Below are 72,089 nucleotides of genomic sequence, written 5' to 3'. Positions count from 1 at the left end.
CTCCATGTGGTTGTCGTAGTCTCAATCTTGCACTTTGTGATATGGCAAATTGTTGTCCCAAAGCTATGTCTTTTTTTGGAGTGATTCAAAGGATATATTCATTGTTTTCATCATCTACAAAGCGATGGCAAGTTTTCAAAGATTATGTGGATGGCCTTACAGTTAAGCCATTATCACAGACACATTGGGAGAGTCATGTTGAAAGTGTTAAACCAATAAGATTTCAAGCTCGTAAAATAAGAGATGTTTTAATTCACTTGGCAGAAGTTAGTGAAGATCCGAAGACAAAGAGTGAAGCCGAGTCGTTAGCAATATTTGAAATGGAGAACTTTGAATTCTTGCTTGGCATGGTTATTTGGTACAAGTTATTATTTTCTATCAATACTTTTAGCAAAATTCTTCAAACTGAAGACATGCATATTGATTTTGCCATCACAGAATTAAAGAAACTTATTTCTTTTCTTGAGAATTTTAGAGAAATTGGGTTTGATGAGGCCATGATTGACACTAAGAAGATTGCGAATGAAATGAAGATTGAAGCTGTATTTCATGAAAAGCGAGTCATTCGGAGAAAGAGACAATTTGATGAAAGTGCTAGTGAAGATGTGACATAATCAGCTGAAGATTCATTCCGAGTTAATTACTTCACCTATATAGTTTATCAAACTCTTTCTTCACTTAGAACTCGTTTTGAACAGTTTCAAAAATATGAAGAACTTTTTGGGTTCTTATTCGATGTAGAGAAGTTGAAGTGTTCAGATAATGATAGCTTGAAGAAGTATTGTGCCAATCTTGAAACTTCTTTGACACATGGCGGGATTTCTGACATTAATGGGGAAGAACTATATTTAGAATTGAAACATCTAAAAGACACTTTACCGGATGAGGCAAAAAGGGCAATTGAAGTGTTGAATTATTTAAAAGAGATGGAGAGTTGTTACCCAAATGCCTGAATTATATATAGAATTTTGTTGACTATACCGGTCACAGTTGCTTCTGCAGAAAAAAGTTTCTCAAAGTTGAAATTGATCAAATCTTATCTTCGGTCAACCATGTCACAAGAAAGATTGAATGGTTTATCTATGCTTTCTATTGAAAAAAAAATGGGAGATAAAGTTGATTATGACAACATTATTTGTACTTTCGCAGCTAAAAATGCGAGAAGAGCAAGGTTTCAGTGATGCTTTGTAAATTTAAAGGCGTGATGGCCTAGCCTCCCACTGGGTTTCAGCCATCAAAAAAAAAAAGTTTATGTTTAACTAGTTTTGTAATTCAGAATTTTATGTAAGGAATAAATATTCATATACTTTATATTGTTATTAATTTCATATTTACTTTTATTCAAAATACATGATTTTATACTGTTATTTGGCGCAAAAAAAAATATATATATACACATATATATAGGAGGCCACATTTTAATTATTTGCCTCAGACCGTTAGAATCTCAGGACCGGCCCTGTTCCTCATATTTGCTAAGTTTTTGCAACGAATTTTGGGTTTGTCACAATGAAATTCCTCGCTTTTGCTATTTTCTCTTGTAGTGGACGGAGTTGTTCATTAGCCAATCAACTAGCTGCCGTCATCATAACTTGTGTTGCATGCATTTCCATCTCTTCATCTTCTTCATTGTCTTCTTCAGCCTCTTCCTCTTCTGCGCGTAATCTTTCCTACCACTTATCGAACCAATTAGAACTCATTGCATAAGTGTTTAAAAAAAAAAAGTATGAAGTTGATGAAGGTCAGTAGAGAAAAGTAGATGATTTTGTGAGTTATGCTAGTTCAAGCACTCAGTTTATAAATATAATTTTTGCTGAAGATAACGAGTGCTACGTAGACATCATATCCACTCCAAAATTTGATAATCCAATGAAGACAAAACACGTGTCATTCAAGAATCTTATCCAAAAATTTGATAAGAATCAATCAAGCCAAAAACAGCTTTATATCCATTTCGAAATTTCACAACCAAATCAGGACAAAAAATGTGGCCTCGAAATCATATCCGAAAGTTTGATAAGATGCGATCAGGCCAAAAATTGTTTTATATCCATTTCGGAATTTCACAAACGAATCACGACGAAACACGTGGTCTCGAAGTCATATCCGAGAATTTTAAAATATTTCATCAAGATAACCTATGCCACAAATATAAAATCGTATAAGAAATCTACAACATTGCTTGTGAATCAACACGAGAAATTTGAAAAGTACAGCCGGAAAAATATTTTTTATCATAAAAATGATTTCAATTACTATAAGTAAGAATCTCATAAAAAAAATAAGAACATATATATATATATATATATATATATATATATATAACATATTCAAATTTTTAAAATATATTTTAGGGCTATAATTTAGCATTGACGGGTTGGAGACGGTTGATGTCACATCGATAAATAGTAAAAAAAATCAGGGTTATTTTTAGCCTTGTGGGTTGGAGATGGCCGAATATGATGTGTATCGTGACTTAACTTAATATTCAACTGCTACTGATACTATTTTTTGATGTTCTATTAGCGCATCTCCCACTGTAGGCCAAAAGTCAAACCAATATAGCATACCAAAAACTATATATTCTCTCCAAGATACCCATTTGGCCTATCAACAAAAAACAATGCTGTCACCGTAGGCCAAATTCTATAAGTCAAAAATGAAACATCACCATCTCCAACTGCTATAATTTGTTGTTTTATTTTATGTTGTTGACTTGTTCATGTTTGATCGCTATTCCAAGCCAAAAAGGTAGGCCTCATCAACGGGCCGGGCCGGGCCTTACTCCATTTTTAAATAGTAGCGGGCCGGGCTTTATTGTAAATTGAAGGATCCAAGCCCATCCATTTAATGCGGGCCTCGCGGGCTTTTTCTGGCCGAGCTGGGCTAAGCCTTGCTGGCTTTTTTGGGGCGGGCCTTGCGGGCTTTATTTACAAAAAAATCTTTAAAGATAATATTTTTTATAAACTTATATTTATATATCATACACTCCAAAGAGCAACCTCTATCAACTTAAATAAAATGGAGAAACTGACCGTTGGATGAGATTATTATAATAAAGGGGAAATTACTTGTCCCCCCTTTAACTTTTGGTGCGTCGACAGTTCAGTCCCTGTTATTCCAATTTTAACAGATAACTCCCCAAACATTCAAATTTCACACAATTTGATCCAAAATTACCATTTTACCCCTCACTTCCTTTTTTCACACACACACATATATACATATATCTACATATACATACATACATACATACATACATACATACATACATACACACACACACACACACACACACACACACACACATATACATTATATATATACAACACATATGTATAAAATTATACATATATTTATATATCTACATATACATATACATATACATACATATATATATATATATAGATACACACACACACATTAGATATATAAAAGTTGTGAATTTTTTTTATAATATGAAACATAAACATAGTATATAGACTTATCAAATACATAAACACATTAGATATATATATATATATATATATATATATATATATATATGTATATATATATATATATATATGTATGTATATCTATATGTATATATATATGTATATATATATATATATGTATATATATATATATATATATATATATATGTGTGTGTGTGTGTGTGTGTATGTATATACCTGCATATGTATATGTACACACACACATATATACATATAAATATATATAAAAAGAGAGAGAGAAGAATAAAAATATACACACACATATACATACATATATACATACATACATACATACATATATACTCACACACACACACACACATACATATATATATAAAGAGAGAGAGAAGAATAAAAAATATATATACATACACACACACACATATATATACATATGTATAAAAGAGAGAGAGAGAAGAATTAAAAAAAAACAAAAAAAAATAAGTGAGGGGTAAAATGGTAATTTTGGATCAAATTGTGTGAAATTTGAATGTTTGGGGAGTTATCTGTTAAAATTGGAATAACAGGGACTGAACTGTCGACGCACCAAAAGTTAAAGGGGGGACCAGTAATTTTCCCTATAATAAATTATGAAGGTGGTAAAAAATTTAGCCAATTTCACCATATTTTCGAATCCAATCGAATTAGTCAACCGTCGTCACTTATATGTTTTCTTGGTTGACCGATGGCATGACGACAGCGAAACGTGCCTATTTTTTCACATCACGTCTGTAAATATTCCATCCATGGATGTGCGTAGACATAAGATAAAAATTTCAATTTTAATTACAAAGAAGTTTGCCTATATCAATTTGCCTCCAAAAGTTGTATGACTTGTATATTGCATTTAAATTGTTGAGGTTCATTCTAAAGCAACCATGTAGTGGAAAATGAATTTAGAGAAATCAACCGCTCGATTGAGAGATTGTAATGTTTTATGGTGATTGTAAAAAATTCAGCTAATTTGATTCTCGTTTTGAATTCGATCAACTAGGTCAAATTTAATTACTCTTATAAACCTATATTTATATATCATACACTCCAAAGAGCAACCTCTATAAATTCAAATAAAATGAAAAAACCGACCGGTGGATGTGATTATTACAATAAATTATGAGTGTGGTAAAAAATTTAGCCAATTTCACCATATTTTCGAATCCGATCGAATTGGTCAACCGTTGTCACTTGTATGTCTTCTTGGTTGACCGATGACATAACGACCGCGAAACGTGCTTATTTTTTCACATCACGTATGTAAATATTCAGTCAATGGATGTGTGTGGACATAACATAAAATTTTCAATTTTAATTACAAATACGTTGGCATATACCAATTTGCCTCCTAAAGTTGTATGACTTATACATTGCATTTAAATTGTTGAGGTCAATTCTAAAGCAACCATGAAGTGGAAGATGAATTTGGAGAAACCAACCGCTTGATGGAGATATTGTAATGTTTTATGGTGGTTGTAAAAAATCCAGCCAATTTAGTTCTCGTTTCGAATCCGATCAACTAGGTCAAACTTAGTTACTCTTATAAACCTATATTTATATATCATACACTCCAAAGACCAACCTCTATAAATTCAAATAAAATGAAAAAACCGACCGTTGGATGTGATTATTACAATAAATTACGAGTGTGGTAAAAAAATTAGCCAATTTCACCACATTTACGAATCCGATCGAATTGGTCAACCGTTGTCACTTGTTTTTTAGAATATATATGCACATATTCTATATAGAAGTATGAGAACTTCCACACACACACACACACACACACATATATATATATATACTACCCTTCTTCATACATGCTCTGCATGTGTAATAGTTTTTTCTTTTTAAAAAAATAAAAATAAATGAAATAAAACAGTTATTGCAGAGAGAAAAGTGGGGGTTGTGGGTTAATTTATTTTTAATTTTATTAACAAAATCTATTTTATAATTGTCATATTTACCCTTGTAATTTAATTTATTCTCAAAGTTTTTTAATATTTCAGGGTTAAATCTGTCAAAATTTTGAGTTTTGGCTAACAAAGCCTATTCTCTTAATAATAGTATATATATATATATATATACAGGCCCGCTCACCTGCGGGACTACTTTTCAGGGACAAAAAGGGACAGGTGGTCTATGGCCATTAGATTTAAATGAACCAGATCCGAGGGGTGAAAGAAACTGTACAAACCTTCATGGACTCCACCCAATCCGTTACCCATCGTCATTCGCTGCTCTCTCTCTCTCTCCCCCTCTCTCCTCTCTCTCTCTCTATTCTATCTGGCTCATTCGATCACTGGGGTTGGTCTCGTTTGAGACTCATGAATAATTAAACATATCAACCTTATAATTTTGTCACTTTAGATCCAATGGCTCTCAATCATTTACATAATAAAAAAAAATCAAATACCTGAATTAAACCCATGATCATCATTTCAACCCAGTTCTCTATTTCTTAGTCTCTTGCTCCATTGAAAACCCATTCAGCAAAGTTATGATTAAATTTCAATATCATTTAAAGAATCAAACTAGAGAATTGAGAAACTTGGATGTTTACTGTTCAAACCACAATTAAAACAACAAAGCAATAATCTTGGATATTGGTAAATTAGAAAAGAATGAATCTTGGATTTTGGTTCATTCCAGAATACAAAAAATAATAGAAATCAATCTTGAATTTGTAATAGTTCGCACCCTTGATTCAAACCCAAATTCCAATGAATTTTACTATTAATAAATGTTTAATTATTCATGAGTCTCAAACGAGACCAACCCCAGTGATCGAATGAGCCAGATAGAATAGAGAGAGAGAGAGAGGAGAGAGGGGGAGAGAGAGAGAGAGAGCAGCGAACGACGATGGGTAACGGATTGGGTGGAGTCCATGAAGGTTTGTACAGTTTCTTTCACCGCTCGGATCTGGTTCATTTAAATCTAATGGCCATAGACCATCTGTCCATTTTTGTCCCTGAAAAGTAATCCCGCAGGTGAGCGGGCCTGTATATATATATACGTGTATGTAAATGTGTATGTTTATATATATGTGTGTGTGTCAACCGTTGTCACTTGTTTTTTAGAATATATATGCACATATTTTGTATAGAATTATGAGAACTTCCACACACACACACACACACACACACACACATATATATATATTTATAAACACACACACACACACACACACATATATATATATAATAGTTTACAGGCTTTATGGGTCGGGCCTAGCGGGCTTTTGGCGGGCCGGGCCGGCTTTTTTGCGGGTTTTTTGACGGGCCGGGCCGGGCTTTTGGCCCTCCGGGCCAGCGGGCCTCCATCGGCCCACTTGATCCGCGAGATTTTTGATGAGGCCTACAAAAAGGTTGCTATATGTTGCAATTTCATTTTTTCATTTTATTTTATATTTTGATCAGGTATAGATGACTTCCAACTCAAAGCTTCGACATAGAGAAAAATATATATTAAATGAATTTGCATATGAAATTCTTATTCATATTCTGCAACATGTGTTGTGAGGATCAGCATTTTGTCAAAAAGATAGAGGACCATATCAACCTCTATTCCTAACCTAGACTTCGACAGCGAAATTTGGAATGATAAGCTTGGTTTCAAGAGATTTGTCAATCGTGTACTTTCTTTGCGTAACTTATTTGATATTAACAAGTTCCGTCTTCGTTGTTATGTTGAGAATTTCCCCAACATTGATAGATGGATTGACACTGCGTTTAGGGGTAATGTTGAAATTGATCTTTCTATCATATCAAAGAGAGACCATATTTTTGAGCTTCCAAGCATATTTTTCACAAGCGATACACTGGAGGCTTTGACTATAAGATCAAATTTTATTATCAAACCTCTAGATAGTCGTTTGCCAAGCCTCAAATTTCTCTATGTCCACATTTTTCATCCGGACAAGATCTCGATGGTGAATCTTTTATTGGATTTCCCTGCACTCGAAGAATTGGTTATAAATGGAACCACAAGAATGAGGAATGGTGATTGTTGATGAATATTTAACAATAAGATTGTGCACTGTACCTGAAGCTGAAAATGACAGTGAAAGTGAGGATGAAGGCGGTGAGGATGAAAAAATAGATTTAAAAAAATGATTTCTATATATATTATATCATCACCTCAAAGCTGGAAACCCTAAATCTTAGTGTGGATGTTATGTCATGTTTTAAACTCAAATTTGAACACTATGTAGTCAAAGCCAATATCTATCTCTATGATCATACTGCAAGTGAGCACCCTAATTTTGCTAACCGTGCATCAAGTCTTCTCAAATCAGTTTCTGATGTGAAGTATATGTCTCTTTCACCCCATTATTGGGAAGTTAGTATTACTTAATCCTTAACTTGTTAGTTCTTTTAATTATTCTTTGTTTGTCATATCTATAATTTTTAATAGTGTGAATGTTGAATTTCAGCATTAGTTTCTGTTTGATCATTGCATGTAGGCTTCTTGTCTGCGTTCTTTTAATAAATTGAAAGAATTGAAGCTGGTTTCTCAAGGTTGTCACCGATTGGAATCACTATTACTAAATATTCTCGAGAAGTCAACGAAGAGGTGTAACTAATATGATGTTGTAAGTATATTGGACTATCCCTATTCGACACATGACTTTCCCAAAGCCAAAAGGAAATCAGAAATTACAAAGCACTAGGAGAGTATCTCTCCTACTTGTTCGTGGCTTAAAGGAAATTAAAGAAGTCTGCAAGATCGGATCTTCAAGAGGAAATCAAGGAGGATCACTCTCACTGATCTTGAGTATAAGTGGTATTCATTTCATATCATGCTAGATGATTTAAATTGATATGCATGTCGATTAAATTGATTTGGTATACATTTGCATTAAAGATTTTTGACATGCGTGGTAGATAAATAGGAAGTATTGATTTCAGTTTTTACATCTTTCCATATTTATCTTATTTGTTAATTAAGAAAAGATTTGATTGAGGTGGAGTTTTTCTCCCTTATAAAAGGTTTCGAAACTGAAGTTAGATGTAGAGTTTTTATGCATAAAATTGTTCCTACATGAACAATTCGTTTTTCAAATCAGTTTCTGAAAAAAAAAAAAAAAAAAAAAGAGAGAAAGAAAAACTCTCTCTACTTGTTTCATGTATTCTATTGCATAATCTCTCACATTCATTCTCAAGATCAGTGATTCATTTGAGAGCAAGGAAGGTTGAAGATAGATTGTCTAGAATGTTGTATTAGGAGTTAGAACAGTTGTAAAACAAGTTAGCATTTGTTGCTAAATGAAAGTGTTTGTTATGAACAACACTACTTGTATTCTGTAAACTCTGGTGTTTCATATTGGATTGTTCCTTCGTGTTGGCTACGTTAAAAGTCACGCAGTGAAGTTTCCTCAGTGGAGAGGTTTACACTGCGTCAGGAAATTTCCGTATTGTGAATTGTATTTTCCTTGGATAAATTCGTTGAAGTAAAACACTTTCATCAATACTTGTTCCATCTAGTATTTTCATTTGGCATCAGAGCGGGTTCTAGACCTTTCTAGTGATCCCAGGAAAGATGAAACATTCACGTGATAGGGCTGCTGGTGGATCTATAAATAGTCCTCCATGGTTCGAAGGTGGATGTGAAAAATATACTCAGTGGAAAATATACATGAAATCATATCTCTATGCTCAAGATGAACATGTGTGGAATATTGTAGAAAATGGCTGGACTAAACCTATGGTAAAAGCAAAAGGAGAAAGCTCTTCCACTGCCACTCCCAAACCAAGGAAGGACTGGACTGAGGAAGAAGTTCGTAATCTGCAAGGAGATTTCAAGGCTAAGAACAACATTTTCATAGCCCTATCTGAACGGGAAAAACTGAGGATCAGACACTGTGATATTGCTAAGCAGGCATGGGATCTTCTACAGACTACATATGAAGGAAATAAAAAGGTACGTGCCCAGAAATTACAAGCACTGATCTTTGAGTTCGAAACTATGACTATGGGAGATGATGAAACTATTGATGATTTCCATGGTAGAATTCTTAAAATTTTCGGTCAGTGTCGTAGTCTGGGAGCACCTTTTGATGAAGATAAGATTGTCAAAAAGATTCTCAGGGCCTTGCCAGAAAAATTCCATTCAAAAGTCACTAGTATAGAAGACTCATTTGATATTGATGAGTACCCACTTGATGAGCTCATTGGCAATCTCAAAACTTATGAGATGAGGTTAAAACCTGAGAAGAAGAATAAGGGTGTTGACACGACCCGCCCCAGATTTCACCCTGAAATCCGAAGTGGCCCTGCGGGGCCCACTTTAGAAGAGATTCTACCAAAAATTTGGCGAAACTTCCCCTAAAAGTAGGCTACCCAAAACATGTAGGAAAACATTTACACTTCTAAATCATCCATCCTTAATCTTCTGGAGCCATCTGCTCCCCAAATCACAACTCCAATTTCACAAATATCAGTCTCAACCCAAAAACAATATTAATCCCATAGGTTATCAGAGCAATACTAATCCACTAGGTAACAAAGAAAACAGAAATAGAATGAGTACGCAGAAGCAATACTGTTGGCTATGCCTCGACTCCATGTACGCCCGACCTCAACTAATTTCGCCTGCAAACTGGGCATTTGAAACCGAAGGGCCCAGGGGAAAAGTATTGAAAAACACGTTAGCGTGAGTGGACAAAAATAAACAAATTTTAACAAAAGGAAATTTAATACTTTCCCCATTTATTTCTCTAAAAACTCCTGATGCATGCAATGTTTAAGGACAACAAAACAAGAGAAGTTCTGTACAAGAAAAACCGACTAGCCCCGCTAGTCACAACTAAAAGAAAAGATTGAAACTCCGGTACTCAAGAAAAATAGGACCAGCCCCGCTGGTTAAACGGAAATCGAACTAGCCCCGCTAGTCAAAAATAGTAAAGTGAGTAGGGGAAGACGATAGCCATACGAGTGAGCCTCCCAGGCTCGGGTGATAGCCTCCCAGGCTAAAGTACTCCCATTACTCCCGTAATATACCCTTACGCCACTAAGTGTAGCGATAGGATACTGGGCATCAGAATTACTGTCACAGAGACAGTAACCAGCGCCACAAAGGCGGAGGGCTTCGGTGATCCCATCACCTCGCCACAAAGGCGGAAGATCAAAGCTAGCAATGATAATAGTCACCCCAAGTATGGCAAATGAAAATCCGAAAACCACATAAATCCATAAATACATAAGGCTTCCCCAACTCTCGCAAATGAATTTCCAACGACGTGTCCCACACGCCAAGAGTATCTCAAATCAATAGCAAAAATGCGAGAAATAATAATAAATCATAATCTCCATAATTCGAAACAAAACCAATTCCAAAATCATCATCAAGGCATTCCCAATGCCAAAATCCGAAAGTCGATAAATAAATAAGAAAGATCAATAAATCAACGGCGTGTCCCACACGCCAAAAATAAACTCATATTCAAAAAATAAATAAGATAAAATAAGAATAATCCAATGACGTGACCCCGCACGCCATAAAATCTTCAAATAATAAATTATCCAAAACCATTTCCGAAAATAATTATATGCACGAGAAAGTAATACGATAAATAAATTATCATCTCGGAAACAAATAAATAAATGCATGCATCATTCTTTGAAAATAAAAGTCCACTCACAGTACTATTGGGCGACCACGCAAACGAGTTCCTTCATTTAACCGTAGCTCGCGGCATTGCCCTGTACACAATTATATTTCCGTAAACGACAATCCGATAAAATAATTACGAACCTAAACGAAATAGCCGGAATCGCCGGAAATCGACGAAACCTCCGTTTGGCTACAGTGAACTTCACGGCTAAATTCCGAGCTCCTCCGGTCGAGCCACCGCAAAACACCACCCCAGGCGTGACAAGGGAGAGAAGGCGAGCCTGCCGGTGTCCGGGTTCAGTCGTGGGTCGGCCGGAAATGGAAGAATTCGAAGGAGGACGTAATCGGACCGAAGAGGAAGGAGTCGGGGGAGAGGAGAGAGAAAAGCCGGGTAAGTTTTCCAAAAATGGAAACTTACCACAGTAACTTGGCTATTTATAGAAACTTACCATATGAACAGTAACTTTAGTATTTCGCTTATAACTTTCACATACAAACTCCGATTTTTACGTACCACATATGCACGCGCTCGGTTTAACGTCCTCTACAACTTTCATGAAGAACATTTTCTCAAATTTTGATCCGAACAAAAAGTCAACTTTTAGGGCCACTAAAGTTACCGAAAAAGAGTAAAAGTAAATCAAATTGTCGTTTACTGTCCAAATGACTAGTAAACCGGTGAATTAAGATACGGGATGTTACAGGTGTAGCCTTCAAGGCAGTAAAAGGAGTTGAAGAGGAAGAAGAAACACTAGATTTTGCTCTACTGACAAAGGAATTCAAAAGATTTCTCAAAAGCAAGAACTCCTCTAGAAATCCCAATGCTTCTAGGAAAAACACCTATGGCGGAAGCAGTAGCAGCAGTGACTACAATGGCAAGAGTGGAAAAGGAATCTTCAAGGGAACTCACTCTGGAAAACCTAAATGCTATGAGTGTGGTGGCTATGGCCATATCTCTACTGACTGTGGAAATAGGAAGCATGGAAACAACAAATCTCTTCTTTCAACTTGGAGTGATGATGAGTCTCAAGAAGTGGAAAATTTGGCTCTTATATCGTCACTTCTACCTGATTCTGACAGTGACGAAGCATTTTCTGATGATGAAACAAATATCCGCTGCAAACAACTCTACAAAGCTTCAAAGGCCACATTACTAAGAAACTTAAGCTTGGAAAAGGAAGTTGAATTTCTAAGAACAGAAAAAGAAAAAGTGGAGCACATGTTGGAGACTTCACAATCCACATGGGAACAGGAAAGAAGCAACTTTGTAACTGAGATGGCTATCTCGTCAAGTGATCAGGGCTCATCAAGTTGGAAGGCTGAATATCTCAACAAAATCAAAATGCTGGAACTGGACGTGAGGGGACAACAAGTTTTAAATCTAGAGTTATTGGCTAAAAATGAGTCCCTACAAGATGAGCTAAAATCGACTCAAGATAAATTCACCAGATTTGAGGTCAGCTCTAGCACTATGACCAAATTACTTGGGGCAGGAAGAGCACCACATGACACCTTTGGGCTAGGATACACAGGAGAGAATTTCAAAAGTACAAAGTTTGTAAGAGCATCTGGATCACCTGTCAAAAAGGAGGATGTCACATATGATGATCAAGTCTCAATACTGAGAAGCATGAAGCAAGGTCAGCCAGCACACACTCCTCAGGTAAAAGTTGACCAAGAATCTTCCACTGGTCAAAACAGGTATCCTAACTCTAGAACTTTTATTCCAACTTGTCATCACTGTGGTAAGATAGGCCATATCAGACCTAGGTGTAAAGAGAGATTGTTAATTTCTCAAGTTTCTCAAGAAAAATGTATTGTTGAATCTTTACAATGTGAACTTAGAGAACAGAAGGAACTCCTTAATGAACTAACTGATATGTTCTCTCAGAAAGACTTTCAAACCAGAAGAGGAAAGCCTATCTGGACCAAGAAAATTACAAGTAAGTGTCTTCTAGCCCTTACTAAAGAAACTGATGATCCATCTTCTTTGGCAAGTGCTAGTTCAGATCAGCAAACTACTCATATAGAAGCCACTTGCCTGGTAGCTTTAACCGCCTTGGCTGACAAGCAACGAGATTTCTGGTATGTAGACAGTGGTTGTTCCAGACACATGACTGGAGACAAAGCTTGGTTTACCTCATTTGAGGATGAAAGCACGACCGGTTCAGTCACCTTTGGAGATGGACGAAAAGCAAGTATCCTAGCTCGGGGCACAGTAAACACTCCAGGTATACCAAATCTTAAAAATGTGCTGTATGTTGAAGGCTTAACTGCAAATCTAATCAGTGTCAGCCATTTGGCTGATGACTATGAAGATGTTTGGTTCAACAAACACAGGTGTTTGGTGATGAATCAGAAAGGAGAAAGTATCATGGGAGGTAAGAGATCTTTTGATAACTGCTACCATATTCAAGCTAATGAAAATTTCAACCTGCAGTCCTGTTTATCTGTAAGATCCACAGAGGAAACATTTGAGCTTTGGCACAGAAGAATGGGACACGTGAACTATCAAGATTTGCTGAAGCTATCCTCCAAGCAATATGTTAGGGGTCTACCTAATCTAAATGGTAAAACAGACAAGATTTGTGGTGATTGTAAAATTGGAAAGCAAACCAAGGCACCTCACAAGGTGGTAAACTCAGCAACGACCACAAAGGTACTGGAACTATTACATTTGGATCTGATGGGACCTGCTCAATCTGAGAGCATTGGAGGTAAGAGCTATATACTAGTTGTTGTGGATGATTTCTCACGATATACTTGGGTAAATTTCTTAAAAGACAAGGCTGAAACATTTGAATCATTTATGAATCTGAGTCAAAAATTGATAATTGAAAAGAAATCATTTGATACTAGCATAGTCAGGGTAAGATCAGATAATGGCACAGAATTTAAAAACACTTCCTTTGCTAACTATTTTTGTGAGCTTGGTGTGTCTCATGAGTTCTCAGCTCCAATTACACCACAGCAAAACGGCATTGTGGAAAGGAAAAACAGGGTTCTGCTGGACATGGCTCATGTTATGCTACATGCAGCAGGATTAAGTACAAATTTTTGGGCTGAAGCTATAAGTACTGCATGCTATACAATTAATCGAGTGTTCTTGAGAGTAGGTACTGATCAGACAGCATATGAGATATGGAAAGGAAAGAAGCCAAATGTAGGACATTTTCATGTTTTCGGAAGTCCCTGCTACATTCTACGAGACAGAGAGCATCTCGGGAAGTTTGATGCTAGAAGTGATGATGGTGTATTTCTGGGGTATTCCTTGAATAGTAGGGCCTACAGAGTCTATAACAAACGAACTCGTGTTGTTATGGAGTTTATTAATGTCTCTATTAATGATGAATGTATGAAACAGGAAGAAGCGTGTGTAGATACATCATCCTCTTCAATCACAACAACAACAAGCAAGGATATTCAAGCTGAGGAAGAGGATACAATTGATGGCATCTTTGAACCTGCCCCCACCTTGAGAAGAGGCTACAAGCAGGTACAAAAAGATCACTCTAGTCAGGACATCATTGGTAATATATCAGATGGACTGATAACAAGAAGGCAAGCTGCAGCTCAGGTAAGTCAGGACGAGGTAAGTAAAGGAAATGCTCTATTATGCTTTATTAATGAAAATCTGATAAGTATGAATGTGATATCCCATTTCGGTTTCGTGTCCTTAATTGAACCAAAAAATGTTAAGGAAGCCTTGTTAGATGATCACTGGATTAGTGCTATGCAGGAAGAGCTTAATCAATTTACTAGGAATGATGTGTGGTACTTGGTACCTCGACCTAGTAACTGCAACATTATAGGAACCAAATGGATCTTCCGAAACAAAAGTGATGAAAAAGGAAATGTGATTAGAAATAAAGCTAGGTTAGTGGCTCAAGGATACTCACAAGTCGAGGGACTTGATTTTGATGAAACTTTTGCTCCTGTTGCACGATTAGAGTTTGTGAGATTACTTTTGTCTGTGTCATGTCATCTCATATTCAAACTATATCAAATGGATGTCAAAACTGCATTTCTCAATGGCGTGTTACACGAGGAAGTTTATGTGGAACAACCTCAAGGTTTTCAAGATCCACATCACTTGGACCATGTGTACAGACTGAAGAAGGCTTTGTATGGACTGAAACAGGCTCCTCGTGCTTGGTATGAAAGGCTTTCAAATTATCTTGTGAAAAAGGGGTATTCCAGGGGTTCCATTGATAAGACCTTATTTGTGAAACATGAAAACAATGATGTTATTATTGCTCAAGTGTATGTTGATGACATTGTTTTTGGTTCCACATCTAGGAATCTTGTCAGAGAATTTCAATTAATCATGGAAAGTGAATTTGAAATGAGTATGTGTGGTAAGCTAACATTTTTCCTTGGATTACAAGTCAAACAGCTTAACACAGGTTTGTTTATTTCTCAAACCAAATATGCGGAAAACCTGGTCAAGAAGTTTGGTCTTCAATCCAAGAAAATAGTCAACAATCCCATGAGCACCACCACAAAGTTGAGTGAAGATAAGGAAGGCAAATCAGTTGATTCCTCTATCTATAGAAGCATGATTGGTAGTTTGTTATACCTCACTGCCAGTCGTTCTGATATCTCCTACAGTGTGGGAGTGTGTGCTCAATTTCAAGCTCAACCCAAAGAGTCTCACTTAGAAGCTGTAAAAAGGATCATCCGATATGTTGCTGGTACAATTCATTGTGGTCTTTTCTATACCTTTGACACTAATGTAGAGATTGCAAGATATTCTGATGCTGATTGGGGAGGAAATCTGAAGGACAGAAAAAGCACATCTGAGGGATGCTTTTTCATTGGCAACAATCTGGTTGCATGGCATAGCAAGAAACAAAACTGTATCTCTCTATCTACTACCGAAGCTGAGTATGTTGCAGCTGGGAGTTGCTGCACGCAAATGCTTTGGATGAAGCAAATGCTTCATGACTATGGCATCTATCAAGGTAAGTTGTCCATCTTCTGTGATAACACAAGTGCTATCAACATCACAAAAAATCTTGTACAACACTCTAGAACAAAGCACATTGATCTTAGATATCACTTTATTCGAAAATTGGTTGAACAGAATATACTTGAACTAAGTTTTGTGCCCACAGATAGTCAACTTGCTGACTTGTTCACTAAACCACTTGACACTTCTAGGTTTGAGATGTTGAGAAATGCTCTAGGGATATGTTCTGAGCAGTAAGGCACAAAGACATTTGTCCACTATTGATTGAGAAAATTGTGATCGTAGTATACTCTGACCACTGTCACTAGTGAAATGCATATATTTTCGGCTATGTATATTTTATGGCCATGCCTTATTCTGGACAAATGATTATGTACTCATGATTAGTCATTGAATCACGTCACTTTACTATGTACTTCACTTATAGTTTTATGTGGTGGCATGTTTCGTGTTCCTTGTCATGGGAGAATAGGTGAAGTAGGCAAAATGCTTAATATGCTCATATGGCTAATTCCCTCTTCTCAAAGTAATCAGGTCCTTGTTGTGGTGAACTTTCAAGGATTTGTAAGAAACGAGAATGGATATATGTATCCTATCACTCAAAGTAATCAGGCCTTGGTTGTGGTGAACTTTCCAAGGTTTGCAAGAAACGAGTTGGTAGGTGAAATGTGTACGTAAATTGTGAAAATTCAAACAACAACTCGAGACTCTCTTCTTGGAGCATCCTTGTTATGCTTAGTACCCTAAGATCGTCTGGTCTGGGAGTTACTAAGACGGGTCTTGTTACATGAGTTCTTGTTTACAAAATAAAGAAGTCAATTACTCAAATCAAATAAGTATCTGGGAACAATGTTTCCTCCTCCTTCTAGGAGATCTCCTGAGCTTAGTCTATGTGTGAAGTTTTCCTCTTCACTTCTTCTCTCTTTCACTGAACATGTCTCTAAGCCCCATGTACTGCTCATGCTCACATTCTTCACCAGTTTACTAGGTCATGTCTAATAATGAGTACAAACTCTATTTGTTGATGGAATACATCGTGGTTGATACCTGGAAATATGTTCCTTTCATTAATTGATTAGTGCTCTTTGTGTTTCAACTATGCTATATTTTCTCTATTCAATATGACAACTGCATTCATTGCCTTGATACTTAGCACAAGAAAAGATTGTGTGATAAAATTGCTGATTTTGTGATTCTAGTTGTCTCTTCGAGTTCTCACTTGATTGTCATCTGGTTGTACTTAATTTCCTTATTGATTGAGCCTAAGTTGAGGGGGAGAAGTAATTTGCATGCGTGTATCTCGGAGAACTAAATTGTCATAATTCCCCTCCCCTTTGGAGATGCTATCCCAACCGGTGTGTCCCTTGATTTTCTCTAACCCTACTGGTTCGATATTAATAGCTTGTGATATCTCTTTCGGATTTCACTCTTGTTTGTCTAAGTGTGTAGGCTCCTTCATACAGTGTTTTTCTCTCACCATGGTTCGCACAAAGATAACTACTCGCCTCGGTGGACACTGGCGCCTTCGTCCTCCAGAGGAAGGCCGTCAGGCCCAATGGCGGAACCTTATAGGGGCGGGTATGGGCCATGGCCCCCCCAACGTGTTCACATTTTCTTAACAAGGTATATATTAAATATATGAAGTCTACATATTTGTATCTTTGTGGCCCCCAAATTTTTTAACTATCAGTTTTCAAACTTCTCATCTGTTTTAAAGTTTTCCTACTTCTAGGCTTTACTTTTCTACCTTTTTGCTATTCCCACGGTGGCTTTTGAATGTCCCATGCAACCTCACCATTTATACTTTCTAGGCTTTTTATATTTTATTATTATAAGTAATTAAATAGTCATTAGTATAGAAAGTAGAAAGAAAAGGCCAAAAGGGAGTCAATCTATTTCTACCCAATACCCATCGTCAGATCGTCTTCTACAAGAAGCTCTACAAGGTCAGTCAACAAAAAACAAATCTCTACAATGTACATTGTCTTCTACTGTTCTACAGTGATCAGTTCCAGAATTATGTCGGAGGTTAGTGGAGACTGAAAGGGTAAGCAGATATTATCTTATTGATAGATTGATTCGTCTTATATTAACTCTTCCAGAATCTACGGCAACTAGTGAGAGAGCATTTTCGGCGATGAAAATCATTAAAACAAGGCTTAGAAACAAAATGGAGGATGATTTTTTGGCGGATAACTTGGCGGTCTACATTGAGAGAGAAATTGCTAAGAGCTTCAATTCTGATTCTATACTTGATGACTTTAGTTCTATGAAAGAGCGTAGAGTATTATTTAAATAATTTTTGCACTTCTGAAATTGGTTGTATTGTGATTTTATGGACGGAGTTTAGATTTCAAGTCCCCCCCCCCCCCCCATTGTACTTAATTTATGCAACTAATAAAATAGGCGTAGGGATGAGCATCCCAGCTTGACTGGGTTCCAAACCCAAAAAAAAAAAAAATGTTATTGTATTTTTTTTTTCGGCCCCTCCAAGAGTCCAAGGTTCGGCTCCTAGTTCCGCCACTGGTCAGGTCGCTGCACAAGTCGGCCTTCTCCATCCTGACATGCACTGAGAACGCAGCCGGAGTTCTCCTCTTCGCTCTTCCCCCTCTGGTGCACCTCCTCCTCCTCCTCCTCCTCCTCCTCCTCCTGTCTCCCTGGATAGCCTTCGTGACGCCATCCTAGTGGCTGACTGGCGGATTGCATGTCTCACTACCGACATGGATGACATGCACTCTCTTCTGGTTCGTACTCATCATGCCCTGACCAATCTCACCAAGGAGATCCGGAACATGCAGCGCCACCCTCCTGGGTTTGACGCTCCCGGTCCATCCACCGCAGTCCCGGAGGAAGTTGTACCGCAGGAGAGCTCGGCTTCAATGGACAGCGAGGAGTTTGGAGACACTGTAACCAAGCTTATGGAGGAGTTCGTTGGGCCTTCCCATTCAAAGGGGGGGAAGTAAACAACTTTTTAATTTTTTAATTAAAAATTATGGAGTTTGTTGTTATTTATGTTTCTGCATTTTAATTTTTGTTGAACAATACTTATTTTTTAATTAAAGCTTATGGAGGAGTTTGTTGTTATTTATGTTTCTGCATTTTAATTTCTGTTGAACAATACTTATTTTTGCTTTTTGGGTTGTAAGTGCATAAGCACAAACTAATCGGGATGCTTATTTTTACTATATTATATAAGATCTATTTTGGCACTTTGGATCTTGAAAAGGATGGAAACTGATTCCTGATCCAAGAAGCAAATCTTTGTTTTCTGTAAGATCTAACATGCAGGGGTTCAAACATGAAAAAGTCATGTGTTGAATGGGAATGCCCAAAGGGGGAGATTGTAAGTATATTGGACTATCCCTATTCGACACATGACTTTCCCAAAGCCAAAAGGAAATCAGAAATTACAAAGCACTAGGAGAGTATCTCTCCTACTTGTTCGTGGCTTAAAGGAAATTAAAGAAGTCTGCAAGATCGGATCTTCAAGAGGAAATCAAGGAGGATCACTCTCACTGATCTTGAGTATAAGTGGTATTCATTTCATATCATGCTAGATGATTTAAATTAATATGCATGTCGATTAAATTGATTTGGTGTACAATTGCATTAAAGATTTTTGACATGCATGGTAGATAAATAGGAAGTGTTGATTTCAGTTTTTACATCTTTCCATATTTATCTTATTTGTTAATTAAGAAAAGATTTGATTGAGGGATAGTTTTTCTCCCTTATAAAAGGTTTCGAAACTGAAGTTAGATGTAGAGTTTTTATGCATAAAATCAGTTTCTGAAAAAAAAAAAAAACAAAGAAAAACTCTCTCTACTTGTTTCATGTATTCTATTGCATAATCTCTCACATTCATTCTCAAGATCAGTGATTCATTTGAGAGCAAGGAAGGTTGAAGATAGATTGTCTAGAATGTTGTATTAGGAGTTAGAACAGTTGTAAAACAAGTTAGCATTTGTTGCTAAATGAAAGTGTTTGTTATGAACAACACTACTTGTATTCTGTAAACTCTGGTGTTTATATTGGACTGTTCCTTCGTGTTGGCTACGTTAAAAGCCACGCAGTGAAGTTTCCTTAGTGGAGAGGTTTACACTACGTCAGCAAATTAATTTCCGTGTTGTGAATTGTATTTTCCTTGGATAAATTCGTTGAAGTAAAACACATTCATCAATACTTGTTCCATCTAGTATTTTCAGATGTGCATCCTGACTTAACTTAATATTCGACTGCTACTGATACTATTTTTTGATGTTCTATTAGCGCATCTCCCACTGTAAGCCAAAAGCCAAACCAATATAGCATACCAAAAACTATATATTCTCTCCAAGATACCCATTTGGCCTATCAACAAAAAACAATGTTGTCACCGTAGGCCAAATTCTATAAGCCAAAAATGAAACATCACCATCTCCAACTGCTATAATTTGTTGTTTTATTTTATGTTGTTGACTTGTTCATGTTTGATAGCTATTAATTCCAAGCCAAAAAGGTTGCTATATGTTGCAATTTCACTTTTTCATTTTATTTTATATTTTGATCAGGTATAGATGACTTCCAACTCAAAGTTTTGACATAGAGAAAAATATATATTAAATGAATTTGCATATGAAATTCTTATTCATAAACTATCATATTCTGCAACATTTGTTGTGAGGATCAGCATTTTGTCAAAAAGATAGAGGACCATATCAGCCTCTATTCCTAACCTAGACTTCGACAGCAAAATTTGGAATGATAAGCTTGGTTTCAAGAGATTTGTCAATCGTGTACTTTCTTTGCGTAACTTATTTGATATTAACAAGTTCTGTCTTCGTTGTTATGTTGAGAATTTCCCCGACATTGATAGATGGATTGACACTGCGCTTAGGGGTAATGTTGAAATTGATCTTTCTATCATATCAAAGAGAGACCAGATTTTTGAGCTTCCAAGCATACTTTTCACAAGCGATACACTGGAGGCTTTGACTATAAGGTCAAATTTTATTATCAAACCTTTAGATAGTCGTTTGCCAAGCCTCAAATTTCTCTATGTCCACATTTTTCATCCGGACAAGATCTCGATGATGAATCTTTTATTGGATTTCCCTGCACTCGAAGAATTGGTTATAGATGGAACCACAAGAATGAGGAATGGTGATTGTTGATGAATATTTAACAATAAGATTGTGCACTGTACCTGAAGCTGAAAATGACAGTGAAAGTGAGGATGAAGGCGATGAGGATGAAAAAATAGATTAAAAAAACGATTTCTATATATATCATCACCTCAAAGCTGGAAACCCTAAATCTCAGTGTAGATGTTATGTCATGTTTTAAACTCAAATTTGAACACTATGTAGTCAAAGCCAATATCTATCTCTATGATCATACTGCAAGTGAGCACCCTAATTTTGCTAACCGTGCATCAAGTCTTCTCAAATCAGTTTCTGAAGTGAAGTATATGTCTCTTTCACCCCATTATTGGAAAGTTAGTATTACTTAATCCTTAACTTGTTAGTTCTTTTAATTATTGTTTGTTTGTCATATCTATAATTTTTAATAGTGTGAATGTTGAATTTGAGCATTAGTTTCTGTTTGATCATTGCATGTAGGCTTCTTGTTTGCCTTCTTTTAATAAATTGAAGGAATTGAAGATGGTTTCTCAATGTTGTCATCGATTGGAATCACTATTACTAAATATTCTCGAGAGATCAACGAAGAGGTGTAACTAATTAATATGATGTGCATCCTGACTTAACTTAATATTCGACTGCTACTGATACTATTTTTTGATGTTCTATTAGCGCATCTCCCACTGTAGGCCAAAAGCCAAACCAATTTAGCATACCAAAAACTATATATTCTCTCCAAGATACCCATTTGGCCTATCAATAAAAAACAATATCACCGTATGCCAAATTCTATAAGCCAAAAATGAAACATCACCATCTCCAACTGCTATAATTTGTTGTTTTATTTTATGTTGTTGACTTGTTCATGTTGGATAGCTATTCCAAGCCAAAAAGGTTGCTATATGTTGCAATTTCACTTTTTCATTTTATTTTATATTTTGATCAAGTATAGATGACTTCCAACTCAAAGCTTCGACATAGAGAAAAATATATATTAAATGAATTTGCATATGAAATTCTTATTCATATACTATCATATTCTGCAACATTTGTTGTGAGGATCAGCATTTTGTCAAAAAAATAGAGGACCATATCAGCCTCTATTCCTAACCTAGACTTCGACATCGAAATTTGGAATGATAAGCTTGGTTTCAAGAGATTTGTCAATTGTGTACTTTCTTTGCGTAACTTATTTGATATTAACAAGTTCCGTCTTCGTTGTTATGTTGAGAATTTCCCTGACATTGATAGATGGATTGACATTGCGCTTAAGGGTAATGTTGAAATTGATCTTTCTATCATATCAAAGAGAGACCAGATTTTTGAGCTTCTAAGCATACTTTTCACAAGCGATACACTGGAGGCTTTGACTATAAGGTTAAATTTTATTATGAAACCTCTAGATAGTCGTTTTCCAAACCTCAAATTTCTCTATGTCAATATTTTTCATCCGAACAAGATCTCGCTAATGAATCTTTTATTGGATTTCCCTGCACTCGAAGAATTGGTTATAGATGGAATCACAATAATAAGGTATAGGGATCGTTGTTGAATGCACTATTGCTGAAGACATTAAAAAGATTGTGCACTGTACCTAAACCCTAAATAGATTAGGAAAACGGTTTCTATATCATCGCCTCAAAGCTGGAAACCCTAAATCTTAGTGTGGATGTTCTGTCATGTTTTAAACTCAAATTTAAACACTGTGTAGTCAAAGTCAATATCTATCTCTATGATCATACTACAAGTAAGCACCCTAAATTTGCTAACCGTGCATCAGGTCTTCTAAAATCAATTTCTGAAGTGAAGTATATGCCTCTTTTCAGCCCATTATTTGGAAGTTAGTATAACATAATCCTTAACTTGTTATTTCTTTTAATTATTCTTTGTTTGCCACATCTATGATTTTTAATAGTGTGAATGTTGAATTTGAGCACTAGTTTCTGTTTGATCATTGCATGTAGGCTTCTTATCTGCCTTCTTTTAATAAATTGAAGGAATTGAAGCTAGTTTCTCAAGGTTGTCATCGATTGGAATCACTATTACTAGATATTCTCGTAGGGTCACTGAATCTGGAATGTTTTGTCCTACATCGTGAGGTAAGATGTATTTCAAGTTATATAGGCTACGTGATTATATACATAGCTCTTAAGAAACATTTCTTCATTGTTTAAATGACCATCAGCTTGACAGCTGTGGCTGTAATGCGAAAGGATGCTTAGAGAATCCTCTGAAAACTCCACAAGCTGTGCCTCCTTGTTTGATGTCAAAGCTGAAGACTATCTCCGTAATGAGATTTACGGGACTTCCGGAAGAGATTGAAGTTGTGAAATACTTGTTGAAAACGAGTCAAATACTGAAGAACATGACCATCTCTATGCTACATACAAAAAGTTTTTTTTATAGCTTTCTTTTACAATTCTATCGATGAATCCTAAAGACACGGATATCGTTCGTAGAAAAATATACGTAAAGATGACAAAGAACAAACAATAATTTCTGGAAACTGATGTGTAGAAGAGTATGAGACATTATTTATGAAATAATAATCGATGCAAATGTCCACTTAGATACTCGGACTTTTGGGTGTGGGGACTAACATTTCTCCTAACAAATTGTCTAAAGTTCGATAAGGTTGCGAAAAATCACCTTGATGAACCTTTTGACTATTTCTACTCCTATATGTCACTTTATTTTCTAGCACATGTTCCGTAAGATAAGGCAGTGCTAAGTCATTGCTTTTATCCTCTCATATGCATCTATTTCATCCTCCGATATATTTGGCAATTCATGAAACTCTCGAATAAATGCCGGACTAATTGTGAGTAGCTTCTTTCAAATCTTAACTACAATCTCATTAGTAGTAGGCTTATTCGGAGGAAACCCCTTATAGAAGTCTCCAACATAGCTTTCATTATATACATCATTTTTTTAAGCTAAGTTGGTTAACTCTCGAGATGAAATATAATCTCTCAGAATGACAAGATGGTGATAGGAAGTGGCTCTAACCAAATCAACGTTCCGTTTTGAATGAATCTTCCTCAAGGGGCCCGAGGAGGACTCATCCCTAGCCCTTTTTTATGGGGGATGTGGGAGGAAGAAGATGGGGCACTCTTGTTCGTTCTGGTTTGACATCTTGGCTAAATGAGCGATGATGAGTATGATACCTAAAAGCAAGAACAATTGCAACACAAACATGTTTAGAAATCAACATTTGAACAAGAGAACAACTCAAGGAACTATGACTATTGCCAACACAAAATTGATACAAAAAAATTTAACTGAACAACCTAGGATGCAAACTCAAGTTAAAATACTGACTGTAACAAACAACACAAGCTACATAGCTAACATGATTAACTCAAAACAAAATTCAATATGGGTCACTAAATTCCTAACCACAACCATCAAATTCATCATGAAATTAATGCAAATTCAGGCAAGAATTCCAACAATATTATAATCAAATGGCAAGAATATTATGAAAAATTAAGCAACAACTTAAACAAAGACACAATCAAATCCCAATTCTTTCACATTTTCACCGTTGGTGGGCTCTCGGTCCTGTTTTCCTTCTGGAGTTGCTCGAGTTCTTGCCTCGGCTTTTGCGTCTCATCAACTGGAGGCAAGTTCAAGTCGCCTATTGGGTTCAAGTCACTTCCAGTCCTTAGTGACAGAATTGGGATTCCATCAGGTGTAGCTCTCGTCATCACTTTTTAGGGAGAAATATTTCCCACAGACCAGACCGCGCCACTTGTTGGTGATGAAGAATTCTGAAGAGAATTTTGACTTACCAATGAATGTGGACTAGAGCGGGACCTGACCAGAAACAATTGAGAAGCTTCCTTTGAGCTTTAACTTTGAGTTTGACCGTTGGCTCGAAGAGGAGGGGGTGCCTGTAGAAAACCCTCTGATGCCTAAATCAGTAACTGTCTAAATCAAGTATACTAAACTGAATAGGAATGAGATGTCTTACCTAGTTGTCGAGTCCCCTATTTATAGGTGAACGCTTACTTGGTTGGCAAGTCGTCATCATTGCCGCACTTATGGCTGTTATGGTTATTGCACTTTTGATTGTCATGGTTACCGCATTTATGGCTGTCATCATTGCAGCTGTACATACTAGGGAAGTCTCAACTAAGTTTGGCACTATCGGCCGGGCCCCATCGGTACTCCCATGTACTATGCCATGGGTCGGGTTCACGACCCACCATGGAGGGGCTCATTTGGGATGCCACCCCGGGCACCCAGGGCCCTGGGCAAGGCCAGCACAGCCCAACTATTTACACACAGGAGGACTGATATGGCATCAGAAGAACAACTAGTGTCCCACATCGAAGATGGGGGAGACTTCCTTCACATGCTCGAGTATAAAGGCATTAGCACAACCACCTTTTACGGGTAATAACTCCTTTGTCTACTATTTACTTACTATACACCTATATTAGCTTCTCACTCAGGCATCGGAGAGGTGTAAACCGTCCGGTACGGTTTACCCCTCTAAGCGTGTGTTCTTGGTACAGGATTTAGGAGGTGCATCGGTACCCCAGACGGTATAGCATTCTGTGTGAGGTACCCGGAGAAAGCCACCAGAAACATTGGCGCGCCAGATAGGGGCCTAGTCATGACTGAGCCGGAAGGAACGGCAGGAGAGGGTAGAAGTGTCGCCCGGGCACTGATATTCTCTCCGGGTACTTCATCAGCAGAAGCGCCAGGTGTTGAAGAAATTCATGGTCTCGGATCCTTGGACCCGCATGTCCCGGACCAAGTGTCTCCGGTATCGGAATTGGAATCCATGCGGGCGGAGATAGCAGCCTTCAGGGAACAATCCAGGATCGATCGGGAACAACAGAGTACCGATAGGGAAACAAACCGCCTTACGCAACAGAAGATGCAGGATCTGGAAGATGAAAACACAGCGCTGGCCCGAGCACTGGACCGGAGGCACCAGCACAACGAGGCGCTCACCCAGGCCCTGGCTAGGGCATCCCAACCAGCAACAGGCGTGAACGCTGCCCAGCGGGTAATCCAAGTACCGGTAGAGTTATTCCCGGAAAGCTTGAGGCATCTACCACCACCACCGTTACCACAGCCAGTACCGAATATCCCCCCGGTAACCGACGCAAACACGGCATTACTTGTGTAAATGAGCAACTCTTTGCACGCTCTGCAGGCAAGGGTGCAGGCCACAGAAAACAGGGACACCTGGAGGGCCCTGGCCACCTACGAGGACCGCCCGGGTCCTTTCACCCAACAGGTCAGAGGAGCCATTCGAGCGGATATGTCGAAGCCACTGAAGATTGACTACACGGGGGTTGGAGACCCCTATCAGCATCTACAGGCCTTCCGCTCGCAAACAAGCGCCAAGGGATATACGGATGAGGTGTGTTGTAATATGTTCCAGGAAACCTTGTCAGGGGAAGCTTTGAGTTGGTTCTACGAATTGCCGGTCGGTTCTGTAGGGAACTTCAAGGAGTTAGCTGACAAGTTTGTAGCTCGATTCATCTTACGCACCGATGGGATACACACACCAAAGGGCCTGTTAAAGGTCCAGCAGGGAGAGAATGAAACCTTGAAGTCTTTTGTAAATCGGTGGCAGGCGGCTACCGCCAAGTGCCGGGACCTTAATAAGGAACTGGCCGAGCTGGCTTTCAGGAGAGGCTTAAGGCGCGGAGAATTTCTCTATGGGATTAACCATAATCCTCCAGCCAACTACGACGAGCTGATGGCCACTGCCATCAGACACGCCCAGGCCGAATTCGAAACCTACGGGGATACCCCCAGACCAGAGCTAAGGGTGCCAACCCCGGCTTCAACTGTCAGGGATGAGCCACGAAAGAGGGAGTGGGCCCATAGTCATGACAGGTCACCCCATACCTCGGGCAAAAAAAGCAAAGAGTCCTCGTCCAGGACTAACAGTTATGGGACCACTCACCATCAGCGGGAGCCAATGGTACAACAGGCCCCGCGAACCCCACCACCCCCCCCCCCCCCCGGTATGAGGTGTTCACAATCCTTAACGCTTCATACGAGACTATTTGGAACGAAAGTAAGGATGAGATACCGGGCCCACCCCCAAGGAAGTTCCCGAAGAGTAAACTTACCCAGCAAGATACCGGAAAGTTCTGCACTTATCACGAGGATGCCGGACACAATACCAATCTCTGTGTTGCTTTAAAAAATACTATCGAGTCCCTTATCCAGAGGGGCAAGCTTCAACGGTACCTGCCTGCTAAGGAGATAGGAGCGGTGGACGTGTACGGCCAAATCTTCACGATCCACGGTGGGGGCCCGAAGGAATTACATCCCCAGAGGAAGAGGCGAAATTCTAGTTTCGGTCATCCGAAAGTTTTCAACTTCCACAAGGCCCCGCGGCAAGACGGTGGTACCGGATGGACATCGGTGACATTCCTGCAGGAGAAGGAAGCCGATCTGAAAATGCCCCATGATGATCCCTTCTTAATCACGCTCCAAATGGACCATTATATAATGTCCCGGGTGCTCGTGGACACCGGGGCCTCAGTTAGCGTATTATTTCGCGATGCGTACAAAGCTTTGAACAGAGGGAGAGCCAAGCTGTCGCAGGATAATGAGCCCCTCATTAGCTTTTCAGGGGATATCGTCCAACCACTTGGATCAGATTACCTATCGATCACGGTAGGCGAAAGCCCAAATTGTTCAACCATCAAAACAGAGTTCATCGTGGTGGACTGCGTCTCATCCTATAATGCTATCCTAGGCCGACCGGCACTTTGGCGTCTGAAAACCTTCATTGCAGGTCACATGCTGATGATGAAAGTGCCAACCCCGGTCGGCATTGCTACGATCCGAGGTGACCAGGCCGCAGCGAGGAAATGCTATTCATTGACCGTATCTCGCGGTAGGGGAAAGTCTGAGATGTTGCCCGTGGCTACTAACCCTCTGACGGACAGGTACGAGGATCCCAGGGACGATACCGATTCAGACGAAGAACGGCCCGGTGCCGTAGAGGACATTGAGGAGGTGGTGCTATCAGAGCAGTTCCCGGACAGGACTGTTAAGATAGGTACTAAGCTGTCTCCGGTTATCAGGGAAAGGTTGATCTCGTTCCTCCGCTCAAACTCATCTGCATTCGCCTGGTCATATGAGGACATGCCCGGTATACCAATGGAGATAGCCACGCACAATCTTAGTATTGTCCCTTATTCAGCACCGGTAAGACAAAAGAGGAGGGTCTTCACACACGATAAGTACCGGGCTATCCAGGCTGAAGTAAAGAAGTTGATGGCCATCAACTTTGTCAGGGAAGTCACGTATCCCCGGTGGTTAGCCAACGTGGTCATGGTGCCAAAGAAATCTCAGGGATCATGGCGCATGTGTGTGGACTACACAAACCTCAACCGGGCTTGCCCCAAGGATAGCTTCCCGCTCCCGCGAATTGACCAACTAATCGACTCCACTGCTGGGTACCGGTTACTCAGTTTCATGGATGCGTTCAGCGGGTACAACCAAATCCGAATGAACCCGGCAGACGAGGAGCACACTGCCTTCACCACAGACAAGGGTCTCTATTGTTACCAGGTCATGCCTTTCGGATTAAAGAACGCAGGTGCCACTTATCAGCGACTCGTCAACTCTATGTTTGAGGAAGTTATCGGTACTATCATGGAAGTTTACGTGGACGATATGCTGGTAAAAAGTTTAACTCCGGAGGACCACGTAACCAACTTGTCAATCGTCTTCACCATCATATTACGCAATGGTATGCGGCTTAACCCGCAGAAGTGCATCTTCGGGGTCGAGGTAGGAAAGTTTCTCGGGTACATCATTAGCCACAGGGGGATCGAGGCCAACCCGGAGAAGGTGCAGGCTATATTAGACATGGTCTCCCCAACCTACCGGAACGAGGTCCAATCTCTTACAGGCAAGGTGGCCGCCCTGTCAAGGTTCATCTCCAGGCTGACGGACAAGTGTACTCCTTTCTTCAAACTGCTAAAAACCCAGCACGTCGAGGTAATAGCCTGGACAGCTGAGCACGAGACTGCTTTTATTGGCTTGAAGGCGTACTTATCAGCGGTACCTCTACTTTACAAACCTGTTCCAGGAGAAATGCTCTACATATATCTGGCGGCATCTTCAACGGCTGTAAGCTCAGCTTTGATTAGGAAGGACTCCGATTGCGAGTACCCGGTGTACTATGCTGGAAAGGGGTACACTGGTGCAGAATCCAGGTACCCGGACATTGAAAAAACAGCACTGGCCCTCCTGGTATCGGCCCGGAAGCTTAGGCATTACTTCCAAGCACATTCAATCACCGTTTTCACTAATCACCCGCTGAGGCAGGTTTTGCAGAAACCAGAGACATCGGGCAGGTTAATTAAATGGGCCATCGAGCTGGGAGAGTTCGATATCAAGTACCAACCCCGAACAGCTATCAAGGGCCAGGCAGCGGCAGATTTTATTTCTGAGGCGATTCCCTCCCATAACCCTTCCCTGGAATCACCTGAACCACTAGCCCCGGATCCGCCTCCGCCAAGCACTTGGCGATTATATGTTGATGGCGCATCCAACAAGAAAACAAGTGGAGCCGGTATCCTGCTAATTAGCCCGGACGATCAAGTCTACGAGTACGCCCTCAAATTTGCCTTCAAGGCATCCAACAACACCGCAGAGTACGAGGCACTCATAGCAGGTCTGCAAATCGCCCGGGAACTAGGGGTGCAGCACCTTAGTATTTTCAGTGATTCCCAGTTAGTCATAAACCAGGTCAGCGGTAACTTCGAGGCAAAGGAACCCCACATGTCCTCTTACCAGGCTCTGGCTCGGGCATTAGTGCAGAGATTTACCTCCTACATTTTTACCCAAATACCGAGGGCAGAAAACGACAAGGCAGACGCCCTTGCTAAGCTTGCATCAACTTCCCCAAGTCCTACCTATGGAGCCACTAAAGTCGAAATACTCGAGAGACCTAGCACTTCTAAAACTGTGTCAGAAATATTCGCTGTGGATCACACAGCTTCGTGGATGGACCCAATTTTGAAATACATGATCGACGGCCTGACACCGGATGATAAGGTCGAGGCCAGAAGACTGCAGTTAAGGTCAGCTCGATACACGATCATGAATGGCAAGTTATACCGGAGAGGCCACTGCTTCCCCAGTCTGAGGTGCGTAACACCGGAGGAAGGTCACAAAATAATGAAGGACATACATGCTGGTGTATGCGGTAACCATGCCGGAGCCCGATCTCTTGCACACAAGACCCTAAGGGCAGGATATTTCTGGCCAACCATGTCGGCCCTAGCCCAAACAATATCCAGTTCTTGCCACAAGTGCCAAATGTATGCAAATATCCCAAGGGCACCGCCCATTGCTCTTTCCATCCTCCTGGCACCGTGGCCATTCTGTCAGTGGGGTTTGGACTTAATTGGTAAACTTCCCACAGCAGTGGGACAATTCAAATACGCCATCGTCGCTGTGGACTATCAAACAAAGTGGGTTGAAGCAGAACCTCTTGTCGCCATCACCACGGAAAAGGTAAAAAATTTCCTGTGGAAGAACATCTACTGCAGGTTTGGAGTCCCGGACACCATAATCACGGACAATGGTACCCAGTTTGACAATGATGAGTTGAGGGCTTACACAGAGAACCTGGGCACCAGGATTCTATATGCATCCCCGGCCCACCCCCAGACCAACGGTCAGGTCGAGGCTGTCAACAAGATCATCAAGAGGATACTGAAAAAGAAGCTCGACGATGCCAAGGGTCTTTGGGCTGCTAAACTCCCGGAGGTGTTGTGGGCTATTAGGACCACGGCAACAGAGGCCACCGGAGAGACCCCATTCTGCATGGCTTTCAGGACAGAAGCGGTACTCCCTATTGAAACACAGGTCCAGAGTCCCCGGATCGAATACTTCGATGCGGGTACCAACTCGGAAGGCCTACAACTCGATGCCGATTTACTAGAGGAACGAAGGGATGTGGCACACATGCATAACTTGGCTAACAAGAGGAGGATAGCTCGCTACTACGATGCCAAGGTACAATCCCGCACACTGAAGTTGGGGGACTGGGTCATGAAGCAGGTCTACCCAGAGCCCCGGGGACTGGATCCATCTTGGACAGGCCCTTACGAGATCATTGAAGAGGTAGGCCCCACAACCTTTTTCATCCGGGACATGGACGGAGTCGTATCCCGGCATCCATGGAATACCCAGCGCCTGCGGTACTATTACAAGTAGCTCCGGGAGCATCTTGTCCTAGCTTTTGCTTTTTGACCATACAGCTATGGCAAGCTACCCATCGGGTACTCATTCTGTATTTAACCACCATGTGGTATTTGAATGGAAAAATGAATTATTCAGACCATTTCTAGCATTTTTTTACCTACCCCGGACATGCCCGGACATAGCTATTGTCAGTTACTCTATTCCGGTAATAAGTGATGCAAGTAAGTGCTTAAGGTACAAAATCCTAGAAATTTTAATTCCTTTCCAATTCCCATTCAAATTCAAAAAAATTGAATCCACAAAAGCCTGGACTACCAAGCACAGGAATTACGCCATTGTTCAAGGCAAGGATAACTTCTACTAAAAAAAAAAAAAAGGAACATATACAAAAAAAGGAATCCAAGTATTACTGCTCCCCACCGGTACTCTGGGATCCACCGGCACCAGACCTGGCCGCAGCATCCTTGTCTTTCTTCTTCTTCTCAAGAAGGCCCCGCCTGAATTTGGCCTCGTCCAAGTACCCGGCCGCCACCCATTCCTTGAACTTCATGATAACAGCTTTGTCTTGGGCAGCAGCCAGCATGGCAATGAGCTCTTCGGAGGCCTTGTACTCCTCTACAGCCTCGTGCTTCTCCGCGGGAAGACGCTCCTCCAGGTAGTCTGCTTTCTCCTTCCAGGATGTGGCAGACTCCGCAGCCTCTTTTTCGGAGTCCCGGGCACTTTTCACCTCTTCCCGGGCCTCAGAGATTTCAGATTCAAGCTCCGCGATCCGCTGCTTGGCCGCGTCCATCTTGGCAACCAGGGGAGTCAAAGACTCAATCTTCTTCTTCAAGGAGTCCCGCTCCTTCTCCAGCCTGGCCTTCTCGCCATGAAGATACTTCACCTGCCCGGAGAGACTGCTAACCTCCTCCTTCAGTTGAGTATCTTCCTCGCTGGCATCCACCGCGTACACATTGAAGAGTGCCTGCAAGCGCACCGATTAAAACGTATATATAGTAATAAAAGGCTACCAGGGTAAAGCAAACTCGTACCCGCATCATGGATTCCCGGGCAATACGGCGATTCTCTTTGGGAGTATTGTCTTTGGCCCGCACCCGGTCGAGATCAATATCCTTCAGGTCACTAAGCATGGCCCGCACGAACTTCTCATCAGCAACCTCGTACTCACTCAGCAGCTGCTTGATGGGCTTTTTGGGGATTACCGGCAGGGCAGGAGAGAGCAGGGCAAGCGAAGGCGACGACTCAGGTACCGGGTGATCCTTCTTCTGTCTCTTAGCACCGGATCCCTTAACGTCCCGGCCGGTGTACGTCACCTCATGCTTCTCGCTTCGGTGCCGATGCTTGTGAGATCTCTTCTTCTCACCTGGAAGCAAGGCCTCATCACTCCCAGTGGAGCGGGAGGAAATAGATACAGAGGCCGGTGCTTTTTCCTTTCCGGTATCAGCAATGGTAATGACGTCAGCAACTGACGGCTGTACGACTTGGGTCGCGGGAGCTTCAGGATCAGGTTCCCCATACCCCGCATCAGTAAGCTCCAGTAGGGTCTCTTCAACGGACCGACCCGTAGTTTTCGACCCTAGGTCGACTTCAATGTGAAGGGCGTCTTCTCCCTGCCCCATCAGCATATCCATCAGCTGATTATCATCCATCTTGTCCTCCTCTTTGCCTTTCCGGGGTTTCTCTTCGGTGCTTTCACTGCAATCAGTTCGAAGTTAGTCAAGGAAAAAGGATAGGGTGACATACAGAAAAAAAAAAAACAAAAAAAACCTTTCAGCCTCACCGGGAAGCCATCCTAGTCCTAGCCTATAAAGTATAGAGTGTCGGATGAATCTATAAGAGCTCCTCTCCTTCTCATTCCAAACGGCATATACCCGGGCTATCCTCTTCCTTTCTACCTCAGACAAACTGTAGGCCTGGTCCCCGATGGCTTGGAAGGTACCGGTCAACTGCCACTTCTTATTTTTGATTTGCCACCGGCCCCCGGCTAGAAATACTTTGTTCCTCCACCTTTTGCTCATCGAGGAAGGCATATCGGTAACTAGTGGTTCGTAGTCCCTAGCAGCAAATGTCACCGTACCCGCATAGGACAGCTTCCTCGAGTACAGGACCCTGTGCACCGCGCGGAATTCATTTACGGAAGGCCACCCTTGTTGGCACAAGTCCCACATGGCCAACATACTGTATATTTGACGAATAGCATTCGGGGTCAACTGCCCCGGTGACAGGTTCAGCATCCGCAGCAGATACTGTAGGCACCGGGGCAGAGGTAGCGATAATCCTTGGTGGAACTGGTTCTCGTGCAGCGCCACCCACCCCGGGGCAGGATTTGCGGCCATCTCTCCATCCTTGAGAGGCCTAAGCTCCACTGTATCCGGTATTCCCCACTTCAGTCGCATGGCGATGATCTCCTTCATCGTCATACTTCTCCGGGGTTCGTCGCATACGGTCCCGTCCGCAAGTGTATACCTAGGCTTCGGTATGCCCTCGGGAATTGCCACTGTGACTACCGGGGCCTCCGCCGACCCTCCCTCGCTCTCACCCTCGTCGGACTCCTCACTGCTCTCCGAGAACACCCCAGTCGAGGATCCGGTGTTCTCTGCTAATTGACTTACTTGCGCTAAGTACCGATCGATGTCCACTTCAGCTTGCTTGGCAGAGGACTGGTACGACGATCCCGCATCCCTACCCTTGGTTTCTGATTCCATCCTAACTACGATACCGGGGACTTCAAAACTCGATGTATCTGGAATCAGAAGCACAAGGGTTAGCCTAGCCAGATCTAAGACCATGGTGAAGCGCGGATCACTCCCCACTTCAAACAAAAAACCCAGAAAAAACCCAGAAATTCAAGCAAAGTCCATAAACACCCAATCGGCCGTAGCAATCCCTACCCACTTTCACATATTGCTTATTCTGAGAAACCCAGAAACGCAAACAAACAAAAACCCAGAAAAAACCCAGAAACGCAACACAAAAAACCCAAGAAAAACAGAAAAAAAACATGCCAAACGGAAACACACAAGAAAAACCAAAAACCAAACCACATTCTCTTACCTCTTTTCCTGCAGTCGCTAATCCGGCCAAGGCCTTCTCTGTGATCGCACCTCAAGGCTTTCGTCTTCACTCCTCACAGCAACAGAGGCACACAGAGAGAAGGTAAAAAAAGCAAACTCGCAAATTCTCAGAATTTTGGAAAAAGTGAGAAGGGAAACAGTCTGTTTCCCTCTTAAATTCAATCTCCAAAGCATCAGGGCCGTTGAAGACGAAAAGACCTCAACCGCAAGATCACTACACGTGTCCCACGTCTCGAAAACCGTCAGTTGAGGGGACGGGCATTTATTGCACTCAGTCTGCCCCACGTGGCTGACATGCACCGCCTACCCCATTGGGTACCACGAGGCTCACTTCCTCTACCCCATCGGGTACCAGAGCCAAGTCCTCTCTCTACCCCATCGGGTATCAGAGCCAAGTCCTCTCTACCCCATTGGGTACCGGAGGCTCACTTCCTCTACCCCATCGGGTATCAGAGCCAAGTCCTCTCTACCCCATTGGGTACCGGAGGCTCACATCCTCTACCCCATTGGGTACCGGAGGCTCACTTCCTCTACCCCATCGGGTATCAGAGCCAAATCCTCTCTACCCCATTGGGTACCGGAGGCTCACATCCTCTACCCCATTGGGTACCGGAGGCTCACTTCCTCTACCCCATCGGGTATCAGAGCCAAGTCCTCTCTACCCCATTGGGTACCCGAGGCTCACATCCTCTACCCCATTGGGTACCGGAGGCTCACTTCCTCTACCCCATCGGGTACCAGAGCCAAGTCCTCTCTCTACCCCATTGGGTACCGGAGGCTCACTTCCTCTACCCCATCGGGTATCAGAGCCAAGTCCTCTCTACCCCATTGGGTACCGGAGGCTCACATCCTCTACCCCATTGGGTACCGGAGGCTCACTTCCTCTACCCCATCGGGTATCAGAGCCAAGTCCTCTCTACCCCATTGGGTACCCGAGGCTCACATCCTCTACCCCATTGGGTACCGGAGGCTCACTTCCTCTACCCCATCGGGTACCAGAGCCAAGTCCTCTTTCTACCCCATCGGGTATCAGAGCCAAGTCCTCTCTACCCCATTGGGTACCGGAGGCTCACATCCTCTACCCCATTGGGTACCGGAGGCTCACTTCCTCTACCCCATCGGGTATCAGAGCCAAGTCCTCTCTACCCCATTGGGTACCGGAGGCTCACTTCCTTTACCCCATCGGGTACCGGAGGCTCACATCCTCTACCCCATTGGGTACCGGAGGCTCACTTCCTCTACCCCATCGGGTATCAGAGCCAAGTCCTCTACCCCATTGGGTACCGGAGGCTCAGCCCTCACCCTATCGCAGCGTGTAGATTAGCTACCTACAGCGTAACCCGCTCAAGATATCCCTTGAACGGGAACTTGGGGGACTCCCTATGGGCACACTAGTGCCAAACTTCCGAGACGATAATAAGTCCCCATCCAAGAAACATCTTGAACGGGAACTTGGGGGACTTGTACATACTAGGGAAGTCTCAACTAAGTTTGGCACTATCGGCCAGGCCCCATCGGTACTCCATGTACTATGCCATGGGCCGGGTTCACGACCCACCATGGCGGGGCTCATTTGGGATGCCACCCCGGGCACCCAGGGCCCTGGGCAAGGCCAGCACAGCCCAACTATTTACACACAGGAGGACTGATATGGCATCAGAAGAACAACTAGTGTCCCACATCGAAGATGGGGGAGACTTCCTTCACATGCTCGAGTATAAAGGCATTAGCACAACCACCTTTTACGGGTAATAACTCCTTTGTCTACTATTTACTTACTATACACCTATATTAGCTTCTCACTCAGGCATCGGAGAGGTGTAAACCGTCCGGTACGGTTTACCCCTCTAAGCGTGTGTTCTTGGTACAGGATTTAGGAGGTGCATCGGTACCCCAGACGGTATAGCATTCTGTGTGAGGTACCCGGAGAAAGCCACCAAAAACAGCAGCACTTATGATTGTAATCATTGTGCACTTTTGCTGTAACCGTCTGTGCATTTAAAACGGCAATGATTGCCGTACTTATGGCCATAGTCATTATCGCATTTATAGCTGATTATTCGTCATAATTGCTTGTCTAATATGGTTGACTACTCCCACAATGCTCAAAAACAAAAATATTGTGGTATTCAAAATTAATTTAGTCTAGCACACCATCAAACATGGGATATCACTATTGTGATTATTTTACTCTTTAGTCGTACGTAATTCCAAATATGAATAAGGTATTACTATAGCATAAGCATGGTTAAAGGAGTCATTGACTGTTACAGAAACTAAGGCGGGGCATAGTAGTCTTGTAAAACAAACATGCCCTAAAAGGCCTAAACATGATAAAAAGAAAGAACACTAGCCCACAGGTCTACCCGCAACTCTCCTAACTTTGAAAAAAATTACATAAATCATCTAGAAAAGCACGGAGAGGCATAGAGAACAGAACAATGCGAAATAGTTCAAGCTGCCCTTAGCAAGAGCACATGCAGTGTAGTTGCATTATCTGAAAATGTGGACATTTTCTCATTACAACTTTTAGCGTTATTAGAAAAGAAAAGAAGAAATATCAGACATTCAGACCAAATTAAAAGAGAAAAGAAAAAGAAAGAAAGAAAGAAAAAATAGTGAATTGCAAGAAATTACTTGGGCCACTGAGATTGAAACAAAACGGGCTTAAAGTAGAGAAGCCCATTACTTGAAAGTTGAAACTCACTGCCAATATGTAGAGTAATGCTTGGTGTAAAAGGTCCGTCGTCACTTTCTTCTTGTTTCCTACCCTAAACATAAACAGTTCTGCTAGGTTGGTCTCGATCTTCAACGATGGTAAGCCTTTTCCCCGCAGATCTCTAAAACCCTAGTTTTGGGTATCGCTGTTTGTTCTTAATCGCTATGGATTTTGTGGAATTTCTCAGGAAGGAGGAGGCAATTTAGACGCTCAAATAGAGCAATTGCTCAACCTAGAGAAGCAGATGAGGCTCTCCGGCGACGTGGCCGGAACCAAGAAGGCCGCCACTGACATTCTTGAGCTCTGCTTCAAAGCTGCTGCTTGGAAGACCCTCAATGACCAGATCCTTGTCTTGTCCAAACGCCGTGGTCAGCTCAAGCAGGTTTCCATTCTTTGCCATCTATATATATATATATCTTCAATCAACTTTTAAGTTCCTCTAGTACCAAGCCAGTTCAATTTTTTTTTTTTTTTTTTTGGAGTTTTTGATAAAAAGTATATATCCAATGTATTTCTGTGAAGAATTCGATGAAGTGTGTATACATCTAACTATCGTTGTGTGAGTTTTAGACCGGTGTTTGTTGAATTGTATGAAAAGAAAAGGTTTCTCTTGTGAGCCAAATTCAGTTCCTTGTTCATGAAAAAGAAACGAAAAAAAATGTAGATATTTAGTTGTGTATCCTCGTCTCTTGGTTAGAGTATACTGATATTGTAGCTATATGCTGCTTTGGAATCATGGGATGCATCTTATCTGTGTGGTTTGTCTTTGATGAAGTATTGTCAGTGATCCATTGGTAATTGTGTGCAGATCAACTTAATCTAGATATCTGTTTCTAGTTTTCATTGACCATTATCTTTGCAAGAGTTGTGTGCTTTGACTGTTTATTCCTCATGGGCTGTCTGTTTCCATACAGGCTGTAACTGCAATGGTCCAGCAAGCAATGCAATACATTGATCAGACACCAGATCTTGAAACTCGTATTGAGCTTATTAAAACACTAAATAATGTTTCTGCTGGAAAGGTATACATGTGCTTGAGAGCTTCAACAGCCTCTTTTCAAATTATGCAATGTAATTTTGTGATTGGTTTAAAAATTTTATGAATTCTGTTGCTTGTCCTTTAGATATATGTTGAAATTGAGAGAGCTCGGTTGATCAAAAGACTTGCAAAGATTAAGGAAGAGCAAGGCCTTATTGCTGAAGCTGCTGATCTGATGCAAGAAATTGCGGTCAGTGTGGAAATTATTATCTTCTTTAACCCCTCCCCCTCCCCCTCCCCCTCCCCCATAGAATAAAAAACAAACACGAGAAAACAATTTCAGGTACTCATTTTTGTGCGATATGCTTGACAGGTGGAAACTTTTGGTGCTATGGCAAAAACTGAGAAGATTGCATTCATTCTTGAACAAGTATGGTCTAGTTTTCTTTTGAATACTTATCTTCACCATGCACACATTCATTGGAAGTACAACTATTAGGTTTTAGTCTTCATTATCATTGTGAGCCACTCTGAGGATAATTAAATTTTGCAGGTACGTCTGTGCTTGGACCGACAAGACTATGTTCGTGCTCAGATACTATCAAGGAAAATTAGTCCAAGAGTTTTTGATATTGATGCTTCAAAAGAAAAGAAAAAGCCTAAAGAAGGTGACGGTATTGTTGAAGAAGCTCCAGCTGATATACCATCGCTGCTAGAGTTGAAAAGGATCTACTACGAATTAATGATAAGGTATATCAGTGTTCATTCATTTACTGATCTCTGTTTCTATTTCTTTACACGCTTAACCAGCTTGGCTATTTATCTAGATTTTTTGAGGTTTCATGAGCCATAGAACTCTTATATCTTTGTGTGCTGCTTAGACACAGTCACAGGCATCTCTATAAACTTTCATAGTTATTTGAATGCAAATTTGTCCGTATGGAATTGATGTTTTCATTTCTCTCAAACGTCCCGAGGTAGTGTTTGTTTTGCGGTTTTGCCATATAGCATTGGAAGGCATTCCTTTCCCATGTTTGTAAGAGCAATTGCGGGGTTTACCTGCATCATGGTATCCAGAACTGACAAGATTAGTTTCATGGATGTTTAGCATTCTGAAAGGAATAGGTGTATTTCCCAACTCCAATCCCTGTATGAAGAAGGATGCCACTGTTCCATTTGCGCTCTGAAATTTGAATTTTCTATTCTGATTAGTATGTCCATTTCAGCATGTCCTAATCTGGAATGGGAGCATTCGGTTGATTGGGTATCTAAAAACCCCATTCAAGAAAATTTATGGAATTCCTATAATCTGATGATGCGAAGTTAACTACTGATAACTTCTTGGTCTGGCAGTGTTTTGCTGGGTCTGTTAATTAAATTCATTACCAAAAAAGTTAGGATGAATGAAGGTTTAATAAAATGGTCTGGCCCGCCCATTGTTTGCTCCCATGTGGTCTGAGGTTCAACCCCCTCAAGGTACCTAGCTGTTTTCTATAGTTTTCTGGTTAGGAGGGAGACTGCAGTTTAAAGCTGAGGACCTCCAAGCAAATCTAAGTCTGGGCATAATAAATATAGTTACAAGTCAATTTGTCTGTCTATCCAAATCATTAATGTTGAAGACCAAAATATTTGATGTGGTGAAATAGTGATTGTCAGCCTATAGTTTATCTAATGATATTTATAAGGATCTTCATGAAATTTTATGTCTAAAATTGGGTATGCTATCCATGAAATCATCTTTTCTTTCGAGTTCCAGATGCTAGAAATTGAATGCTAGTGAATCAAGAGGCAACAATATATGTTGAACGTGTTACATATTGGATGCCTTGAATCTTCAAAGTATATGGGGCTGAAATGTGCAATCCCAGTTCTGCAAACTGCACTGCCACCGTCATTTATTTATTCATATTCACTGGGTTTGAGGGCAGAGAAAGGGAGAAGACAAAAGATGAGAAACAGCATAAGGGTGAATTTGGAAGTGAAAGTAGTACAGTGTGCAAAACGGGCAGTGCAAATTTCATTTCTCAATATCTTTGTTGAAATTGCGTGCTTATTGGATTTGGGAAAGCTTCTTCCTTGGATTCCTACAGTCAAATGCTCAACATTGTTTAGCTCATCCTCCTAGTAACCCTACATGTTTGTTTTTATTAAAGCCACTTCAAAGTTCATCTGGTTTCTCTTTAGTTAATTCTTAAGACCACTCTGTAAACCATCTGAATTGAGGATGATTAACTTCACAACTCTTTTTGCTTGGTTAATGTATGGAATAGAATCAATAGATTATGGATACTGGTTTTGTATTTGTTTGTATGTATTATAACAATGATTACCTTGAGATAGCTGTTGCTATAAGGTGATATACTGATACTGATTTTTTTTTTTTTGTAGGTATTATTCTCATAACAATGATTACCTTGAGATTAGCCGTTGCTATAAGGCGATATACGAGATTCCTTCTGTTAGAGAGAATCCAGCCCAGTGGATACCGGTATGCTCTTATTTGTAATCTTGTATTAAATCTCCTCAACTCTGTTGAGCTTCTCTAACATTTCTCTTCATCTAGGTCTTGAGGAAAATATGTTGGTACTTGGTTCTGTCTCCATACGATCCAATGCAGTCCAGCCTTCTCAATTCCACCTTGGAAGATAAGAATCTTTCTGAAATCCCTTATTTTAGGTATATTCAACTTTAGCATCTGTTGGATATCTCCCTTCATTTGGAAACATATTGTAATTTTAGTTTGACATACGAGGCCTGCCTTTGTTATACTGTTGTAGGTTGCTGTTGAAACAGGTGGTAACTATGGAGGTCATACAATGGACAACTCTTTGGAATACATACAAGGCTGAGTTTGAGAATGAGAAGAGCATGCTAGGAGGCTCTTTGGGTGACAAAGCAGCTGAAGATCTAAAGCAGAGAATAATTGAACATGTAGGTTTCCCCAGATATCATTATCTGCTATCCATTTCTCTATTTATTTAGCAATTACTTCTGCTGACATGTGGTGCTTTTGCAGAACATTCTTGTTGTTTCAAAGTACTACTCAAGGATTACGTTGAAGAGACTTGCAGAGCTACTGTGTCTGAGTATCCAGGTATGCTTTAAATCATTACAAACATTTTAATTGCAATAAAAAATGTTTGTTTTTTATACATGTGCATTTCCATATTTAATGGGGCCGCTGAAGGTGTTTGTATTTTGTCCTCTTGCTCTAAATTTTCGCTTGGTAGTTGAAAGGGATAGTTTCAAACTGTGAGGAAAAGTACAGGAGTTCAGTTCCAGAGGAAATCTCCATTTAATTTTTTTTTTGATAAATGTCCCATCTCTTTTTAAGAATAGTAAAAGGCCACTCTTTTTTGTTTCAATTTATGACAGATATGAAAACTTGATATAGAAGGAATTAAAGCACCACATATACAGGATTCCAAGATACCAATTATACTTTACTTTCCTGTTTCCAACCCTCCGGGATTCAAATTTTACTTTCAATTCCTATCGTACATGCTTCATGGATCGAGTTAAAGTTAGTGATATATATTTGAAAATCTAGTTTTGTTCCCGCTCTTGTTTAATCTGTAGTTTTGGTCCCTTACTATTCAGGAAGCTGAGAAGCATCTCTCGGATATGGTTGTGTCCAAGGCACTGGTGGCCAAGATTGACAGACCAATAGGAATAGTCTGTTTCCAAACTTCAAAGGATAGCAACAATGTTCTTAATTCGTGGGCTATGAACTTGGAGAAACTACTTGATCTTGTTGAGAAAAGCTGCCATCAGATACACAAAGAAACCATGGTTCACAAGGCTGCTCTGAAGGCTTAAAGATTTAAGGTAGAATTCCTGTGGTGTGGCATGCTTATTTTGGGATTTCAAAAGTGCGACGGATAACTGAAGCTACTTTCCTTTTGGATAAACTATGCAGGCAGGAATTGTTCCGCGGACTGAGTTTTCAATTCAAGCATTTGGATTAAATATGAAGGGTCGATCAAGCACGTCCCAAATTATTTGTTTCGCTAGATATGGCTCTTGGAACTAAAAGACTGCTGTGTACTACTGGCACATAACTTGCCAATTTAGTGTTTCACTTGTTTATCATGTTCTTTGGCCTCATTCTAGATAACATGGTTCCCGCCTTTTGTCTTCAGTAGCTTGTGCTTGCGCTTTTGATTGATGATTTGGTCTTTATCACTTGATTTCAAAATGGATGGTCACTAGCGTACAAGTGGTTCTATTTGTACTACCTTATCACACCCTTGATGTCATCACACGAATTCTTCGTATTTTGGGTTTAGGTCACAGGAAAATATCTGAAGTGATTGTGCCCCGTCATTTTAATGTGGGTAACTACCATTGAACAAAATGTTTTTTTTTTTTTTTTTTTTGTAAGTTAGAAATGATGACTTTATTGAAGGTAGCATCACAAAGTATCATGTCACATAGTGATTCATGAAACCAAGCTGCATATTCATAATACAACATAAACATTACACTCGGAAGCACGAACATTAGTTGAGTATATTATTAGAATGATATTCCCTAATGTGAGATATAAAATTATATTAGTTGTGACAATTTTAAAATATATTATATAATATTTGGTAAGGGGTCCGGATCAAGGGACATTTTTTTTTATACAAATTTTGACACACCTTGTAAGCCATTAGATTTTAAAATGTTCAATGGTCTGGATTCGTTCATTGAATGATGTCAACACAACACCAAGTGACGTGGATAATGACGTGACATTATATATTTCTAATTTAAAATTATAATTGGTTACACTTTTCTTTATTAAATAAAAAATCAAAATCAAGTATTGGAGAATACATGACATACACGAATACACGATCAAAAGGAAAAACAAAGAACAAGAACAGCAGAAGAACAAACGGCAAAAGAAAGTGAAAAAAGAAAACGGAAGAGCAGAAAAAGCTAAAAAGAAGATCATCTTCTCCAACTCCAGGCTTTCATCTGTATCCTCCCAACTATTTAGCTGGTTGGAACTAAACAATACTTACAACAAGAATACAGGTACATACTAGCTTAATTATCTGGTTTTGTTTGTCGATATGTGTATTAAGGTATTCAAGTATTTAGGGTTTAAGCATAGAATTGGTTGTGAAGTTTATGGTGTTCAATAAACTTGTTTTGGCAAGGAAACTTGCGTCTTAGATGACCCAGAAACGAAATAAATTGAATTACCATGGGAAACACGTATGATTGCCTTGTTCATATATCGATATGATTTGAATTTGATTGTATGATTGCCTAGTTTTGGTCAATTGGCGTTGGTCTCTTAAGAGTTATATATAATTTAGGTAGCTTTATGATTTGAATGCAGTTTTTTTTAGAATACAAAATTCAATGTCACAACATCTAAGCATTTGAAACAAAGAGTACAGAAGCTAGCCAAGAAACAAAAGTTCTTTCTCGTTTTATTTGACGTTAGAGCTTACTTGCACTTTAAATCCGGATGCAAAAAGAAAAACGATTGTTTCTACGAACCAAAGTAAGTTAACTTCTTTATTTATTTATTTGTCAGATCATATATTTCCACTTGATGTATAAATTAAAGTTTCTAATATTTTTATCTTGATTTGCACTTATAGGGAATGCGAATATGCAAGAGTCAGACAAAGTTTCGGACGAGGAAGATTCAGACAATAACGAAGAAGAATGAATTCAACTTCGTATCATGCTATTAATGTTCTTTTTTCTTAGCAACTACTGTTCTATATCTTTGTAATTTGTTTTATTTTTTATTTTAAAAGAGGATCAATTTACATTGAAACATGTTAGTTTTGTCGTTTTTGTTATTTCTGCTCTATCATCTTGACAGACAATCGTAGTCATTTATGAGCCATATTGCTTCATTATGTTATAAGCTTTCAAGGGTGTAGTATTTTCAGCATTGACCATTTATTCTTCAAGAAGGCTCAATTGATGTTGGAGAGGAAAGATCCCACATTGGAAAAGTGACAAATAAAATATAACTTATAAGTGGGTGGATCTCACCCAATTGTACCGAGGCCTTTTGTGATTAAAACCCAACACAACCACCCGATAGAAGTTGGGACAGTATCGGTACAATGGTGGGCCACGGGCCACGCTTGTCGCTGTTTAACATGGTATCAGAGCTGGTCCCTCTCCAATTACGTCTCCAATTATCATGGGCCCGAATTTGGGTTCCTTATATTGCCATCGGAAAATTCTGATTGGATTGTTACCATGTTAAACAGCGACAAGCGTGGCCCGTGGCCCACCATTGTACCGATACTGTCCCAACTTAACCACCCATTAGGTGTTGGGTTTTAATCACAAACAGCCTCGATACAATTGGGTAAGAGCCACCCACTTATAAGTTATATTATATTTTGTCACTTTTCCAATGTGGGATCTTTCCTCTCCAACACAATACTCCCTTCTTCTCCATGTCACTGATAAGCTTCCAAGACTCATCGAACTACTTGATTTTATTGTATCCAGAGATCACTGCATTTCAAGTAGCAACATCCTTCACACAGACCATGTCGAAAATCCCACGTGCCATATCAATTTGACCACAAAGAGAGTACATATGCAGTAATGCATTGTGAACAAAAGCATTAGAATCAAAACCATCACTTCAACGCATGGGCATGGAACTCTATTTCCTATTTCAATATAATATCACCAGTATATCCTCTTAACAAGAATGGGAATGTAGAGTAGTGGGGCTTCACACCCATCCTCTTTCATTGCTATATACATAGACATTCCATGGGAGCAATGTATCCTAAACTATAGCCTTTGATCATGGTGTTCCAAATGAAAACAATTAGTTCAGGAATCCTATCAAACACCTAGCGTGCATACTTCATGTCACCAAATTTATGCATACTGTTGAGCATAGTTGGCTATGATGTGAAACCTGTTTTAATGATTTGGACCTGAGATTGCTTTGATTACTCCCTCGTCTTCTTCTTTCTGGTGTCCAACGTTTTTTCCTGCTGTTCTTTTTTCTTTTGATCGTCATACTTGATTTTGATTTTTTATTTAATAAAGAAAAGTGTAATCCAATTATAATTTTAGATTAAAAATATATAATGCCACGTCATTATCCACATCACTTGGTGTTGTGTTGACATCATTCAAGCAACAAATCCAGACCATTGAACATTTTAAAATCTAATGGCTCACAAGGTGCGTCAAAATTTGTGTAAAAAAAGATGTCCCTTGATCCAGACCCTTTGGTAAGAAATGATTAGACAAAATTGATTAATTAGTAAGTACAAAGACACTTGTGATGAAATTAGAAGTGCATAGACGCACATGATTATTAGGAGAAATGTCCAAATACCCTAATTTTGAGGAAATTTTTTCTACTGTGCCCAACCTAACTTATTGATTTCCCAATTACCCATAAAATAAGTGATTTTATTCCCTAGTACCTAAATAATTTTTTTTTTTGGGACCATTTGACCCCTCCCTTTGTCACATAAAGAGAGAAATCATCGGAGACTTAGTCGGAGGTCATCAGTCACCTAATTTTGCCAGAAAAGTTGCTGGAAGTCGCCCAATGTCCTTAAAAAAGTTGCCGGAGACTATTATTGGGGGGCCAATAAAAGTTTATTTGTGTTTTATTAGGGGGCAATACAAATTTATTGGAGGAAGGGGGGGGGGGGGGGTGGCTAACCTCTCTAAAAATAGACAAATAAAACTTTGATTCAGGAACAAGATGAGGAGATTACATTAATTCAAAACCCTTTACTGGGGGGGGGGATAAAAATTTATAGCATTTTATTGGGGGGCAATAAAATTTTATTTAGAGGAAGAGAGACTCATCAACCTAAAGTTAGACAAATAAAACCTTGATTGAGGAAGAAGATGAGGAGATTGCACCAATTCAAAACATTTTGGGGGCAATTAACTAAAAGTTGACTTATTTTTGTTTACTTAAAAAAACTTTCTTCACGGAAGTTGTAGAGAACGTTAAACTGAGTCCGTGGATATGTGACACACTAAAATCGGTGTTGTAATGAAGGATTTAAGTTAGTGGCATTTTTGTAATTTTGAAAACTCAATAAATCAGTTCCAAACCTAGATTTTTTTTTTCCCAATGCCGAAACTTTGTGGCGTCGCAGTAGTCTCATCTGGCACCTCCGGCTATGAAATTTATCCCATTCTCTTCGTCTTCGAACCCTCTTTCCTACCATATGTGTCTTGCACCATGTTATTCGCCAAGTATCACATCTCAATTCAACCCGAAGACGAAAATTCGACCAACGAAATTTAGTGGCAGTGCGAGAGGGGGAGAGGGAGTGTAGTGACAATGCGTAATTCTTAATTTTTCAAAGCCTAAAATGGACATTTTGCTGTTAAATTGAGCAAGTGGAAATAGAAATCTCTTGGTGGTATGAGTGGGAGTTCCTTTGCCTAATTTTATGCATTTAGTCAAGGCCTTTTATTTTTTTGGTAAGTCATGGGCACACATGATTCATGGTACAAAAATCAAGAAGGTAAATGAAATTTACTCAAAAAAAAAAGTTAATGCTGATGTGTTCAAAACTTCAAATCTTTGAGCCTAATCCATGGAGGCATGACTCTTTACAAAAGGTCATTGACTCATTGATCCTGTGATTTTGACCACATTAGAGGAGTGCAGAATGTAGAATTATTGTAGACTTGTGATAGATGATAGTAAAGGCAAAATAAACCTTCAGTTGATAGATGATAGTAAAGGCAAAATAAACCTTCAGTTGCTAATAACACTCGAATCCCACATTTTCTTTAACTTTTTTTTTTGAAAACATTCTACTTTTTCTTTCCAAGTCTTGTATGCCAAAAAAAATAAAAATCATGATATTGAGAGATTTTTCTTTTTTGATGAAAATTGTTTGGAGAAAGTACTAGGATTTAACAACTTTATCAAATTAGGAACTGTACCATTCAATTACCAAAAGCAATGGTTCTCTTTTAATTGTGATCTTGTTTTCCTTTCTTACCACTAAGGCTAATTTGATTGTTTGTTGCGTCTGTACAACTACGTCTTGGCTTCTGTGGCTTTGACTATGAGAGCTCTGTTCATCTTCAGTTTAGCCTTGGCTTTCTGATGATGTATGGTTGGCCTGCTTTCCAGCTTTTTAACAAATATCTTTGACCAAAAAAAAAAAAAAACAATGGTTGATACAAACCAATAAAAAAATGGCAATTACACTGTAGCCATCCTCTTCAAAAGGATGCAATTTCCAGCATAACAGCCGTCATTGCAGCATGGCACAACAATATTAGGGAAGAGTACCATCCAACCTTCTGTATCCTAGATTCCAAAAGTACTAGGAAAAATAATGATTAATTTTAAATTTAAATAAAATGTAAGCAAATACAAAAACAAAACCAAAAAAGGAAAAATAAAAATAAAGTATGTGCAGTATAGGCAAGTAGTTGACTCAGTCTTAGCTCAGGGTTCGCCGGTTGAACGACTCCACTGTTAAATTGGCAGTGAAAGCTGGGATTGAATTCATTTTCCGAATAAATATCTCAACCTGCAAAATAATGTTCTTAGATGAGCTGATGAGGAAACTTTTCAGTTTTCACGTAAGCAAGTTGAAAACCAGCAACAAATTGATAAAACAAGGTCATAGACAAGAATTGGACTCTCTGAATACCATATCGATCCAATGCGAAACTATATATTTTGCTATGGAGAAAATTGCTTTCGCCGAGTGTCAGGTATATTGATGCGGCAATGCTAATTAGAAATTCATTTCCCAAAGAGTTAGCCGTGCAAGGAAAGATGAGACTCAAAAGGTGCAAAGGGGATTAGCACCCAAATCTAATTAGAAATTTTGCATTGATGCGGTAATGCTAAGTAGAAATTCATTTGCCAACGAGTTAACCGTGCTAGGAAAAATAAGACTCAAAAGGTGCAAAGGGGTGCTAATCCCAAATCTCAAACCTGAAAAAAAGAGGAATGCGTACAAGTCAGAACTATAAGAATCATGCCTGTCATTAACACCGGTCACATTATAACTGACATGAATATATATATATATATATATATATATATATATATATATGCAATTGAGTTTCCCAGGTAAAAAATGTGATAAATCTAAGAGGCTGATCCTCCATGCAAAGAGAAGTGACTATCCTACCAGTACAGAGTCATCAAAAGGGTCAAAAGAATTATTGAAAAACAATATGCTCTGTACCTGTTGAGATATCTCACGCTGAGAGGTATAATCATTTGCCTGATTAATCCAAAGACGAAGTAAGTATAAAAATTCTAGCATTTGTTATATTACTAAATCAAATACATAATAAAAGAAAAATCTGTGCATCCTCGGTCCTCCAAACATATACGGCCTAATAAAAAGACTTTTGTGTACCACCATCATACCAAAATGTTTGTAGTCCCTGATTCGTATTCAAATTCAAGCTTCTCATTATCGCTTTGAGCATATATAGATTGGAGGGTAAAACGTGTAACAGGGATACCATTCGGTCGCTGGTGTTCATCCATTACAATCTGCCAAAAAATTGTATAAGAAGGATCAGCATTACATTTTAATCTATAGCAACGATAGTCGATTTTAGTGCATTTTCATGATATCAGTGATGTACTTCCATTACTTATCAACATGTGAAATTGTAGGCTAACTTCTACAACGATACTTCTCAAAACAAAGAAAAAAGAGAATTAACCATTTATATAATTGAATAATGGGCATTCTAGTCCCAAGCTCACAACAAATTATCTTATACTGCTTGACTCTGTTTTCTACAAGCAAAGTGGCTACTGATTTAGTCTGCTTTGGCATTACATTACTTTTCTTGTGTTGTTTCATTGGAGGCCTATTTGGATTGTAGGCTAAGATTGAAAGATGCACATGATGTGAGAAACGAAGAGTACCCTCCAACCTTCTGTATCCTAGATTCCTAGTGCAACATTTAATTTAAGTTCATACATTGAAATGATGAAACCCTAAAAACTAAAACTTGCAACCAAAGAAAAGAATAAAACAAAATCCTAATTTTTTTTTTTTTTAAAAGGTCACTGCGATCTGACAGCTTTTTTTTGTTTTTTTTTTTCCTTTTTTTGTTATTAGAAACGATTCTATCAGACAACCAAGAAAGAAAAAAGAGAGAGCGTCCAAGAGTCCACAAAGGGCAGAACTACAAAACAAACAAACAACCAACAGCAACAATAGGACTAGGACAAAACATCAACTCCCTACGAGATCAAAGGCCATATATTACAGCACCCTTCCAATAAAACAGAACGGAAGAAAGATTGTAGTCTTTGAAAGCCTCCGAGACAGAGGCCCAAAGCGCTGCTCAATATCTTACTTTCTCCCAAAGCTCCTCCACCCCTACACCTAACTATTCTTCAAATATTCTTTTGTTTCTTTCCATCCAGAGCACTAAAATGACAGAGAGAACGCTACAGACCCAAACAACTGAACTTCAGGGTGCAGACTGGTGCGAAGAGAAGTTTAGGTACTATAATGACATGAGGGTCATGATAAAAGTTTGTCAATATTCTACACTGTAATTTCTTGTCATAATTTTCAGTATAATTACTATTCAAATCAAGGGGAAACTTTGTATATCATAAACTGAAACAAATTCAAAAATGTTAGGTCAAAACTATTCATGAAAATGTAAAGACAATGAGTAATATATCTTATACCTTGTAACCAAAAAGCTCACAACATGCTCTCCTGAACACTGAAATTCTGTCAGCAAAAACAGTCTTGTACCTGTTCCATGGTATATTCAAATGTTCAACCTACGTGAAGCATTATACTTTAGGTAAAACCTGAACAAACAATGCAAAGCATACCAAAACATACCATCTACCAAAAGCTTAAGCTATTAGGATATCCCCCAAACAACTATATCCAAAAAGTTTACAAACAGATGCTATCTGCCCTCCTCCCAGTAGGCCCCAGTAACAATGAAATGGGGTATATTCAAATGTTCCACCTAAGTGAAGCATTATACTTTAGGTAAAACCTGAACAAACAATGCAAAGCATACCAAAACATACCATCTACCAAAAGCTTAAGCTATTAGGATATGGCCCAAACAACTATATCAAAAAAGTTCACAAACAGATGCTATCCGCCCTCCTCCCAGTAGGCCCCAGTAACAATGAAATACATTCTTCTTAAATTTAAAGAACCAGAAAAAATAGGGAACCAAAAGCTCTAATACTGTGATAAGTTACCATTTTTCTCTAAGAGCAAAAGGTTTCAAGCTAAAGAGAGTAGACAATGACCAAGCTTCACACATACTAAGAATAGTTATCGGTCACGCACCTTTCCTCACGTTTTTCAAGAGTTGCGATTTGTTCTTTCAACTGCACAATCTTTCCGGATATGTCGGAATCCACCAATTTCCCAGCTTCACCTGAATCATTTATGAGAAACAGGATGTGACTAAGCTTAATAAAACATATGAAACAGATAAATTTGATGACATAAAAAATACAATGATAAAATATTCTTAGGTTTTGTCAGTACCGCTTACGTTAAATACTCTTTAAGGTAAAGAAATATCAAAATAATGGATATTCCAAATGACAAAATTTATGGCTCCAGGATTTTGAAGTTTTAAGTTCTGTTTGGAATATCCGATTTCTATGTTTGGATGCATTAGAAGTAAAACATGAGCAGTAGAGGTAGTGATGGGAATGGCAGCAATGGTGGTGGTGATGGGTGGTAATAGTGGCTGAAGCACCACTTAATGATGCAAGTTTGTCATGATCTTAAAAAGGAAAAGAGGTGGTAGCATTTTACACAAGTTTGTCATAAAAAGATGGGTAGAACCGTGTACTGACCTGACTGGCTTTTCAATTCTTCAACGGCTTGTAACTTCTCCTTTGTCTTCTGTAGTTCAGTTCTTAATGCCTCTATAGTTTGTTTTGCTTCATTATCAACAGTAAGAGTATTCACCATTCGTAAAACTTTTGTATTTGCAGCAGAGAAATCTCCGTGGCCCAGCTGTATTGGCGAAAAAGCACTTAATTACATAATCCACAGCAAGTTTTGCAGCTTGTAAATCAGTTTTTCAATTTAAGATGCAAAAGACTGAAAGACAATCTCTCTTCACTCCAGATTTTGCTGAATACTTTGAGCTAAATATTCAACAAATTGAACACAAATCAATTTACAGGAGACGGTGAAAACAAAAACAAAGCAAACATTCACAACATTCACCCAAGATGAACATAACATTTTATCAAATAAGATATGAAAAACAAGTATTAAAACATAGAGGCAAGCCTCAAACAACTGGTCCTATAGCATTTCAAATATTTTAGGTAGGGCCAACTGGCCAACAAGGTTTCCATCTTTCTTTGCATGTATTTGAGAAAAAAACCATTAAAAATAAATATAAATAAAAAAGTAAAGAAAAAACCAACCAAAAAACAATTGGATAAGAGAAATAAAAGCCAAAGAAGCGACATAATAAGAACGGATGCACTGTAAAATGACGCGGGCAACGTGACCTGAAAGCCATTTTTATATTTTATGGAAAGGGATAAATAAGAATAAGTAGAATAAATGAACTTACAAACTACAATGTAAGTATGAACCAGTTAGAAAAAAAAAAAAAAAAGACCTGAACGCATGGACCAATGACAATAGAACATTGTTATAGTATTAAAAATTTGAATGGCATGTACTACTGCTGTTTGCACTAGTAATCGGTATGTGGGAGCCCACAATGTAAATAACATAGAAGTATAGTTGCAAATAGTAGCTTTGTACTGACAATAAAGGTTACGGCCCTTTAGCTTTTGTTATAACTTTTAGGTGCATGTCATTGAGTAGTTGAATTGATTAGCTGAAAGCACATAAGGAGAAATGGCAGCTGAGGCCTATAACTTCCGGGTACTCTGTGCTTACACACAGTCGCGCTGGTCATCCCATATGCGGAGAAGTGGAGAACCAACAGGCAAGCTTATAACAACATGGGTCCTAAGGTAAAATTGAGCGTACAAAGAAAGGAAAACCATAACATGTTTGAAATCTCTCAATGTAGAGTGGAAAAACCTAGTATGTGTAGTAATCACATTCTTTTACGAAAATCCAAGATTAGTGGGGGAATGTTCCTTTCATGTTTAGAAAAAGAACCAACTCATATCAATAAATCATTTAGATAATTTTGAAACCTACCTTGGACTCCAGCAGAGAGATCTCTGAACGAAGTTGATCACCCTCCCTCTCCAATGACTTCACTTTTCTCGCTTCAGTTTTTAATCTATCATTGAGCGACTTTATTTCTTCACGTTGACAACTATTAACTTGTTTTTGTTCAAATAGAGCAGAATCTAGTTCTTTAATATAGCCTTCCTTCTTCGCAAGAGACGATTCAAGCTCCTGCATGAGCAAACCAGGAGACCAAACAAAGAACTTAAAAAGAGATTTCACCAATTAGAAATAATACAGAAAAAATAACATCTATAACCTTAAGAAGAGTTTGACTGGTTGCTTCATCTCCTGCACCATCACTCTTTGCCCGCTTGAATTCATTGATGTCATTTCTCAACTTATCTCTTTCCTCAGTAACTCTAGAAAGCTGCAAGTTTAAATTTGCCATAACTAATTCTTGAAATGAAAAAGAATAAAGACAAACAAACAACAAGACAAAAGAAGAAGAAGAGGAAGAAGAAGAGGAAGGAAATCATGGCACCAAAAAAGATAAAACATACTACAAACATTGGGATCTAAACAAATAAAGACAACAAAATGTCAAAACACCAATATAGATTCCTGCCATTACTATGCATCTATCAGCTGAAAGAAATAAGCATGCAACTTTAAATACCATAGAGGAACTGGAAATTATAGCATAAAGCTTATGATAACCAGCATTTTTCAGCACTGATATCAAGAAGAATAAAAATAAAGCCATATCACTGATGCACTACATGTCTACACATATACTGGACAATGTCGGAATAATGTTATGCAAAGAAATTAGTCTTAAGCATATACCATTCTCTCTTTGGTGATAATTTAGGCTAAAGGTATTATTATTCCTATCATATAGGGTTTCTAAGCATTCCTGAATGAAACTGGCATATTGATTGAGAATAGTTAAGAATATTGAAAAAGTTCCTCGACTTTCTTGTTCTAGTTGTCTCTATCCTGCAACAACTAGTGTTAGACCAAACTCAATACAACATCATGGGGAAGCCACTACAGACTACTAGGTCCAAACTTTTGTAAGAAACCACTACAACTACAAGAAGCAAACTGACCAGCAAGACATAAAAGAGAACTGAACAGAGTAGAGTGAAATCCCGCCATGTTACCTCCCAGCTTGAGAGATAAGAAAAAAGGGGGACACATGAATAATAAGCTTTGTTTTAGACATAAAAACAAGACTGCATAAAACTATCAGGTTACATGCTTACCATCAGTTCAATCCTGTTAACCTCTGATTTTGTTACCTCCAACTTCTCTCTCATCAGTTCAGCCTCAGTTTCAGCATTTTGTTTACCAATTAGTGCAGCATCCAGAGCTACCTCCAATTGTTTCAAGCGGGCAGTTGCCTCACCCTCCCTCTTCGTGCTATCAATTACCTCTCTGCATTAGAGGGAAAACCTCAACAATTGGAAACTGAAAACATGCACATTCAAATATGTATACAACTCTTCAGATGATAACAAATGATAAGCAAACAAAAGTAAACAAAAAAAAAAAATTGCAAGAGGATTTAGGATAACGTAGGGCGGCAATTGGACAAACTGGAAATCCTCACAAATAGACAACTGACAACTCAGACCAAAAGAAATTGAAAACCCAGAGTTCCCAAAACCCAACCAAAAAATTAAGATATCAGGCCTGAGCATGATAAATCTTCAAACATAAAATACAGATGGTGTCAAAACAGGGCTGAAAATGATGTGGATAGTCCCATCACTGATACAATAAAAAAAATGTAAATAAAAAATAAGTAAATAATAAAAATAATGAATAAAAAAGCTGGGAATAAATTATCCATACATAGCTCAAAGAAAATACGTAAATATATGTTCAGCTCTAAAAAGATGGTAAAAACAAAATTAGACTTATAAGCTTCCAGAAGAGTGAGTTCTCAAAGAGAAAATCTATTTCTGAAATTATCAATAACAGATATTCAGTTAAGTCACACTCACACCTACCCACTGAGAAAAACTTTGAAGATAAAACTAAAAAGGATGTCAACCTTGCCTGACACGACTTTTTTTTTTTTTTTTTTTAATATCTTCCACATCCTCTAAATGGAAGAAACAAACAAACCTTTCTCTTTAAGTGAATAATTAGTGAAATTATTTGTTCTTCTAACACATCCTGGAAAACGAGCTTAAACTGACATCAAGCTATACACATACTTTTGTAAAGCTCCAAACTTCACAGGTATATCATCACAACATGACACGCCTGGAATGTCTTCGGTCATCAACTTCCAAGATGTCAACTCATCCTCCAACTTCTTCATGCTCGGGTGAAATTCTTGTAATTTGGATAACTCTGACTCTGCCCTCTCTCTACGGCCCTTTTCTTCCAGCAATTTTTCTTTCAACAAATTCACATCTTCATGAGAAGACTTCAGCTTTCTCGCTGCCCTCACTTCAGCTTCCTAGTGAAAAGTAAAAGACAATCAATCATAATCAGAGGATAATTACCATAACTCAATTTTTTTATTACAAACTACAAAGATACATTCTAATCTCAAAGCAGTTCGAGGCCCCAAATACATTTTCCTTTATCAGTTTGATTCAGAGAAACAATTCCTCCCTCTTGCTCAATTTTATTTTAATTGCTAGTATCGTGAAAACAATTAGCATATTTGCAATCCAATTCATATAGGATAATAACCTAAATGAATAGGTTTGGTTAAGAATCAATCACGGACTTCAAAAAAAATTCTAACTTCAACAACAGAATTATGCTCTGCATATCATACAACATAGCCTTTGAAAGACTAGGAATTTTACAAAACAATATAGCTCTTGTTTTGCCTTGGAAACATGAAACTTACAATTGCAGTGAGTTTTCTTAGTTATGGTTATGGATGAAGATATATAAGAGAGATGAGAATTGTGAGATATATCTATATTATAAAAAATGAAAACTTTGTCTCTTCATTCTGGTTTTTTTTTTTCCCTACAAGAATTTTATTAGAGAGAAGTTTATTGATAATAGCACAAGATATACAAATGGATGAAAGGAGGACCAGAAGTCCCATCTATGCTTGCAGAACAACAATAATAACAAAAAAAAAAAACCATAAGATGCCTAACAAAAAAGAATCAGTGGGGAACAACAATCTCTCATTCCTAAAGAAATCTTCTGGAAATTCTATAATAAAACTTTAACACCAGTTGACAAGGAAAGGAAATAAACATATTCTGCTCCAAAGTAATCAACCGTGCTCCTAAATTTCCAAAATCTATGCTACAATAAATGTACAGTTGACTGACGCAAATGACACCACCACCTCCAAACCTAGCAATCTACTCAATAACCGAGAAGCAAAATCATATACCAAAAACAATTATCCATTGACAAAGTAGTTTTGTTAAAGTAAGATTTTGCCACCACTTTTGAAGTAAATCACTGGACACAGTCCAAAGTTCCACACTAAAGATTTAACTTTCGATGGAGGCGATACTTGCGTAAGAACTGAAAGATGAAATGGCTAGTAAAGATGATCATAAGTCAACTTTTCAGAGAATTACTATTACAGGATACTTAAAGACATAATGTTTTCAGAAAGAACTAGAAATATTATATTGTTGCAATCAAAGAAAGAGAATCCCTCCATTTTTATACCAAGGGTTTGGAAAAAGAAACTAGAGATTTAAATAGAACTCATAAAAGACACTACGATAATGGATAGAACAGAGATAAAAGTCTAGGTAAACAAAGCAGCAAAAGAATTTATTCCGCCAAAGGTCTCCCAGAATTTAATCCTGTCACTAATAACAACAAGGCAGTAGCCAAACTGGTATTAGCGATAAACTCAAAATATAGTCTTCCTAGGACACTTCTAGCCCATAATTGTTTTGATGAAAACATGTGTACTCTATTAGATTATGCCAAAAAGAGTTCTGCTCGAAAGGAAAAGTCCACTGCTAAATGGCTCAGAATAGAAATATTTCCCTGTTCCCAAGTCACCAGGTACTTAGACAGGCTGCCTGGTTGAAATTTTAGTAACAGTTGGTAAACTAGAGATATATTATCCTCAGACTAAAGTACGCTTCAAGAAGGCCTGATGCTAAGGTGACATAAAGTCAACCAAACCCTTTCTCATAGCATGATGTTTGATTTATCTTGATTCATTTGTACCAGTCATGAAAAACCATATAGGCAGCACTTGGAAACATAATTATGAACCACTCAATAATGTACACCAGGACATATAGCTAGAAATTCATAGGGCGACTTGTGGTGTGTGATATTATTTTTTCCGTCTTTTCATAAATCCTTAATCTGCCTGACTAAACAGTATAAGATCTGAGAAATAGCAAATCAAGATTACTAAAAAAATATACGGCACCCTATTATAAATAGTATGAATATGTTGTGTGTGTGTGTGTACATGTCAGGGCCCTTCTAGTGAGGGATCCCTTTTTTTGGCCATTTTAAGGGATCGATTATTAGACCAACTTTTATCACATATTAACATCTCCACCGTTCAATTTTTAGGCCTATATGAGTAGATCACTTCTGCAAATTTTCAACCAAATTGATAATCGTTAAGGCGTTCATAACTGTGAATTACAATTATAAACATGAATGGTTCAGGTTGGACAGATTTGGTTCGTCCTATGATTTAATCTAATTCGATACCTTAACGGTCATCAATTTGGCTGAACATGTGCAGAAGTGATCTATTCATGGAGTCCTAAGAACTGAGATGCCGATATGTGATCGAAAAGTGGGTCCCACAAAGAATCCCTCAAAATGACCAAAAAAAGGGACCCCTTAGTGGAAGGGAACTCCATATATATACATATATATGTAAAAGTATATATAAATATATGTGATAATATAACTATGCGTGCGTGTGTATAGTAAAGCATATAAATCAAGGAAGATGAAAATCAACTTTACATGACAATACAATCACTTATTAGAAAAAGAAAAAGAATAAAGAATAAAAAGTAATAAGATGAAGGAAGCAAACTTACAAAGTTTCTAAGCTCTTCTTGCAGATGTTTAACCAATATATCATTGTCTGTATGATTAACTTCTTGGAATGTGAATCTGGTTAACTTAGTCTCTGCTTCACTCTTCTGTTGCAAGCACTGAATAAAAAATAAAAATATTGTAGCATTTAAAAAAAAAAAATTAATCAAGTTATTGTACCAGCACACCATAATTCATGATAATTATTCAGCACACTACATTAATGAATTCTACTGTTTTGCAAGAAGATAAACAAAATGACAAGCAGAAAATATTTCAGCTTGTAGTGGACACTCAAGAACAGGGAAACCAAAATTAAAGTTTAACAAACATAGCTACCATAAAAGGCAAAGGTAAGACTTGAAATTGTAGAGGGCCAGGACATACATGTGAGAGACAAAGAAAGATAATAGAATTATTATTTTTTTGGCCAAAAAAGAAATATAGAAAAATAAGAGATATATACCTCACTAAGTTGCTTTTTAAGATCATCCAACTGCCCTTTCAGTAGTTGTGATTCTTTCTCAGCATTATGAGCTCTACATTCCATTCGTTCAAGCTGAGAAGAGAATGGTGAAATTTAGTACAGTGGATGATTGTATACAGACTACCATACTTAACTCAGAATCATCAGAACTCACATCAGCAGTTATTCTAGCAACAGAAAGCTTGGATTCTCTTTTAATATGTGCAATTTCATTGTTGAGATGCCTTTTCTCCCTCTCTATGCTTTCAGAAAGATGGCTTAGCTTTCCCTCTAAAACACTTGCTTTCTTCTCAGCCGAAGTGGCTGAAGTCTCAGCTTTCGTGCGAAGATTTATTTCAGTTTGGAGCTTTACCTGGAAATCAAAAGGCAATATGAAGACTAGGACATAGACATTTCAAATCCTACAACAGTTGGATGGGCAAGAACAATATGTGAATTTAAGAGATTGATATGAGTCTAACACAAAAAATAAATCACCGACTATATAAGGGAGACAGACCCACAGAATAAGAAGCTGAACTTACTGCATCTCCAACTAATGCAGGATCATCAGACCAGCTAATTTGTTTACATGTGTTATAGATGTTACTAATTATACACAAGCATTTCAGCATTTAAGAAAATGGAAACCAAAATTATGTTCTGCTTGATAAATGTATAAAAGGTATGAAATCATCTGAGTTTCATTAATGGGACCCCTTAAACTAGTAAAGTATAACAACAAAAAATAGTCATTCTCCTTGGCCATAATACGAAATGGTAGGGGGAGTCAACTCTTTGATTAATGTGTTATACCTCAAGTTCAGTGTATGATCGTATTTGTTTACTGAATCTTTCCTGAAAATCATGGACCTCCTTCAACTGTTGCTCCTGCAGAGCCTTTTCGCGTCCCTTTGCCGCGGAAAGTTCTTGTTCTGTATATAAAAATTGATCCCGAAATTTCTTCCTCTCCGATTCTGCAGCACATATAATATTACAGTTAGAAGCCAAGAACTGAAAATGGATAATAAAATAAAGAAGACTTTGAAAACATTAAGTTCGCAAAAAGAAAATTTAATAATAGCACCTAAAGAATTTTGAAACAACTCCAATGGTGTAATAGAGCAGTGATGCAAAAAAGAAGATATCTTGCTGTAATATTCATGATCTCAAATTTTGCAACACAAGTCTTATGGTTTTAAGGAACAAGGATGCAGGGTTAAATCAGAAATGGAGTTTTGATTCGCAAGATATAGGCATTATTATTTCAGGGGAAACCAACAAAATCATGCCCATATTATGTATACTTGTGTAAGGAAATCAAGTTGTGTCAAAGAGTCCAGACACTTTTCTCGAGTCTTAAATTAGTCATTCATGATTTCCAACTCGATAGCAAGTCAGTATCCTGGTACGAGTAAAAGGAGAAAATGTTCAAATGTGCATAAATGCATTCTACTCGAGCAAAGAGCACATCTAACATAACGTATCTTTCACCATTACATCTGCCTTTCTTTACCTGATCCAAAGGGGAAAAATGATGGAGTATACCACAGAGAGGTGTAAGGTAGAATTTCCACAAAAGAAATAAGTGAACTGATAAGACTGATGATTTGCTAAAATTCCTAAGAATTTTCGGATATTGATTGTCAAAAGCTAGGGTAACCAAACCAAAACCAATTGAGAATAACTGCCATGAACAGAAGTTTGAACTTGAGAAACATGAATAGATATTGCGGGAAATTAAAGCAACATATGTTAAGGGCAATACACAGGAACACCTACCAACTATGCGAAAGTTGTCATTTAATGCCTCCAATCTAGATTGATAATCCTGAACTTGCTTCTCTGCATTACTCAAGGCATCTAGAAACTCTGATTTAACCTGCGATAAAGAGAACAAGAGGTTTCTATTAGATTAACAACCTCTGGCCTCTAAACTCGTATAAGAATTGTAGGCAGGTCACACTGTCACAGCAACCAAAATTCAAAGCTTCCAGTATTAATGAGGCCACATTGAACTTGTATAAGGATATAACTGGTAGCAACAACTGTAAATGATAACGATTCTGAACTGTGCCCTAGTCTCAGGTAGAGGAGCAATCTGTCATTTATCTAAGGATTGAATAGCAAAATGAATGAATTGGAATTAGGAGGATGATTGGGAAAATACCATTTGGCGGCATTGATAGGTGCAGAGCATGTGGTGGGAGGAACCGTCGTCGGTAGGTTGAAGATGCGGGGAAGGAGAAGGGTGGTCCTCGTAGATGACGAGAGGGCCGGCCGCCGCAGACGGTGGTGGGCTCTCGATTTCCGGCCCCCGTCGCTTCTTCACTGGAGGAGTCCTCACTATCATCTTCTTCAACCTCTCTCTCGCTCTCAGCTCTCTCTCTCTCTCTCTCTGTGCGCCTGCCTAATTTGAATGTAAGGGCGCTAATAACAATCGCCCTAAAAGACTGTTAAGTTCACGATGGGTTTTACGTATTAAAATATTAAATTATGAAAATAGAATTTTAGCCTTAAATTCTATGGACCGCGCTTAATATGGACCATAGTCAGTAATAGTGTGTGAGCAACAGGTAGTTTATTTGATATAAGGTATGGGTTGGTTAGCTTCTGTTGTCTCTAGGCCTGTCACTCGGTCGGTTCGAATCGGTTATGGGCATTACTAACTTCAAAATCAAAGCTTTCGGTTTTGAAATTGACTTACCAATTACCAACTAAAACTTTCAGTTATTAATTATTTTTACCAAATTCGGTATTTCGGTTTTCGGTATTACCAAACTTTACAACAAATATATTTTCAAAATATAAATTAGAATGAAACAATACGACTTTACAGAAACTGAATAACACTCTTATATCTAGAGTCTCATAACTGACATATACAAAAGATATTGCATGTCCTTAAATACACAGCTAGAGATCTTTGTGCAACTCTACTTTCCAAAATACAAAAGGATCAGCTTTTTTTTTTTCCTACTTCTGCTGCTGAAATGAGGATACTAAGTTCTTTCTAAATATGAGCATCCCTGGTTCTTTCTGATATAAACAAAAGCTACCTCCAAGGTACAAAAATGCTAATTTAGTCTTCTATATAGAGTTAAAAATGCTAATTTATGCTAATTTCCTACGTTGATTGGATTTGATAATTAAATATTTTAAACATACAGTTAAAAATTTGATCATTTTCGTCCTCATTTCGACTTCAATCCATATGATCAATGACAATAGTTGTTTTTGTCCATGTAGTTATTAATTAGAGTTCATAAAGGGTAACCGCACTGAAACAAGATTTTGAGTTGTAACTTTTCACATTGGTAGATGGACCTCGTCTGTATGAGCCTGTGGTTTCAAAGGGCACAAAAATCGGATTTGAGAAAGAATTATTAAGGCCAAATTTGCGAAAAGGATATTTTGGTAAATGACTATAAAAGAATATTGACTGCATTGACCGAGACCGAAACGACGACAAACGAGACCGATTATTTCATATCATGTATATTACTATGCTATGAATACGTGGATGAAGTCAGATTTACCATCAGACTTTTTTTATTTATCAGCTCGCACGAAATAATGTTTATATGTCTACTAGTGTTGTCTACCATATTCATCGGTTATGTAGAAATGTATACCTATCAAAACCAACAAGTTAAAAAATCAATACATTGGATAACCGACCGGTGGATATAAAGAATGGGATAAGATACGCCTATGGTAAAAATATAAGCCGATTTCATCTTCGTATTAACCTCGATCCACATGGTCAATTGTAATGGCGTTATTACCTTTACAACTAAGATACCAGTAGTCAATCTATCACAAATCCTACCAAGGACAAGGTTCACCCCTACCCTCTCATGGGATCAATATACGTTTACCTGGGTAGAAATTTTGGGGGAGAAAAATCATTGCAATTCTGTTACCCTTATAAACACAGTAACTTAAAATGATATAAACGTCCAAATCAATTAAAAATATAAATAAAATGTATATGATTTAATTTCAATTAACTAAAAAATTAAAAATCTTATTAAGAAATGTAGTTTATTAAAATTAAAACTGACAAATTAAATAAATCATATGATAGCAAAATATCACAAACAGATAATAATCTTTCATTATAAAACTAAATACATACTTTGTCAAATTAAATATATCTTCCATATCAATGTATCATATTCATACATATTAAAATAAATGACTACATAATTATATATATATATAACCCTAGCATTTCGGTAAATTCGGTATTTACCAAAACCAAACCAACTTTTTCGGTATTTTTCGATTTCGGTTACCAAGATTCGGTTTACCAAACCTCAAATATTCGGTCGGTATTCGGTCGGTTCGGTATTTACCCAACCAAATGGCAACCCTAGTTGTCTCCATTAATGATTGATTTGAAACTTGGGAATAGTGTCATGCGACTAAACGCGCCTCATTTGAAGGGGCAGTTTTGTACTCGCCCCATCTCCTCTCCTCTCGCTCCTTCCATTCCATTAAACCAGTATCGAACAAATGCCAAAACAAGTTTGAATGGGCTCTTGTTTTTCTAATATATTGATTCCAAACTACAATTTCTTGTTGTCATACGGTCATACCAGAGCATCATCTTATGTCCACTGCGGCAAACGTTTACCTTAGTGAAATCTCGCGGGTGAGAAGCACGCCGAACCATGGTTTAGCTAACATTATACGACGTTAGTTAAGCTAGAAATCACAGGGGAGGCACGTGATAGTTCCCCAACCCTCGAAGCGGGTATATCATTCTCCTTCTCCTTCAATTTGATTTGATTTTATTCGACCGTCTTAGAAATAGAGGTGATCGAGTTGTCTCAATCCCAATTTGATAGCTCCCCTAACCCAAAGTTGATTAATCCTTGTTAATGCTCAAAGTCCGGCGGTAGCCAAACTTTCGTTTAACGCGGGTCCGGTGGGCGGACCGCTACTCTGTGGATTTGGTGATCTCCGCTAGCTGTCAAACGAAAGACAAGGCGTCAGAGGGAGACCGCGTTGGGCGGTCTTCACTTCTCTGATGCCTAAGTCAGTCAATGCATATAGGCAGCATAACAATAAAATGAGTAGTAAATGCGTAATTAATGAGGAGAGAGGAGAGAACCTTTTATAGGTGAGGAGGAGGCTGATCTTCTCCTTGTTTTCGATGTGGGACTGATGTGCTTCAGTCCCCAGCTTCAGGAGCTTCTGATGCTATCTTGGCACGGCGCGTGGCGGCGCGTCGGCGGTGATCTGGGGGTGATCCGAGGCTCAGGCTGTAGCTCGCCTGGCAGTGTATCTGTATGTTATTCCTTTGGCGGGAATTAGTACCTCTGGCGGTACAATGAGCGTAGCCCATTATAGCTAATTATGCTTGTAAATGTACATGTATGTACAAGTCCCCCAAGTCCCCAGTCAAGGAGGGCAATCTTGGTTGGGGAGTTGTTCAGCGGTTTGAAGCGTTATCTTCCGCTAGACTTGCAACAGCATAATTAGCGTCAGTGCGTTGTCAACCATGGATTTACTAGCAAACGCTTTATACCCTTTCGGGTGGGCCCCTGTTAGGCCCTCTAGGGAGTCCCCCACTCCCCGGCTAAGATAGACCTCCGGATGGTCGGCAAATTGTTTGTTGAGGGGGAGCTGCACGGAGCAGAGGGTGTTGGGTAGCGAGCCCAATCTTTAGTACCCAAGTGACGGGGGTCAACGTGCCTGATCAGGGAGAAGTTCCGCCGGCGGAGTTTCGCTTAGCGGAGACTTCGTCACTTGGAAGGTGACAAGGGAGAAGTTCTGCTGGCGGGGTTTCGCTCAGCGGAGACTTCGGACGGTTGGTGATTTCTTCCCAATTGGTTACTTCCAGTAGACGCTTCGTCTGATGGTGGTCGACACGTGGCCAACTCCTAGAGGGTTAGCGTCTGGAGGCGTGTCTCCTAAGCTTGGCCGTCTTCTCGCCATTAATGCGAGTAATTATGGATTCCGTAACCGAGGCGACGCCTCGGTTAATCCGGAGAGTAAGTGGAGACGTGGGACACGTGTACGGCTGGTGTGCGACGTTGTTTTTCAGTGGACGGTTTAGAATTCGTTGATGTTGACATAAAAGGGGGGGAACTCAGCGAGATTTGACACTTTGCTAAGGCTTCAAACTCTACTCGTCGTCTTCACGCTTTGCTCATCCGAGACTGAAGAAAGAGGCTGTTAAAATTTCGTGGAGATATCGTTCCCGGAAAAAAGAATATTTTCCCCATCGAAGACTATTGTTCACCATCACGCCGGAGTTTTTGCCATTAAGGTTGGTATCTTGATTCTCTTCCCTGTTTCATTGGATCTGTTGGTTTCTGGGTTTTGGTGTTTTTGTTTCTAGGGTGCTATCTGCTCTTCTCCGGTGTGTTCTTAGGGTGTGAAGTGAGATTTGGGGGTGGGCTATGGTGTTTGGCAGAGGGTTGGTGTTTAGGGATTTGCTAGATGGTCGAATCTGGGTTGAGTGTGTTTGCTCTTGTTTTGGCATTTTCTGGGTAACTGTTCTTGATGTTCTTGGCTATAACTGATGTAGGTGTAGGCTAGATCTTGTTTGAGCTAACTGCTTTGGGTTTTAGGGTTTGGGATGGCTAACGTCGTAGAGATTTCGAGCAGTGAGGATTTCGGGTCTGACGTGTCGTTCAGCGTGGCGGATAGAATATTTATTGACTCGTTGCGTCCGTCTGCCCATGCAGGAACCTCACTGCCAGAACCGCTAGAGGTTGAACCGCTACAAACCATACCCTGGGAAGTAGCCATGGGTCGTGCCTCACGTCCAGAGAGTTCTAGGGCAGGGGAGGCCGCCGCTGCCAAAAATAGGCGTGATGAGCGGTTGGCAAGTAACAGCGCTGCCAGTGGCTCCGCTGACGTGGGAGAGGTGGCGGGGGAGGATGCTGAGTCAGCATGGGTCCGAGCTCCAGGACGGCACCCTTGTTGACGAGGCAGGAGGGCGGATGACTGTTGCCGCCGTCAACCGGGTGAAGCGGATGTTCCGGTTGCCAGGTTTTGTGAAGCTGCGTCCGCCGACGGTGGACGAGAAGGCATCGATTCTTCCAGAGGGGTTTGCCGCCGTGCACGAGGCGATATTCCGCCAAGGAGTGACACTCCCGCTGGTGCCCAATCTTCAAATTTTGGTGTGCGAGTTTGGCCTTGCTTTTGGGCAAATTTGTCCCAATATGTGGCGGTTAATGTTGGCGCTGAAATCACTATGGCGGTTGTCCGGTTGTGAGGGACCAACTGTGGCGGAAGTGCTGCACTTCTACGAGCTGGTGTATGTGAAGCGCCAAGGTTGCAGAGGGCAGGTGAATTTGAGCCGCCGCCAGGGAGCGCCCAAGCTGATCGAGAACCTAAGGGATTCCATGTCCTACTAGCGGGGGACCTTCTGTGTTGCCACGGCGGGGTGGGAATATCAAGCTGCGTCCAACGAGGGGGAGCTGACGTTTAGGATTAAGTCGGAGTTTCAACATATCCGAGGTTGTTTACCGGTCTCCGCTGAACATAGCTAGCGGTTTCTCTTATGCATAGCCTTGTATTTCTACTAACGATTACTGTTTGTTTGTGCAGCGGGCTTGCGCTACAACCTGACTTGTGAAGAAGAGTGCCGCGTGGCACGCATCAGAGGCTGTTGGCGGAATCGCAACTTGCTGGATTTTCGCCTTCTTACCGGTTGGGAGTTGTTGGTCGATCAACGACTGACTCGTGCCGTTGGTAAGAAATGTCCGCCACATTGTACTTTCGATCAGAGTGCCTCAAGCTGACTGGTTTGTTGTTTTTTTTTTTTTTAAGAAACTCCGCCAGGTAACAAAGCGAGCCGCGACCCTTTTGATAAGGCGATGGACCGTGCAGAGATCGACAACTTCCTGGAAACCATGTATGCCTCTGGGCTGGCGGCTCAGCAGACGGTTGTGAACCCGGAAACGCTGGCACTGAGCCCGTCCGAGGTTCCTGTGGTGCTACCTATGCCGCACCACTCCCACCTTGGTGGTGACGGCCTGCCGGTCGTTCAGGCGGGGGCCAATGTGGATGGCGGGAAAAAGGGATCTGCTACCGCCGCGCCGCAGAAAGAGAGGGTGCCTGCCAACAGGCGCGGCCCACATAAGGAGAAAACGGTGCCGTCGGCGGAGACTGTCACCGTTGCAAGGGAGGAGCCGCCAGCGAGGGGATCGAGGCCTGCTGCTGGGAACACAAGGGTGCTCCAGCGAAGGCGCCGGCAGAATGACTCCCCTGATGAGGAAGAGGGGGACGACGTGGAGACTATTGGGGCCCGCCAGCAGAAAAGGGCTCGACAAGCTCCGCCCAAGGCTCCCGTGGTAGAGGAGAGAGAGGCGCCCGCGAGTGACCTGGACTCGTTCGCCGCGTACGCAGAATTCATGACCGACGGTGAGTGGGAATTTCTTTACCACCTCTGCGAGCGGCTGGGGTTTGGCGGCCTAGCGGGGATTTCGCGCCCAATGGCCATTGACCAGTCGCCCTTTAGCTCGGCCTTCGGTCACTTGTCGGTTGGGCTGCATGAAATGTTCCTGGCGGCGTCGAAGCAGCCCCGGGTTGAGCGGGAGCTCAGGGAGGAGATCCAGGGTCTTCAGAGAGAGCTGGCGGAGGCAAGGGACAGGCTAGCGGAGGTGGAACAGCGCCTGACAAAGGCGGACTGTGATGCCACAGACGCCCGCGGCAAGCTGGCGGTGGCCGTCAAGCGGGACGTGGAGCGGAATGCCCATGTCTCCAAGCTGGAGCAAGACATGGCCCTGCTGCAGGAGCGGGTGGCCGCCAAGGATAAGAAGATTGATATCCTGCAGCGGGAGTCCGCCGCCAGACTAGCCGAGGTGAAGAAGCTAGAGGGTGAGGCCGCCCGTCTGAGAGCTGAAGGGAGCCGCGCTGCGGCCGCCGCTGTTGAGGCATTCAAACAAACGGCGGATTACAAAAATGCAATGACTGAGGCGGCGAAGGCTGGGGCCCTAGCCAATGTGGAGATGCTGAAGCAGAAGGGCGCTATCGACTGGGTGAAGGAGTCCCAGCCCAATGTGCCGCCAGCTAAGAATGCCCCGCCGGCGAAGGGTGTGCCAAGCCGGGCCATGTGCCTCCCCTGTACGCTCCCCGACCACATGCTCAAAACCTGCACACTATAGTAGGGGTGAGCTTTCGTCATCGCATGCCCAATAGGGGCCGACCCAACCATGCTAGGTTTGAAAAATAATATACTTGAAAATATTTACTACATAATATTGTGCACGTTTATCGAAAAATGCTTTAAGAAAAGTGGCAACCACAAACATTTGTTTTCTTTCATAAAACATGTGCAGTATGCTTCACACACTTGGAGCTCCGAGATACTTACCTGCCGGCTAAAGTAAAATAAATCAGTGACCGACCTGGTTCGTCCTGAGTACGAGAACCAGCCAACTACTCTGTAGTCTTTGTGACTACAAGTAGCGAAAGTGTCCATTTCTTGGCTCTGAGTCTCCTATGACTGGTTCACTGTCTGTATTTACCTTTCCTTGACAAACATAGGAGCACAGCCCCCTCCGGAGGTTCACGGTTATCGACACCGTGGGATCCCTAGGAATCTACGCGTCTAGGTCCCATTCACTTTCAGGTCACAAGTACACACATACAAGGGTACAGTATCTCAACATGCAAGTCTAGCCTCGGTTTTTCACAATTTGCAATTATCAGTTCTGAAAACACATGTATCACGAGGCATCGACTAATGAACAACCAAAAACGTACTTGCAGGCAACATAATATTATACTAGAGCATTCCACATATAACGAAAAGCCTCTAACAAGGAAGGGACAGCTCACCCTACCTGGAATATGCCGGCGTATTCCACACTCTGATGTTTTCCGCTTAAGCTTCCTTAACGATCGTGTTTCCTAAATCATTACTTAGTTTGTAAGTAATTATCCAGGTAAACATCATGATCAACTTTAAGTAATCGCGCACGCTAAATCATTTTTATTTCAATGAGGCCATTAATTACTTCTTTTAACCTTTACCAATTTGGGAAACTAACTTCTTTCTTAAAAAGGAAAAACGTCCTTATCGCTCCGCTAAACTATCGCCAATCCGAGCGAACAAAGTCGAGTCGATCCTCACACTTTACGAGGTCGGTCAACCCTGGTCAACTCTCGGAGTTGACTTTTGACCGTTGACTTTAACTTCTGACTTTTGACCAAGTATTCCCTTATTTACCATTATTTCTTATTTATTAAAAATAAATAAGTAAATAATTATAAATAAAGTTTTACTTTTCTCTTTTACCCAATTACTTCTCCTTTTTCACCTTTTTACTTTTACCAAGACTTTTACCTCCACACTTTCACTTTTACCTTTTACTTCCTTTTTACCGAATTTACCTTTACTTTCACCTTCTTCACTTTTTACCACTTTACCACAGTAAAACCTCAATTTAATCCAACTTTTACTCTTTTCTTCATTTTCTTTATTTTCTTTCAAAAATAAAGCCATTTCCTTTTCTTCATCCTTTTCTTTTTCTTTTGGCCAAAATACACAACAACAATTCACCAAAATATTCAACACAAAATTCCAACACTTAGAAAACTAGGCTAATAAAATTCTACTAATTAAATCCTCCTCAAACATCTAATTTTCACAATTTTCCAACAACAACAATAGCTCCACAAAATCAAAATCAACCAAATAAATTCCAAAAATTCTAGGGTTTGTCCAAAACCCATTCCTTACCCTTTGTTCTTCAAAAATCACGGCCTATTCCTTCTCCTTGGCCTTCTTCACCTACAAATCCGTCCAACATCAACATCTCAACCAAAAACTCGAAAACAAGGTTGCATGGATAGATCCTTACCAAAAATCCTTGCCAAACCCGTAGCCTAGCTTCATGGTTTAAGGAGAAATCGGGTTCATGCACCAAAAATCAAAAATGGAAATCAAAAACTCGAATTTGGTAAGAAAGATGTATAGATCGAAGGAATAGAGGCTAGATTAGGATGGAAAATACCTTGATTTGAGCTTGGAAAGAAGAAATCACAAAAGCCCCAATTTTAGCTTCGGGTTCTAGGGTTTTTGGAGGATTAAATGGCTAAATTTCATGATTTTGGTTGGAGAAATGGAAAGCGGGGAGGAAGAGGAGAAAATCTGGAAATTTTGGTGAGGAGAGGGGTTCCGGCGACAGCGGCCGGCGGCGGCGGCGTCCGGCGGTGGCGGCGATTTCCGGTGGAGGCTAGAGAGAGAGGCTCTCGGTTAGAGAGAGAAAGGAGATGGAGAAAATGAGGGAAGTGGCTAGGGTTTGAGAGGGATGTGTTCCTTAAATACCTCTCCCAAATTTAATTGTGAAAAGTCGAATCTGCCCCTCCTTTTGGGCCAAGTGGGCTTGGGCTGCTCCTATTGTATTTTCTCTTAATTTTCCTCAAGCCCAATCTGAAAATACAACACCAAACATCCTTATTTCTCCGACACTTCACCGAATCCTTTCGGGAAAATTTTCCGGGCTTGTCCTAAGCCTCGATACTTAAAAAAAATACTTTTCTAGACCCAAATTGGATTTTCTCTAATTTCTTAATCCTTTTAATGGCCTCATAATCTTAATCTAATCTCGAATACATTCGTACCTTACGAATACGTAATTTCATACGTTATGCGACAAATTAAAATAACAAGAAAAAGTACGAAGTTAAAATGTTCTCCTTTCAAATTTGCTTCGGCGATCTTTTTGCTGCAATGAACTTTAGTACCTTCCAGGCCCAAATGAAAGGACTTTGGCCCAAACTTAAATTGTCGGCCCAGTAGGTGGTCTCGACACCAAAACAATTTCCAAAATCGATTTCTTCACTTAAATCACCTTGCGAAAATCTTATTGGCGAAAAATTACATTCTAAAAATTAAACAAAATTTTCGGGGGCTCACAGTTGCTCTCCACTTGAGCTGTCGCGCCTTGACTTTGTCCTCCGGCAATGTCCCGTTGCGCTTGTATTCGATAATCTCGTCCATCCAGCTGGGATTGACTTCAATGTTGAAGATCTCCGCCAGGGTCTTTGTGATACTTGGCTTGTCAAGGCACTCCACTCTTGTGTCCGCTGGACTCTGATGTGGCTGGGCGGTTGCCAGTCTCGCCAGTGAATCAGCCTTGGCGTTCTTTTCCCTGGGGGTTTGTGTTATGGTGTGAAATTTGAATTTTTTGAGCATTGTCTTGACGTACCCCAAATATGCCGCTAACTGTTGGTCCTTGGCTTGGAAGCTGTCGTTGACCTGGTTAACGACTAATTGAGAGTCGCTGAAGATGTTGACGCTGTCAGCACCTGAGTCGATGGCGAGGAGTAGGCCGGCGATGAGTGTTTCGTACTCCGCCATATTGTTTGAAGCTTTGAAGTTGAATTTCAACACGTACTCCGCGTTCAGTCCCCCGGGTCCTGTTAAGATGACTCCGGCGCCGCTGGCCTTAGCGCTAGCGGAGCCGTCCACATGCAGGTTCCAGTCTGAATGTAGGGGAGCTGATTCTTCAGCGGTTACCATTTCCGTTCCCGGCTAAGTCCCCGCGCCAAGTCCGCCACCGCCTGGCCCTTTATGGCGGTTCTTGGTTTGTAATCAATGTCGAACTCGCTGAGCTCAATGGCCCACTTGCTAAGGCGCCCCGAATGTTCAGGGTTCTGCATTACCTGCCTCAGCGGTTGATTGGTTAACACATGGAATGTGTGGGCCTGAAAGTATTGGCGGAGGCGTCTAGCAGCAACGATGAGTGCGAGAGCGAGTTGCTCTAAGGGAGGGTATCTTGTTTCTGCTCCGTTCATGCCCCTGCCGGCGTAGAATACTGGGAGTTCCTCCTGGCCCTCAAACTGGACAATGGCGCAGCTTAGCGCTGATATTGATACCGCTAGGTATATGTACAGTGTTTCTCCCTGCACAGGAACAGAAAGGAGTGGGACTGCCGCCAAGTATTCTATCAAGCCCTGGAACGCCGCCTGACACTCTAGGTTCCAGTCGATGACCTTCTTGTGAGTTGTTTTGAGGACTTTGAAAAATGGGGCACACCTATCAGTGAGTCTGGAGATGAATCGAGAAAGGGCGGTTAACTTGCCCTGGAGGCACTGGACGTGTACCTTATACTCAGGGTCCTCCAGGTTGAGGATGGCTTGTACCTTGTTTGGGTTAGCTTCGATGCCTCGTTCGCTGACAATATAACCCAGAAACTTGCTGGCGGTGACGCCAAAGAAACACTTTTCTGGGTTGAGGCGCATACCATAGGCCAAGAGAATGGTTACTATGATATTGAGGTTTGCCACATGTCCGCTGGCCTTTATGCTCTTGACCAGCATGTCGTCCACGTAGACCTCGATTATTTTTCCGAGATGTTCCGCGAACATGGCGTTCATCAGTCGTTGATAAGTTGCACCGGCGTTCTTCAGACCGAAAGGCATAACATTGTAGCAGTAGAGGCCCTTGTCGGTGGTGAAGGTGGTGCACTCCTGGTCGCCGGGATACATCTTGATCTGATTATAGCCCGAGAAAGCGTCCATCATGCTAAGGAGCTCATGCCCGGGGTTGCATCAACCAGCTGATCAATGCGGGGTAGCGAGAAACTATCCTTTAGGCATGCCTTGTTGAGATTTTTGAAGTCGACACACATCCGCCACTTTCCGCTGGGCTTTTTGACCAGAACCAAGTTGGAAATCCACTGGGGATAGATGACTTGGCGGATGAACCACTGGGGCTTTTTGACTCCGCTTCTGTTTGATGGGATAAAAGGATGGTTTGATGGTCAACTTGTGTGTGATGATTTCAGGAGAGATACCTGGCATGTCCGCGTATGACCATGCAAAGACCACAGCATTGTCACGTAGGAATTGAGTGAGTTCCGCCGCCACCTCTGGGTTTAGTTGGGCGCCTATGCGGACTGTCCGCTCAGGGTGCTCGTCCGAGATGCAAACAACCTTCAACGACGTTTCCGGGTTGACCAGCTCCTTCTTTACATACTTCTTCTCCTCATCCCTAGGGTCCTCGAAGATATTTGGTGGCGGTGCCTGGTTACCCACCGTCAGGATTTCATGGCGGCGCGTTGACCCGCTTGTAAACACGAAAATCTGAAAGCAAACAAGATACAGACACGTGTACAAAAAATAATAATTTTATTAATTTAAGTGCGGGTTACAATCTTTGGTAATCCTCTGATTCAATCTCCGACGATGAATTTCGCTCAAGGGCTTGACGCTTGATCTTGAGTGGTATGATGATCACGAGAGTTGACACGTGACGAACGCTTTGACTTGAGGTTGGTGAGGAACCGGCTATTTGG

The 72,089-nt window shown here is 40.1% G+C and overlaps 4 protein-coding genes and 1 long non-coding RNA gene across 6 annotated transcripts in view; 3 read left to right on the top strand and 2 right to left on the bottom strand.

Annotated features, from left to right (window-relative positions):
• The window catches only part of LOC133744556 (uncharacterized), a 2,138-nt gene extending 1,185 nt beyond the window's left edge, over positions 1–953 (top strand). The window contains exons 2-3 of the mRNA XM_062172649.1: positions 163–605; positions 699–953. Of these exons, the coding sequence (XP_062028633.1) occupies positions 163–605; positions 699–953 (698 nt within the window). The remainder of the gene's footprint in view (positions 1–162; positions 606–698) is intronic.
• Positions 954–25,465: 24,512 nt separating this feature from the next.
• Positions 25,466–26,343, top strand: LOC133706592 (uncharacterized). Its single transcript, XM_062132122.1, has 2 exons — positions 25,466–25,598; positions 25,721–26,343. Exons 1-2 carry the CDS (start codon positions 25,538–25,540, stop codon positions 26,341–26,343), a joined length of 684 nt encoding a protein of 227 aa, XP_061988106.1. The 5' UTR covers positions 25,466–25,537.
• A 10,807-nt stretch (positions 26,344–37,150) lies between these two features.
• On the top strand, positions 37,151–42,319 carry LOC133746348 (26S proteasome non-ATPase regulatory subunit 12 homolog A-like). Its single transcript, XM_062174530.1, has 12 exons — positions 37,151–37,297; positions 37,387–37,581; positions 38,114–38,221; positions 38,324–38,428; positions 38,552–38,608; positions 38,732–38,928; positions 40,567–40,666; positions 40,742–40,854; positions 40,956–41,109; positions 41,195–41,272; positions 41,779–42,006; positions 42,098–42,319. Exons 1-11 carry the CDS (start codon positions 37,295–37,297, stop codon positions 41,995–41,997), a joined length of 1,329 nt encoding a protein of 442 aa, XP_062030514.1. The 5' UTR covers positions 37,151–37,294; the 3' UTR covers positions 41,998–42,006; positions 42,098–42,319.
• A 5,002-nt stretch (positions 42,320–47,321) lies between these two features.
• Positions 47,322–60,270, bottom strand: LOC133746187 (mitotic spindle checkpoint protein MAD1). The gene is made up of 16 exons (XM_062174351.1): positions 59,987–60,270; positions 59,599–59,698; positions 58,633–58,793; positions 57,992–58,189; positions 57,817–57,909; positions 57,353–57,469; positions 54,548–54,795; positions 53,588–53,759; positions 52,636–52,746; positions 52,344–52,547; positions 51,002–51,164; positions 50,481–50,571; positions 49,850–49,919; positions 48,557–48,685; positions 48,369–48,407; positions 47,322–47,699 (listed from the first exon to the last, which is right to left on the bottom strand). The coding sequence occupies exons 1-16, from the start codon at positions 60,167–60,169 to the stop codon at positions 47,610–47,612; spliced, it is 2,169 nt and encodes a 722-aa protein (XP_062030335.1). The 5' UTR covers positions 60,170–60,270; the 3' UTR covers positions 47,322–47,609.
• Positions 60,271–66,986: 6,716 nt separating this feature from the next.
• LOC133707146 (uncharacterized) lies at positions 66,987–69,068 on the bottom strand. Of its 2 annotated transcripts, XR_009844951.1 has the most exons (4): positions 68,802–69,068; positions 68,649–68,673; positions 68,528–68,578; positions 66,987–67,695 (listed from the first exon to the last, which is right to left on the bottom strand). It is a non-coding gene; the product is annotated as an uncharacterized LOC133707146 (long non-coding RNA). The 2 variants fall into 2 exon arrangements; XR_009844950.1 differs by lacking the exon at positions 66,987–67,695 and having other exon boundaries at positions 68,100–68,578.
• Positions 69,069–72,089: the final 3,021 nt, after the last annotated feature.

This window comes from Rosa rugosa, chromosome 4 (assembly GCF_958449725.1).
Source record: "Rosa rugosa chromosome 4, drRosRugo1.1, whole genome shotgun sequence".
NCBI lineage: Eukaryota > Viridiplantae > Streptophyta > Magnoliopsida > Rosales > Rosaceae > Rosa > Rosa rugosa.
The sequence above is the reverse complement of the archived record's forward strand: the minus strand, read 5'-3'. Positions and strand labels throughout refer to the sequence as shown.

Coding starts and splice junctions, on each gene's coding strand:
- LOC133746348 (XM_062174530.1), top strand. Junction 40,667..40,741: donor ATCCAGCCCAGTGGATACCG/GTATGCTCTTAT, acceptor CTCTTCATCTAG/GTCTTGAGGAAAATATGTTG. Junction 40,855..40,955: donor TCTGAAATCCCTTATTTTAG/GTATATTCAACT, acceptor ATACTGTTGTAG/GTTGCTGTTGAAACAGGTGG.
- LOC133706592 (XM_062132122.1), top strand. CDS start 25,538: ATGGGGGAGACTTCCTTCACATGCTCGAGTATAAAGGCATTAGCACAA. Junction 25,599..25,720: donor AGCACAACCACCTTTTACGG/GTAATAACTCCT, acceptor TTCTTGGTACAG/GATTTAGGAGGTGCATCGGT.
- LOC133746187 (XM_062174351.1), bottom strand. CDS start 60,169: ATGATAGTGAGGACTCCTCCAGTGAAGAAGCGACGGGGGCCGGAAATC. Junction 57,470..57,816: donor TTAAAAAGCAACTTAGTGAG/GTATATATCTCT, acceptor TTTTTTATTCAG/TGCTTGCAACAGAAGAGTGA. Junction 50,572..51,001: donor AGAATTGAAAAGCCAGTCAG/GTCAGTACACGG, acceptor TAAATGATTCAG/GTGAAGCTGGGAAATTGGTG.